Source organism: Chenopodium album, chromosome 10, assembly GCF_948465745.1.
Source record: "Chenopodium album chromosome 10, dcCheAlbu1.1, whole genome shotgun sequence".
NCBI classification, from domain to species: domain Eukaryota; kingdom Viridiplantae; phylum Streptophyta; class Magnoliopsida; order Caryophyllales; family Amaranthaceae; genus Chenopodium; species Chenopodium album.
The window spans coordinates 12,006,806-12,078,894 of record NC_137843.1 but is presented as its reverse complement, the minus strand read 5'-3'; the positions used below and the strand labels follow the sequence as shown (position 1 = coordinate 12,078,894).

Genomic DNA, 72,089 nt, shown 5'->3' with positions numbered 1-72,089 from the left:
CTTATGGTTTTAAAATTTAAATGTGTTATGTTCAAAATTTGTTTTCTTATGTTCTAACTTTATTCTGTTTATGTTCTAAATTTTTCTTCCTATGTTCCAATTTTTTTGTATGTTCTAAATTTTATTCCTATGTTCGAAGAGTTTTAAGCATATGTTCTAGATATTTTATTCCTATGTTCTAAAGTTTTTAAGTCTATGTTCTGATTTTTTTTGCATGTGTTCTAAAATCCTTTCCTGTATTTTAAATATTTTCCCTATATTCTAAATTTTTATTCCTATATGTTCCTAAATTTTTAAGCCTATGTTCTTACTTTTTTCCTATGTTCTAATTTTTTATTCCTATGTTCTAAAGTTCTTAAGTCTATTTCTAAATTTTTTAAGCTTATCTTTTAATTTTTTTCCTATGTTCTAAATTTTTATTCCTATGACCTAAAGTTTTTAAGCCTATGTTCTAAATTTGTTTTTCCTATGTTCTAAATTTTTTCCTATGTTCTAAATTTTTATTCATATGTTCTAAAGTTTTTATGCCATGTTCTAATTTTTTTCCGCCATGTTCTAATTTTTTTTCCTTTGTTCTAAATTTTATTCCTATGTTCTAAAGTTATTAAGCTCATGTTCTAAATTTTTTTCTATGTTCTAAATTTATTGTTTTGTCTATTTTTAAAACTTGTCTTTGTATGTTCTAATTTTTTTTTCTATATAATCGAGATGTCATGAGAGCCTTAAGATTGCAATCAACATACAGACATCATAGCTGCATAGCTCTAGCCTAGGATACGCCCACAAGATCATGTACATAAGATTAAGCACTACACCCACATCATGTATAATTCAAATAAAAAAATTTCTTTACCAATGTTAGGACCTATACTCCAGAAGACCAAAACAGAAGGTGGAAAGCAACAATAGGATATATATATATATATATATATATATATATATATATATATATATATATATATATATATATATATATATATATATATATATATATATATATATATATATATATATTTGTCTACCAACTACAAACATCATGAGATAAAATTTCGATAAAAAATTATGAGTATAATCAAGAGTATCATTGATTAAGAACACAACAAGAGTATCACTAACTTAGAACATGCTGAAAAAGTGTTTAAAACATGATGAAAAAGAGTTTAGAACATGCTAAGCTAATTTACAATTCACATAAGTGAGTTAATTCATCTAGAAATTCTGAAATTACATAATTAGTTGCAAAACATAATACACAAATCACATTTTGCATGGATATACAATAAATCATTAAAAACTGAAAAAAATCGCAAATAAACTGATAAATGAAGCAAAAAATTACAAAGATAGCAAAAATTACAGACTATTCAATAAAAGAAATCAAATACAGAGGGAGTAAAATAATCGAAAAATTGTTAACCAAAAACTTATTGTATCGAACTGCAAACAACTTTCAAATTTGTATGATGTGACTTGTGACTTTTTGCTTGCATTCAATTTTGTAGAATTAACTCCTCTGTACAAGTAATTGTAAATCCTTCTATACAAATTTATACAAATTTGTATGAGGTAGCAAAATAATCGAAATAAAAACTACTAAAATGATGCCAAAAAAACAAAAAAAAAAACAAAATTACTTAGTATCGCTGAAATTCAAACACGAATATCGCTGAAATTCGAACTCTAAGAACCGTAAATCTGCTGAAAATTCCAGCCTTTAAATCGTTTGAAACCCTAAAATCGCCGAAAAATGAATATCAAATCAGAAATATTAAAAAAATCGACTTGAACACATACAAAATTCATGAAAACAAATCAGAAATTTCGCAAAAATCAAATCACAAATATCAAATCGAAAAATCGCAAAAATTAAATCGAAAAATCGCAAAATCGCAAAATCTACTTGAACATCATGCAAATTTCATGAAAATTTGAACAAAATCGAATTAAAAAACATACCTGAATTGAAATCCTTCAAATTGCAACTTCTATGGAGATTTTTGGAAGTTTGAGGAAAAAGAAAGTCATGAACGTAACAACGTATAATGAAGAGAGAGAAAGTTAGGTAGCTTTTTTTTTTCTTTTTTTTTTATTTTTTATTTTTACTGTAGAAAAGATTAAAATCGATTTTATTTTGTTTTAATCCTGACCACTCATCCCTATCTAATCCTACGGTTGAGATTGGTATATATATATAGAGGAAGGCTCATGTAAGAACCCTCCTCTATATAAGAACCCAATCTTATATAAGAACCAATCTCAGTCTTTCATTAGTTTTGATCTAACTATCCAAAATAATCACTAATAATGGCATTTTTGTAAATGTGAGGATCATACAATCCCTTTTCCTCTTTCTTCTTTCGTAAATTAGTTCTTTCTCTCTCTACAATTCTAAGCTTCCACTCTCTCTCCTCTTTAGCAGAAATTCGTCAACTTCCTGAGGAAATTTTCTTAGCCTTTTGGATCAATTATTGTAAGTTTATGAATTTAATGACCAAATTTATTTCTAAATTTTGTAATTTAGTAATTTTATGACCAAATTTGGTCATAAAGTAATAAGATTGGATTCTTATATAGAGGAGGGTTCTTACATGAGTCTTCCTATATATATATATATATATATATATATATATATATATATATATATATATGTATGTATAGGGGGATTAGATAGGAACCCTTCTCTATGTAAGAACCCAATCCTATATAAGAACCAATCACAACTGTAGGATTAGATAGGGATGAGTGGTCAGGATTAAAACAAAATAAAATCGATTTTAATCTTTTCTACAGTAAAAAAAAAAAAAAGTTACCTAACTTTCTCTCTCTTCATTATACGTTATTACGTTCATGACTTTCTTTTTCCTCAAACTTCCAAAAATCTCCATAGAAGTTGCAATTTGAAGGATTTCAATTCAGGTATGTTTTTTAATTCGATTTTGTTCAAATTTTCATGAAATTCGCATGATGTTCAAGTAGATTTTGCGATTTTGCGATTTGATATTTGTGATTTGATTTTTGCGAAATTTCTGATTTGTTTTCATGAATTTTGTATGTGTTCAAGTCGATTTTTTTTAATATTTCTTATTTGATTTTCATTTTTCGGCGATTTTAGGGTTTCAAATGATTTAAAGGCTGGAATTTTTAGCAGATTTAGGGGAAGGCTCATGTAAGAACCCTCCTCTATATAAGAACCCAATCTTATATAAGAACCAATCTCAGCCTTTCATTAGTTTTGATCTAACTATCCAAAATAATCACTAATAATGGCATTTTTGTAAATGTGAGGATCATACAATCCCTTTTCCTCTTTCTTCTTTCGTAGGTTAGTTCTTTCTCTCTCTACAATTCTAAGCTTCCACTCTCTACCCTACTGTAGGCAACTCTACCTACACCCCCATCAAAACGATGCGCTTGATACTAAATACCACTTTCTCATTTCCCCACTTTTTCTCTCTTTGTAAAGATAATGTGTTCTCTAGTTTACTCTGCCAGAAATTTTCTTCATTTATCTCATCCAGTCGTCACTCACCAAATCCTCACAACGCAAGATCGTTATTGAGTACCAATATCTCTTCTTTTTTCAATTTGATCTTTTACTTTTTTAATTGTTGTTGAATGTAAGTTTAGATTTGGAGTAATTTGATAGGATTGTTCAATGAATATTTGGATTGTCCTATTTTTTGATTGTTGTACTACATATAACAATTTAGATTGTTGTTATTCAAATTTTGTTTTCCTCCTAAAGTATACACAGTTACACATTTCTATCTCATTGATTTTTTCAATTGAATTTTGCAATTTCACTAAAAGAAAAAAAAAAGAAAAAGGAAAAAAAAAAAAAAAAAAAAAACAGAAACGGAGTAAAACGACGTAGTATAATTGGGGGGAGTAGGCAGCATAGGCTAAAGGGGGTTGTAGGTAAAAAATTTCATGCAGTTAGTCGATATCATCTTTGATTTTTTCCTCTCTCCTCTACCAATGCCGGAGCATGAACATGAACCGATGCTGGAGTATGAACCTTTGCCGAAGAAGCCCAGACTTGAAATTCAGGTACTAGCTTTTACTTTTTATATTTCTATTCATTTCGTTTCTTTAAATTTCCAGAATTGGGGAATTCACACCCTTGTTTGTTTGGTAGTTTTTGGATCTTAATTTGAAATTACAACTTGAACCCTAAAAAAATTTCAACATTTCAACAACAAATCCCAAACATTTAAGCGTTTGTTCTCTGAATCAGTCCCAATGGTGGTGGTGGTGAAATTTGTGCGGTGGTGGATTGGTGGTAGAACAGAGGATGGGATAATTCTGTTAGCTTAGTATTTGGTTCAATTCTATCATTAGAGAATCTTATTTTTCACCTAGGCCGGGTATTTAGCCCTTGTGAATAACTAATTAATTTGTAATGATATAGATTCTCAAAGTAGTCTATTATTAATAATCCAACTACCTTAAGCCTATGAACTAACTCGCATTCTTCATGGGTGGTGTGGCAGAGCCTCACCAAAGAAGAACTAGCTCATTTAGAAGCAACGGAGGAAAGTGCATTAAAAGGAATAATCTGGCATATTTGCTCCTCTTCTCTGGAATTGTGCAAGCGACTATCTGATCAACTTTACCGTACTCTGCTTGATGGAGTTGCCGTACTCGCTTACTTGCTCTTTGACAAGGTAGCTACTCTCTGTAAAGTAATTATCACTTGTCTGTTTTATGGATTTCCTCCTGTCCTCCCCTCTCCATGTTATACACTTATACTTCTTTATTTTTAGGATCTATCATTCTAGTTTTGCATTTACACTTTTACTTTTATCCCGGCTTATCTTATAACAAACATTCCTTTATAAAACAATTGCTAATGCCACATTGATGCCACATGGTAGGAGGAACTGTACGAGTTAGGTCATTCTCGCATGCTTTATGACCAACAGAACAAGTTTTGGGAACAACTTGAAGGGTTTGCGCAGAAGGTTTGTAATTATTGTGGAATTCACCACTACAAGTCATCTTTTGTTCTTTTTTGTATAACAATGGAGTTAGAAACTAGCAATGACCATGTAGCCTTTTTTTTTTTTTTTTTTTTTTTTTTTTTTTTTGCAAAGGACATAAGGAGGAAAAACCCTTGCTTTGTGTTTGTGTTCTTTTTTACCCCTTCACTAAGCAATACCCTTGCTATGCAAGAAACTCTAAATTTTGTTCACCTGTCTGAACAATAGCTAAACATTCTTTGTGGCAATCCTATTTGTTTGTATGAAACCATATGCTCAAAATTAAACAATTGAATTTCACGCAGGATTTCAGTTCTGCTCACATCTTTTGCATCAATTTGTTTGCAATCTTCATCATTTTTACAGCCTAATTAGGAAGTAATGGGAAAGTAGTGTGCTACTGTATATCTTTCATTCTTTCTTCAAAGTTTAGTTAATTAATTAATCTTTATGAATTTGATATTTCACAGGGAGATTCATTCTATGAAGTTTGCAAGTGGATAGCGAATACAAATATTAATTGGGATGGGTACTCTCTTTTGAACGAATGTAATGTTGCTGCTATGATACAGGTACAGCTTTCAAGTTGATTCATCTAGTTGCAATTTCTGTGTGATAATTCTATTCTTTCTGATGATTACATTTGATGTGCAGTTTTACAACCATAACTTGTGTAACTCGTGTCCGTATAGGAAGCCTTTCGTGGTCCGTGCACTTACCCCCTCTTGTTTCCTCTCTCTATATCCTCATTCATATCTTGGTGTGTTGTATGATGTTACTCTATCTATCAAATGTGAGAGACTTTGTAATGAATAGCTAATTAAAGAAGGGTAACCGGGGGTAGTAAAGAGTAATTGTTAGGTTGTGTCATTTTATTTAGCAAAGGGTAGGTAGCATAACATGTTGAAATTTAGGCGTAACAGTTTGGCCAGCTTGTCTAGCCACTGAACAAGGTGTAGGATTGTATCCACAGTTTGGTTTTTTCAATGCATCAAGTTACAACTAATCCTCTTTAGTTCCATATTGTCTTGATCTTCTTATCTATCCATCTTTTTATGATTTTATCTATCCTTTCATAGCATTTTGGTTACTGTGTGGTTAATAACAAGGAACAAAGGGAGATATAAATACTTTTGTTAAATGCTTCAGTGGACTATGACTTAATGGTAGATCGCAAATCAAATGCATTATATGAGGATTTGAAGATTTAATTGTCTGCTTTTTGCCATAGCAGCCTTAGCCCATGTATGTTTGTTTACTAACTTCTTTTATTATTGTTTGCCATAGGACTACATTGCCCGTGGCCTGGAAATTGAGAAGGTAACAATGTTTTCTTTGCTTTTCTGCTGTCTACAAGTTGTTTCTGTTATGTTTAACATTAATATGTTTACCTTGTTTGTTATTAATTTATTATAGAGTCCTATTGATGATGACATTGAGGAAGCAATCAAAAAGGCGAAGCAGTATCAGAGATTGACGGTAAGGAATACGACTAATGCCCTACTCCCGTTCTTAATGTAAGCGAAGTCATTTTAAAGTGTGGCAAACAGTTTGAAATAGAGGGAGTACAAAATGTCGAATGCGAGTTTCCTATTTGTAACTAATCCCTCCCTCCCTTAATGCTTGCTACATTTCTATAGTTGTGGTGACACTTTTTTGAAGTTTGACCAATTTCCCATTCATGCCTAATACGGAGATTATTATTCGAAATGTTATTGGATTTGTTGCAGTGTAGTACTATATTATAACTTTTACTCGCTCCGTTTCTTTTTACTTGCACCATATCATTTTGTACGGTATTCAAGAGTCGTCTTTGACCTTTAACAACTCAAATTGTATAATTTAGAAAATTATAAAAAGTTGATATTAATAAACTTACATTTAGACGAATCTAACAAAATCTTACTGGATTATTTTATACATTATAGATATGCCAAAAAATTCGGTCAAAGTTTCATAACTTTAACTCTCAAAACGGAATTTATTTGTAACACAAAGTGAAAGATATTATTGGTCAAACATGTTTTTTGGGAAAATGTTATTTTGTAGACTGCTTAAAATTAAATGTACCAAAGGTTAAGGGACGGTGGGGAGTAGATATTTGTTCTTTGTTCTCATAAGTCATAAACCTCCCTCAATAATGCGCGAAAACACAAAATCCTTAGCTAAGAAATCTTTTAGAATTCTTCATTCATACTGAAAAAAGGAGTTTACATTTATTTAGATAAATATGCACCATAAAGGTATCCATTTTGATGCTTAGTCATCTCATCACTTCTAGTTCATTTTGCCGAAATTGCTTTTAGTAGTTTATCATGAAATGAAGTTTAAAGCTGTTCACGATGTGTTTTTTTTTTTTTTTTTTTTTCGTTTCTTTTTTCTTGGAGCAGGTTGATGAATATACTTTTTTACTGTTGGAGATATTTAGGGATGTGTTGAGCGAGAAGTGTCAAGAATTTTTGCTTGCCAAAGCTGTGGAGTGTATTGATGTCAAGGCCTTGTACAGCTTAGAGGCTGATGCAATACAGGATTTAGTGGAGCTAAACATGCACTCTTCTGCCCATGAAGAGTTGGATTGGCTTATTAAATCTGACCTGTTGGAACTTATTCGGGTAAAAAAAAACATGGTGTGTTTGCTAAACCTCGCTAGATTATATGCTTTATGGAATCAACCCTTTAATTCTGCACTTGTGGTTATTTAATGGTTAATTCGCCTATTATTACAACCATGGAAATACATGCTCTTTTTTGAGTGAGAAATTTCTAACTATTATTGATTTGTTTTGTTGCAGGTCAAAGATAGATTAAGGACATCGACTATTCCATTTAGTATATTGCTCCATAATGAATTTGAACTGAGAGAAATTGTTGAACTTCGTTATACAGTTCCTCCACCTCTGACTGTTTTTGATTTGATTAGTATTGCTGAACTTCGTCGTAAGGCAGAAGGGAGTCGTTTTATCAACAGGGATCATTTCTTGTGGGCTTTTGATGAGAGAGGATGTGGTACTTGTTTCTGATATTGACTTTGCCTAGATGATTTCTATTATGTTCTTGGTTGATTCTGCTACTCATGAATATATTCTCATGAATATGTAAAGCAAATTCTCTCTTGGGTGATGCCTCAGGGCTCCGTACTGCATTGAAAGGGCTCCGTACTGCATTGAAGGAAGAATTAGCCTCGAGGGTGGGTGCAGAAGATCATCCCCCATATTTCATATATGACATTGTGTTAAGATTGGCAAGAGCTGGTATGGTTTCTGATCTTTTTTTTTTTTTTTTTTTTGAGTGGTTCTGGTCTTTGTTTTTACGCATCTCTGCCTTTATTGGACATAAATATATGTTTATAAATAAATGAAGATGTTCATGCTGTTTCATATTCTTGGCATGCAGAATATGTGAACCCTAGTGTAATTTATCTTGCCTTTGCGGTAGTTTTTGGCAAATTTGGCTTTTGTACTGAGGAGGTAAATCTCATCAGCCTGGATTTCTTGATGTTTTACTTTCCAGTGTCCTATGCTAAGCATGTTATACACTTCCTACGAATCTGTTTCTAATTTTTCATTCTTATCTTAAGGTCAAAGAATTGCAAGAATACTTCAACCACTTCAAGACTGGTACTTGCGACCTCATTCTCTGTTCTTTTATGTCTCTAATGGCACCAATTTTATGGAACAAATGTAGTAAATTGAATATACTGTCTGATAATTGATACTTTTATGCTTTTTTTTTCCAGCTATATGCGATTTGATGGAACCAAAGAATTTGATGTCCTCGAATGATTGGTATTTTGGGGATGATAGTATTAAGGTTTTTAAGGAACGTCTTGATGCAAATAATGGAATCTGGTGGTACCCCTTCACTGCTTAAACTTTAAGTGATGGTATTTTCTCTATACAGGCAATATCCCCTTGACAAGGACAAGGTGAAATTGAAGGCATTTGGTGTTTATGGGAAATTAAATATATGTAAATTATAAGCTGTTTAGATTTGTTAATATTTGTTTTTGTAAAATATTAAGAGATGCCTTATGGTGAAGTGGTGATCTAATTTCTTTTGGTAATTGGGTTGCATGTACTATTCTGATTTCAGTTGTCAAGAGGTTCTAGTATTATTTTGATTTCTAGGTTCGGGTCTTCTTGCTCAATTGATAGTAAATTATCTATTTATCTTACTCTTCACTCTGTTTGCACACCCATTATCTTGATTTCTTCATTCACCATTTGCTACCTAGGTTGCATAATACTTATATGGGTACGGATATGGATACAGAACAGATATAAAATAAGACAAATTTAAAAATGAAAAATACGGAAAAATATATTATAAATTAATACTACCTCCGGGTTCAATTTACTCGCAACAAAGGAATATTTTATGTCTCACAAATAATACCCCTTTGTTGCGAGTAAATTAGACCGAAGGTAGTATGATTTTTTAATACTATAAAGGATATTTACGGAGTAGTATTTAATAAAAAAACTTTTACAAGGCTATAAAAAAGTGAAAACATGAGTCAAACTAAAGAAATATTCGTTGAAAATTTTATTTAAGGTATCAGTTGAAATATTCGATATTCATTTTCACTTACTCAATAATTGTCGCAAGCTGTTGGCTCATCCTACTAGGGAGGTTCTGATCCTACATTGCTATCGGGAAGGAAATTGTGTCGCCGACACTCTTACAAACATTGGTGTTGCTCATATGGATTCTCTAATTTTCTATTCTACTCCCCCCCTCCTCTATAGTCCCCCTCCCATTGCTCGGTCGGATGTCGCTTGATTAAAACATAATTGTTGTGTTGACTCCCTGGGAACTGGCTAAAGTCCCCTCGGATATTGATGAAGTTCTTTGCTATATAAGAGAACGCTAAATCTTGTCCCATTTTCTCACTTTGTTATGCTTATGATCTTTACATGCTACTTGGAATATAAAGAACATCAGCAGATTAAACACTGCGCATCCCTTAGAATAGGATTAAACCGCCGCCAAAAGCTCAGCTTGAACAACACCTCGAGCTGAAATCATTACATCACTATAATGTTTAGTTCTAAAAGTTTGATAATTTTCTACTTGCTTCATATAACTCATTCATCATTTCTGGATAATTGCAGTCATAATGCTCGATCAATTCAACTCGATTCATGAAACCTGTTTGTACCTATAAAAAGAGAGCACGCTTAAAAATATTAATTCACAAAAATGTTTCAATTTATAAAATATAAAAAGTAATAAAGTAAATTATAAGCATACCCTGCACATTACATCAAATTGAGCCAAAGTATTCGACAAGAATTGGATACAACAATCAACTTCCACAGCATTATAACGCCGGTTTTGTTTGTCGATGTTGTTCGTCGGAACTTGTAAAACAAAATTACTCATCTTTGAATCTTGTGAAAGCAAGTTCCGAAATTGTCATACATGTTGGGGTTGTTTCAGAAGCCTACCAACGGACTCCTTCACGCCCGCAACAAACACTCCAAGTTTGATAACAATATAAATTCTGACTTCCTTTGTCCAAAAAGTAGCCGATTTAAGAAATTGATCAATGTCCCTAGCAAATAGAAACAATCAGCCAATCAGGTCTGAATTTTACAATGCAACTTATATTGGTATGATTATCCAACACCGATTTGGGTCCGAATCAATGTATAATCACTAATCAGTGTTTATGAGTTGTATTATGGTCTAATTTGACCTGTATTATGGTCTGAATCAGTGACGAGCGAGAATTCACTGACATGCTGCATCTATAATTGTATATGTTCTATGTACATCCACCACACTAGATGAATGTTGTACGTGTTCAGAAAATGAGTCCTGGTTCTATGAGCCTGAGCTATTAGGAATTCCTCAATCAAGATTAGCAAATGAATTTGTGCTGTGTGAATTTTGGAAAGCCAGCAAACTGCTGTATTCAGTTTCATGATATATGCCACAATCACCGTATATTAAAGCATGTATCAGATCAATCTTAATTCTTTTTAAAATATTAAAAGAACAAGATTAAAGCATAAACTAGAATTAGCATGAGCTAACTTTCATATATTAAAGCATGACCTCTCACCTCTAATTACATCCATGGCAGATATCTGTGTAAGCACAAATGAGGCTGATAAAATAAGCTTAAACCAAAGGTCTTAATTCTTTATGTGTCTGATGCTTCTGACAACTAACATAGTAACATTCTGCATGTTCTGTAATTACATAAATAATTAAATGATAGCAGCAAAGGATTAGGGGCAATTTTGCTAGATTTAGTGGCAATAATGCAACACCATCCAATAATTGTTCAACTTTTCTCCAATAATTAACCTTAGCTTAACCTTGTTTAGTGAAGTAATAGAAACTAACGGCCCTTTAACTGCTAATTAGTTACTAATGTTACATTTAATACAATGCTTAGAGTATATATAGTTACTTTTGGGATTTTCCTAACTACACGCTAACAATGAGAATTTTCTTAATTTTTTTTTTAGACTTGCTCTCACTTAGTTATCTTAATAATTCACACAACCCTACTAATTCAATGGGTTATCACTCTCTCACTATTTACCATGCTCACTTGGCTTTAAATTCAGTTGTAAAAGAGAGTCAATACCCAACTAACCAATAACATAAAAGGAATGAAATTTTTTCAAAAGAAAGATTAAGATTACCTCAAGCTTTTCTTCTCATTCAAAGAACTAGTTATCACACCAGCTTCAGATTGGTCTCTTATGATCCCACACTTAGTCCAAATTTGTTCCAATAGGGTTTTCAAGCGCTGCAAAGTATCCTCACTATAATCTACACACAAACAATATTGGTATAATAATCAATGATTAACATTAAAGTGTTATTATATTATAAAAAAAAATGGAGAAGAATATAGGAAAAAAAAAAAAAAAAGTAGCCTAATATTACAATAAATTCAACCCACAAGTCTATGGAAAAATTCCAACAAATCCACTAAAAGTCAATAATAAGTTAAGGAAAATGATAAACATAGCCCTTAGATATAAAATGAAATATTTAAGATAAAATACATTAACTACACCGATATACACGTGATTTTTTCATGAATTTCTAACTGATTTTGTCATGAATTTCTAACTTAATTCCATTATAGGAAGTATATTTAATGCTTATACATATCATTACCCATAATTTAAAGCATTACCGCAATTTATTACCAATAACCGAATGGGTCGTAAAAGTCAAGAGCAAGTTAAAACAAAGGTGCATATGCGGTTAAAATTAGTACCATCTGATGACATTGAAGACGAGTAAACTACACAACTACTCCCTAAACTTTGCACAAAGTTGCAGATCACTCACTAAACTTTCAAAAGTTGCAAATCACTCACTCACTTGAGTTTTGACCTTCAATAACAGGTAAAATGCAAGAACTCCCTAAACTTTCTGACAACTCCCTAAACTTCCTCACATGATTTTTAATTAGCTAGTCATTACAAAAACAACAACAATAATAATAATAATAATAATAATAATAATAATAATAATAATAATAATAATAATAATAATAATAATAATAATAATAATAATTTATTATTATTATTATTATTATTATTATTAAAAAACGATTATTATGTAATAAATTATACTCCATTCCAACAACAGCTACATATATACTCCAACATATAGTTCAATATTTTTGGTTTTTTTTTTATATATATATTTTTGGTTTTTTATTATTTTTTTATTTTTGTTGTTTTAGTTAGAATATTTTATAGCCACATACTAATATAAGTAAACAACCGCGCGCTATTAAACAATCTTAATTTCAACATCACAAAAAAATTCTAAACTTTTTTCTAGATCATGTTCGTTTCACAAAATTTGGAACTTTAAGTTTTTTTTTTTTAATAAACGCACGCAACTGTAAATTCATACGACAATGAGAGTTTTTTTTTTGTAAGGAGGCGATAAGGGATTTTTAGTACTAGGTTCTCTACTAAAGTCTGCTAATTATAAATTTTGTTGAGTTTAATGTGTATAATAAATCAAACATTCAAACATTTTTTTTGAAGAAAAGACAACCAAACTAATTAATATGTGATATATAATGGCACACAATGAATATGCTCATCTTGTTCGAAGAACAATGATTCCTAATTGTTTGATTTCGTAAATCATTCTTTCTACTCTAATGTTAATTGGATCATCTAATTTTATTTTATTTTTTTAAAATGAAAAAAACGAACCAAACTAGTGCAAAGGAAAAAATGAAAAAATAATTTTTTTTTTCCAAGTTAAAAATTTAGTTAGTTCCCATTAGCTTACAAATGTATGATTAGATTGTTAAATTTAAAAAATACCAAAGTTTAGGGAGTTTACCTATTAGTATAATAGTTTAGGCAAAGTTTAGGGAGTTAACCTGCTATATCAGGTTACTACTTGAAAAATGACCTCCAGCCACCTGAGTAGTGAGTAAATTGCAACTTTTAAGAGTTTAGTGAGTAAAGTGCAACATTTGGCTAAGTTTAGGGAGTAGTTGTATGCTTTACTCCATTGAAGACGCTGCAACAGCCAAAACTCTAGGAGGCTCGCACTGATCGGTTACTAAAATTTCATTCATAGTCAAACTCATTTTGACTCCACAATTGAGAGAATGCAGTGCAATAAAGCCCAAATCCCTGCTTAAAGGAGAAGTTTTTATTGATTTGGTGAAAAACAATTAATAAGTAAATAAAAACATAACATAAACTCAATTGAAACAAGTGTACTTACTGAATAACCAATTTTAACTTATCAGTAAGTTGAGTTGGTTTTCCGGCAACACCAGTGTACATCCAATTGGAATTTTTCGTGATCCATGAATCCAAGGTAATCCCATTGACACGGTGCATACAAACAAAACTTGTTTCCGTAATCACCGGTGGAAAACAATCTGCAAACAACGGATTGCCACTTCGATGGATTTTCAGAAATATATCATTTGCCACTGCAGCAGGATAATGATCAACTTTCTTGAAGTTACTGTACGATTTATTATGACAAGTAACACAAAATTCTCCCGCAGTTGACGTTCCATACTCGGCGGTACATATAATTTTCCTCTGTCAACACATCAAACCAATATTGAAGTATTTAGCATTTCTTAGCAATTCCCATAATAGACAGAATAATATTAAAATTAAAAGAGAGAAACAAATGATTTGACCAAAATTAAACCACAATTGAAGTACCTTATCGCCCATGCTAGTTGCAATTCAGGAATCGAGTGAGAGCGAAAGCGAGAGGAAATTACCCTGTAAGAATGTAAGCGGATATCAGCAAACTCAATGATACCTAATACATGCACTAACATCATCAACAACACGTGCAACCAAAAGATTACAAACATACCCACCAACTACAACACTAACAATAGCTCAATAAAAGAACAATAAATACTATATGCCATCTAAAAGAAGTTCTAGTAACGAGTAAATGCTAAATCTGAAGACAGGAGCAACAATTCTAGTAGCCTAAGTAGCAAATGCCTACTACTGCAAAATGTTTAAAAGAAACAAAGACCAAATGCAGAAACTGAAGAAATTCTCAAGGTTGTATGTGTTTTACTGCACTAGCAGTTTGTTTTGTTCATAAAGATTCAATCTTTATGCATGTAAAGATTCAATCTTTAGTGCACAAAATCATTAAATTTGCGGCAAAACAAAATTTCAAATCATAATTGCAATTATTAAACAAATCACTCACTTTTAAACCAGAAATTCGGACGAGAGTAGACTCCAGTAGAGTAAAAGAAACCAGAAATTTTCGGCAAAAATGAAAATGGAAGGCTTAGCAAATTAGAGAATTTTTTTTTTTTTTTTTTTTTTTTTTTTTTTTTTGTAAGTAGGAATTAGGAGAGAGAAAAGGAGAATGTGCGTGGGTTTGGGGGCGAAAAGATGGTTTTTAATGGAGAAGTGAAAGGATTTGGGAATATACAGGAGAGTGGAGACTCATGTTCTGTGGCATTCTGGCATTTAAGGTTTTCCCGCTGCTCTATGTCTTGATGATATTAGTAGAAATGTTCTTACAATTCTTTGTTAGGTTATATTGTGAATCCCTTGACCCTTGTATGAGTAGTACTGTATTCGTTTGTGTACATTTGGAATTTAGCAGAATTGACTTTAAAAAAATAATAATAATACTCGTATAAATTACCATATATATGAGGAGACCCCCATTTATCCCACAGATAAACAAAATTTGATTATCTCGAGTGAAATATTAATAAAAAAATCTAGTAAGCTTAAAAAAGTAAGCTAATGGTGGGCCTTGTGCTGTTAGATAACGCCGTTTACTATTACCAACTTCCTCTTTCATCTCCCTACTCCTTTAATTAACAACCGAAATTCAATCATCATCTTCATCTTCATCTTCTTCTTCAAAGAACTATACAACCACCGTACCAACACCGACAATTTCACCAACACCGACATCCAAATTAAACGACAACCTTGAGAATTTAACAGAAATTGAGTAATACATGGCACGGTGAACCCCAAAGACTAAGTTTGCTTCCCCTCTTCCATTATCTTGTCCATTGAAATCTTAAAATTGAGCTTTGATTTCCCTTTGCCATTGAAGCTATGAGATTTCCATTTTCCACCATTGAAGCTTGTGGCAGCTTAGTTTTGCAGAAAACAGGAAAAATGATGTGGTGGTGGTCACTGGTCAGTTACAATAGTTAACTCACGAACATAATTCTCCATTGTGAAGGTGTGAACTCACAAATCTACCTAAGGTTAACCAACCATTAATTGACGCCAAGTAATAGTTAATTAAAAAAAATAAAATTATACCCTCTCATTTAAGTTGGTAAAATTACGAAATTAACCCGGGATAAACTTGAAATTCAACAACAGAAAACCTAGAAAGATAATCTATCGAGCATATACAGTACTTTTTTTTTTAAAATAATCATTGTATTTATATTGATAACAAGAATATAATTTATCCATATTTGTAAAATGAAAATTTATCAAACAAAAAAATGTTAAAAATTAAAACGCTAATTCTTGTAAACAAAAAATAAAGGCTAATTAACGCTAATATATATATGGGGAATACGTAGTATTAAACTTTTTTTTTAATGGCTAAATGTTACACCTACTTAAAATTCCTGGATCCACCATTGTTGAGAGCAGGCTTAATGAAAGCTACTACAGTATTCATGGGATACAAAAGAATTGCAGCAGATAAATTAATAACTACGGCTCCTTATTCTTATTGAGAGATTGGTACATGCTAAGGGTAAGTTTATCCCAAGATTAAGACTTATATTTCAGACTCTGCCACATCAGATTTCCACTAATTTTTAATTACTTTTTTTTATTATTCAGACTCATATAAGACTTTCTCCAATTTCACACATTATTCCAAGACCCACTCCAGATTTACTTATCCAATTAATATTTATAACATTAATTTATTTATATATTTATTAATTATTTTAATATGGTGAGTTGGCAACTCACTATTGGACAACATAATTATTTTTGTCCATTTGTATAGTCTCAAGATGGGTTTTAGAATCCAAAACTCATCTCAAGACTATATGTAGTCTTGATAGAGATTATTGCTAGAATCTTGCTCAAGACTTGTCTAAAGACTCATCTTAAGACTAGGGATAAACTTATCCTAAAGATTACGACAAAGTACTAATTTGAATGGAATGTAAATATTACGATGCCTCTGCAGAGTGCCTATATCATTTGGGACAAAATAGAGGCGAAGCCAGGATTTTAAAGTTACAAGGGCCGACTGACACTTTAATAAAAAATAAATGTGAAAACGGGCTTGATCCTAGAAACTACTTAAAACCCCAAACAATGAGATTCAAAACACTGCGGCAATCGTTAAATACAACTTAAGTTATAACAAGAATATTACTACTCCCTCCGTGTTTTAATAAGTGTTTTCATTTTTTTCACTATTCACATAATGGTTTTGACTTGATTAATTTACCAATATATATAAAAAAAAAAATGTCATTGTATAATACATCGTTAGATTCGTTAAAATATATACTTTCATAATATCAACTTTTCTATAATTTTACTAATATATAATTACATAAATTAATGGTCAAACTTGTGCCTCGGCATGCGTATTTGGTCAAATCAGAAAATCTTGCGTGGACCCATGGTTATACACACATAACTATCATTATATTTAACATAGTGACCCCTAATTTTATTACAGTAACCTTATTTTTAACATACAAACCATAGTAACCTTTTTAAAAACTTGTGTGACTTTTAATGTTATTATGAACTTAAAGTACAACATTATGTTGAATAGTGAACTAATTTTAACATAGTGATCTTTATTATTCATATTGACCATTATATTAAAAATTTCATTAAAAAAATTCACCTCTTATAAATTTATAATGTCACGCTAACTTTTATTTCAACATAATAACTTTTATTTTAATATAGTGACCTTTTTTTTTATTAAAAAAAACAATCATATAGTCTCTAATGTTAGTGGTCCACAATAAATTAGTGTGAACCAGGTTCATTTGAGAATTTATATGGTCAAATTGTAACACTTATTAAAAACACAGAGGGAGTACATTTGTTTCATATTATTTGTAACGATTAGACATTTTTAGTTAGTTGTAAGCTTTGCTGAGTCAGCAAAGTTAGTTATAACATGTACTTAGTGTGGCAGGTTGTTAGAGATATTTTTAGATATTTCTGTCTTTTACAGGGTATAAATACCTGTAATTAGGGGTGGCAAACGGATCAGGTCGGGTCATTTTCGTTTTCGGGTCATTTCGGGTTCGGGTTGAAACCCCCTGACCTGAACCTGATCTGTTTAGCATTTCGGGTCGAAGTTCTTGACCCTAACCTGATTTATTCGGGTTCGGGTCAACCCGAAGTTGACCTTATTTAACCTGATTTTTTTTTTTTTTTTTTTTTTTTGGGTAGATTAAAGAAAATTTATTACCAATAAAAATCTTTAAAACAAAAATAAATCAATACAAGTTGAATCTCAACTTTAAATCTGTAAATCATAAATAAATTTAAATGTAATAAATTTACAACCAAAACTTCCAATTAAAGGGATTTGAAACTTAAATTTACAACAAAATTTTAACTTCTCAAAATCCTTCACAAGCTGGTTTGCTGTTCGTTCTTTCCTGCAAACAATAACAAAAACACATCAATAAATATTCAAGTCATCAATTTAGATTTTATAAAATACAAAATCAACTTTCAATAATATGTATATTAAATTCCAAAACAATTCAAACCATAAACACTACGACAAAGTAGTAGAAAGTAGAGTAATTTTCACAATTTCATAAATAGCCATCTTAAAATAAGAAATATCAAATCAAACAAGTATATCTAGATATTAAAATACAAGCTAAGAACATCTAGATGTAAAAAAATTAATAACTGATGATGAATTCGAATATAAACAGCAAATGACTTCGAAATTAAACAAAAATTAACATGTTAAAAACGAAAAAAAAAACCGAAAGCATGTAAATTAATTCAAGAGGAAAATTACCTTGAGATGAAGGAGAAGGTTAAAGGAATGATTGTAGGACTGAAGGGAAGGAGTGAAGGAGACACAAGTTAGGCAATGAGACAAGGAGAGAGAAAGAAACACGGCTGTTTGCCTGAGAAGGAGAATGTGAGGATTTTAGGGTTTTTCTCTTTTTATAAGGTGGATTTTTGGGCTTGGGCTTAAGAGTTATTTCCGTTTTTTCTTGTTCGTTCGTTCTTTTTTTTTTCTTTTTTTTTTTTTTTCGGGTTAGATGGGTCATTTTCGGGTTGAAAATTTCAACCTTAACCTAACCCATTTAATTATCAGGTCGGGTTCGTGTCGACCCATTTCAGTTTTCGGGTCAGAAATCTCAACCCAAACCCGCTATTTTCAGGTCGGGTTCGGGTCGTGTTTTCGGGTTGGGTCAGTTTTTGCCAGCCCTACCTGTAATCATTGTAATAAACTCGTTCAATCATTTTGTGAAATAAAAACCCCTTCCTTCTTCCTCAGCATTCTCTCTGTAAATCCTTGTATTCTTCTCAGCTCATCAATGGAGTTTCTTCATTGAATTCACTTGTTCTTAGTGAAATTAGAGTGAGATTCCAGTTCACATTGAGTGTACTGTTACATTTTAGCCATGAACCTCACAGTTGGACTTCAACTATGACGGTGTTCAACGAAAACAACAGTTGTCTTAGGGGGTATGGTAAAGGACCCATTAGAAGGTTCGTACTTGGATTGCTTGACAATTGTATCAGTTGACATTGACTGCAAAGAGCACAACAATACTTTAGATTAAGAATGGGAGTAGAAGGATCATTGTAGATGTAATTACATGTCAGAATTATTGTTAGTCAATACAAGTGAGCATTCTTGACTTCTTGCCAAAGGTTTATATACACGCTTACAAGGATTGATTGAGAAAATCAAATATCAGAGGTGACAATAATTAAGCTATCAGGATTGCGAAGTTAAATTCCATTAATTATGTGCAGGTCAGTTTGAATTACTAATTAGAAAATGAGAAAAAGAGGCAGTATCTGTTACCTGTACAGGATGGAGCTGTAGGGATTTAGCTCGCAGATAAGGGTTAACAAATTTCGTTTTGTAAAGGTAAACATTGATCATCACAACTATAAATTGGAACCTACAATATTCATTCAAAGTAGGGATATGAATTTGGAACCACAATACACAAATAGACTTCAGATAAAGAGAAGTGCAAGCAGTTGACAAAATTACTTTGGGATCTATTTGTGCAATCCAGGGGCACCCCTACGACCATCTTCAATGCTCATAACTACATTAATATGGAAGCGCACTCGATCCTGAGACACAAAAACAATCATATGCATTCAAAACTGAATAAAAGAGTCTAGGAATCAGTGTTAACATTGCAGCATGCTATCATGAGTAAAATGTACTCTGCAGCTAGTCTGTAATACACAAGCCTAAGGGGTATAAGGACTATCTTGATGAGAAAACAAATTAGTTACTATATTGTGAAGTTTTAGTCAGCTTTTAGAGAGAATGGTATAATCCTGGAGCTTAAGGAGTTAAGGGCTAGAAATCATTTACTTTGTATTTTTATGTGTGCAATCTTTCCTTTTTTGCATATCATGTCTCTCTCTCTCTCTCTTCATCACTTGTCTCTCCTCCTCTCTATATTATCTTCATTCTCACAACAAACTTTAGCCTAGAGTCTGCAAACTAAAGTTTCTTCCACATATTATTAAACCAATGAAGGAGTTTATTAGGTGCATTCTGTGTGCGGCTAATTAAGCACAATTAACTTTACTGATCTAATCTCAAGAAATTTAACCTGTTCAGGAAATTTTTCATAAGAAATATTGATGAACTAAACAACACCTTCATTTCCAAACCAACAGGTTAGCTTCTTTGCCTCCTGATCTATTTTATTTACCCCTGAGCTGCCATTATCAACCTTCAACATTCTAGGGAAATAGATGAGACGTCGTGCTATTTGGGAATATACATATAGGGAAAGTCACATAAGCAAAAGTGGAACTGAACTATGCTGCTTATGAATTTAATTGTGCATCTGCGCTAGCCTAAGATCACATACCATCTAGCAGCAATATTGTACTCAAGGTCACAAGGCATTTTAATATCAATCCTATTCAAAGTAACCTAGGTATGCAAATTTCAGTACTAGGCATGATCCATAATATAGATCCTTGTCAAATCATAAAAAAAGTAGTTAAATTTTTACATTCAAAATAATTAAGAATAATATTTTTAATGGCTAAAATAATAGCAAATAGGAGAGATACGGAAATCGTGAAGCCCAACTTTGAGTATCAAAGACATATATGCTAAAGATAGTGGAGGTAAATTGAATTCAGAAAATATGCATGGCTACCAACTAATAGATTTCGAGAAAGGGAGAAACTTCAAGAGACAGCTACATAAAAGTGAAGAACAATACAAAGTCCCAAAGAAGAACACTAATAGTATGGGTACAATACTCCCGCTTGTCAATTTTAACATTTTGGAATTTTGCAAAGTAATTTACAGTTTCAGTGTTGACACAATTAAGCACTAGTAAACAAATTTAAGCGATAGTGTAATTGCTTGAATAAAAAAGAGATATTAGGAGACAACTTAAGTACTTAAAAAATGAAGTTCCTCTAGTTGCATAATAACCCTATGCAAGACAGGAGGGTATCTGTATTCTGTAATCTCAACCTATCAGTCTATGAACACAGAGGGTATCTGTAATCTCAACCTATCAGTCTTTTTCTCCAGAATGCAAACAAGACTAATTAACAAAAAAAGTATTGAGTACACTGTATACATAGGATATGGTATTGTAAAACATGAAATAAATAGGTAGCTGACACTGTGAGTGAATTCTTCTGATTACATAGATGAATAGTTGAAAACAAGAATTTATCAGAAGTACTTAAGGAAAAGCAAAATATTCCAAGTTTCCGAGTCATGTTACTTAACTAGAAAATTATTAACCTGTCAAGATCTTTGATTCAAACTCCACATTGAAATAGAATGAAGTACAGACTAGTTTTGTGCAGATAAACCATTTAAAACATAAATATAGAACTCAATATCTTTCCTATCATATATGCCAAAGGTAAAAAGGCACCGATTATAGCACCTGGATGTGATCTTTTGCCACAGCAAGCATATATGATCTGCATTAGCTATTAGGCTGCACATAAAGAAGAATTTTTTATTGAAGGTAAGTACCTTTTTTTTTTGAGACAAACCGGGCTAGTGCATATTATTAATCAATGGACAATTTGTCCATGAGAACATACGAAGAAACATTAATGGGACAATGATTTTCTCATACTTGTTCCGTACCAAATGGCACTAGCCTAGCAAGGTAAGTACTTTGATAGAAATTCTGCAAGACAATTGTATTTTAAACGATAAAAATCAATACAATTTTTATTGAAGGTAAGTACTTGGATAAGTTAAAGATTCAAAAATGCTTGCTGCTTTGATCATTTAATTGTAATTTAAAAGATGACAATAAAAAAACCTCAGAAAGTCAAATCTTTTCAGCCACAAAGATGAAAGTTACTTGTAAAAATAAACCAGTTACATAACCTTGCTGAAGCGGGGGACCAAAAGGCCCACCACCAAGCATTGCGTCTCTAATTCGATCATTAAAGCTGAACAAAATTTGGTACAGTTAGAAGAAAATCAAACTGACTTTTATTCTGCACAGATAGAAATTTACAAAGACAGCAAAGGATGATCAAATTTGATCGTTTGAAAATTTTCTACACTAATAAGACACAAGAATGAATGATAAAGAATTCAGTTAGCCCACTTCATACAGCAGATATGATTATATTCAGATATAAGTTGAAAACTACGAGCCGAAGAGCCCTATGCTTGCATCTTTGTCAGTTGTCTAAACACATTGCACTTGTCTAATCTAAGGAGACCTGGATTATCTTGTTATTGAAGATTTATAGCAGTGGGGTCTTGGGAGGCCACTCAAAACTAGTTTGGTTCTTGGGCGTAGGAGAGATAGAAAAAACAATTAATTTCGGTACATGTAACTATGTAAGAGAAATAAAAACTGAAGATAACCCTAGATAATGGTTTTAGTGTCATTACTATATAATTGACGACATACCAATTCACTAAATTACCTCTTTATGCATATTATCAACATTTATTATTCATAAATTTAAGGTTTAACCAACACAATTTTGTCACAGAATAAAAAAAAATCCAATCATTGAGTTTTTGGAGACGAACATTTCACATATTAATATGCCTTCCAATTCCTGTTCCACCAAGATTCAGTTAATCCAATCATTGAGGAGCATAATGTCACGTCTGAAAAAAGTTGTCAAGATAATCAGAAGTTCATATGTCAATGTCATGGTGATCTTGCTGCCAGCAAACTCAACTGGTCAAGCATCATCTCAGCATATCGCATCGAACCATTGGACTTGGAAGCAATGAGCACCAAATCAACCTGATCAAACACAAAAGCAGCCTGATAAAATAAAGAAATCGTAAAAATAGATGCTGCAAAATAGATTAAAACATATCAATACTCCATCAATTGAGAAACAAAAGCATAAAAAAATGAAAAGATCAAACAAATTAATATGAAAAACAGGTTTAATAAGATCAGAGACATCCAATCACAGTTGTAATATAAGGTAAACTTTAGGCTGATCTAAGCAACAAAAATGTAAGGTAATTCAAAAAATTAGCATGATTTAAAAAAAGAAACACAAACAACCAGCACCTATCTAGCATTATCCTGTATGTTTTCCAACTTTATTAATTCTGAATAGATATTCTTCTTCCTCATCATTATATTTCCAGTAAAAGAAAGGCATGCCTTCTTCCTCAATTCTCAGAAAATCAAATTTCCTACACCTACAACCAACCAACCAAGCAACACTTCACTTCCACAATTCCCAGGAAGCCTAATTTCCCATGGAATTAACTTCGACTCCCAAGCAAACAACACCTTTGTTTTCCTACATCATAGGTAAATACTTGGTTAGTTGGTCCAAACCCCGAACAAATAATAAATATAATCTACAAATTTATTACCTAATATTGTGGGCTTTCCATAGTAGATGCAATGAAAGTCTTAATGCTGCCAAAACTGTGGAGTTAATAGTTTGCAAATGGGGTCATGTAATGAGCATATTTCTGCACAAAATTAATAATGAAAAATCAAGTTTTTAGGGACATATTTCCGCACAAGTTTAATAGCCTGCATTTCACCACAAAATGTTTCAAAGGCCAAGAGTAAAGATAGGTGTAGCAATACCTTACATATATCGCCTGCATGAACTAGGTCTCTTCAAGGGGATGATAAGTTACAATTACCAAAGCCATGAAATTGTACCTTACATGCTTATGTTCTATGCTATGTCTATCTGTAGCAGATACAAAAGACAAATAAAATGAAATCACCTCCTGCCAAAGAATGGTTTCATTAATTCCCTTTCCACCATGCTATCCTCAACACATCTCAACTACTGACAGTTTGTTGAAAAGCCATACTAGTCATCTCTTCATAAACTGTACAACACATGATGAAATCCTCATGAAGGTCACCCTGCCCATAAGCAATGTCCAAGAATTCAAATTTCAGTTTAAGAATAGAATTTCAAAATCATCTTGTGGCACACATTGATCTTCAGTGCACCTATTGCTTTTCTCTTATCATCTAAACTGTAATAAATGCAGAATCTATTAATTCAATGTATCCTCATGAAGCATACTAATCTAATAGTCAGTTAGTTGCACACAGAGGGCACATGTTGATCTCCCTACAATACTATTTGGCTGAGTTCAGAACTCTAATAAACCTCAGTCTCTTACTAGACCCAACCTATAGTTTAGACCTCTCAGGATCCAAGACCAATGGGTTTTTTTTTTTTGGTAAGCAGTTTTTACAATCGCAATCTCCTGCCTTCCTCAAATGTAAAAAGTTAATAGCAAACATAAAGAGCAACACTTCGGCAGGATAGGAGCATGGACGCATGGTTAGATATGTCAATTGGAAACTAAAGTTACATGTCTACAGACACCATCAAAAGGGTTGCGACACATAAGTGGACTTGCATACCCAAAAAAATACACTCCACATCAAGTCCAAAACTGACAACCACTTAAGTTAGTTCCAGAACAAAACAAAGACTAGACATCCCTTATAAGCATTCTTAAACCAAAAAAAATGATCAAATACCCCAGACTATCACCATGTCCATTTTCCTAGTGCACAAAAGAGCATAGTTACACTGATACAAAACCATTTAAGACATGTCACTGCTGCCTATGAAACCATTCCCAATGTGCAATCGATTGATTCTTTATAATTTATAGTTTGGCAAATGACAACTATTAAACTAAATGGCTTAACAACTCTGATCCTGCAATGGCAATGGAAGGGAGCCAACCAACTACAATACATTCTGTCTGACGAGGAATTCCTAAGATAGTTGACTACTGTGGTCAGTGGACCAGTCAAATGAAGCAACCTTACCATTTGTGTGTAAGTATTCCGCACCTAAAGAACATTTTCTACCTTCTTCACTTGCACTCCTTTTGTAAGTTACTATCTTGCAAATCTGCAATCACAAAACTATATTTTCTTAGTGACTTTGAAGCAATGTTAATTACAGGTATAAATCCATGTCATCGAACTCAGGCCTAGCTATAAGCTTTTTCTGGTAAAACCACAACCATCAATAACCAATTGCTCCACTGGATTTATAAATGTTACATGACATGGTTTGAACACTTCCTTACCACCATTGGTTCATCTTCCATCTATTCATCATCTCCATAGGAACTCCGCCTTTTCCTATTTATTTCATAGCCAGCATCATTACTAACAGTATTGGTAACTTCTTCGCCATCGTCACAAGGTGGGTGAATGCTGCATATTGAGAACTTTTGAGCCACATAACCAGTCCTCATTGAAATTTTTCCCATCAAATTTTCCCAATTGAGAATCATCCAGATAAGAGAATGCAATAATTCAGTTATATAATACTAGTCTTATTAACTAATTTCATGCAAAATTTAAGCCTCATTGATGTTCAAAAGCATGAATTCAACTTCACATGTATACTGAATTGCACAATAAGTAAGCTCTTCATTGTCTAAATGAAAGGCAAAATAAGTCAACCGAAATTAATTAAGTTCTAATACTACTGACCAAAACTAACTCCTAAGGTTTGACAATTACATATTACTCCCAAACACACATCAAGTCCATTACAAAAAGGATTAGAATAGATGAAAAATGACAAATTCTTTCCTAATCTAATTTGCTAAACCGCCTTTGATGTTCTCCCTTGGTCCTTTTCATTTATCTTCTTCCTTGAGCATCCCTAATGATTGAACATTGCGTTTAGCATCAAACTGAATCTGATTTTGCAATTTTGCGAAAGCAATCATATGTATAGGAAAAACATATTGATACATATGTTGCACTTCTTCAAGTGGACATCGTACCTATATTATAGAGGAAAAAAAAAATACATTCTATCGTTACAAATCTATAATTAAATAGACTTAATATTGATAACAATAATTAAATGAAAAGTAAAAATTCACTTACATTTGTGAGTTGAAAGGCGTGTCGATACATATCTTGTAAACGAGTCAATCATTGCTCTAATATCAAGTGCTCTAATCTCAACTGAGGAGTTGCTCCAATCATACGAGGAGTTGCTCCCAATACATTTGAACGCCGTAAACTAGGATACGTAGTCCGAACTCCTTGAAAATATTTGTCATTTTTATCCAAAAAGTCATCGTCAGCCTTCATTTGCCTAAAAATTCTGGCGTAGTCGTCGACTACGGACGACTATAATAAGAGATTAAATCTAAACCGTTGATATTTATTTATCTAATCTTAACCATTCAATCTAACACCTATGCTACACAGTCATCAAGGTTTTGTTTGGTTATTAGATAATTCTTTTTACATGATCGAAGTTCTTTTTTACAATAATCGAAATAAATAGAAAATTTTAAATATATCATCTTCAACCATAAATCATCATTCACATTTAAATTAAACTTGATGTTCAACCTATATCATCTACATCCTTATACATTCTCATCTTCAACCAAAAATTTATTTCGATAAATTTGTGAATCTAACTGCAGTATAGAATCATTTGAATTGTTCAATTCAATTGTAGAAATAATTATTTTATTAATCAATTATATTAATGATATTAGAATCATAGGTATTATATTCACTCTCTTAACTTTATGCATATTCTTTCGACTAAGCATGTACGAAGAATAATGTTTTATGATTTTATTTTTTATTTATTAACTTAGTTATATGTTTTATTTTCGCCATTATTAAATGTTGAAACTCTCAAATGTAAACAATATGCCATTGTTGAAAGTTGAAGCTCTCAAAGGTAATAAAATTAAATTGTGATGGTGATGGCATGATTTTAGGTAAAATATTAAAATAGATTTATTTGTTTAATTAAAAAAAACTGAAATTAGATACATGACAAATTTACCTAAAACTTATTTTAGGTAAAATATTAAAATAGATTTTTTTTACAATTTTAATTAAAATTAAATAAAAATGAATTTTTCAAAGACAAAAAACTGAAATTAAAAAGAAGCGTTATATTTTTTTTTTTGAAGAATAAAAAAGAAGCATTTTCTCAAAATAGAAGAAATAAAAAAGAAGCTGTATTTATGGGAGGAAATATATAAAAATAATTAAATATCTTATCTTAACCTAAATTTAATTGAATTACTTTCAAAAAAATCTTTTACCAAAATTAAATTAGGTCGGTAAATCTCCTCCATTTAGTCCATTATAGTGATAAAATTTCCTTTTAAAAAAATTGATAACAATACTCTTATTATTTATCCAAATATAAAAAATCTACTACTTTATCACGAATTATTAAATACTGCGTGCATAAGGGAAGATAAATTGTAATTGTATTAAGTATTAACTTTTTTTAATTAGGTATTAAGTATTAATTTTTAAAAATTAAACAGAACAACGAACAAAAGAATTGAATAAATAAAAAATCTACCTTTAGAGAAAAAAAATCTACCTTTACGGTTTACACTTATCAAATTAAAAAAAGTCTAAAAAAAGTCTTTTTTTTTTTGACACAAAAAATATGTCTAAATTTATCACAACATACTACCCCTTATTTTAATGATCGGCGCCTTTTTGGTGCAGCAGGCCACACGGTGTGGCCTGCTTCCAAGTCAGCAAAATAACGGAGAATGACGCGCGTATAACGGGATTAGGAAACAAGCGCTGAACAAAATGGCTCTATAAAACACACGCAAATTTCTAAACCTTAAAATCCAGAACAACTCATTTATTGTGGCGAACAAAACGAGGAACGAATGCGAAAATTGAGCGAAACCTCACACAATTTTTCTTCCAGAAATTCAAGAATAACAATGGCAGAAGAATTCGATACCTGATTCACAAGAATCATTAGAGATCGAACAAATTGAAGATTCTTTGATGAATCTCGAAATCCAAACCAGTAATCAGATATTGGATCTGGAAGATGAAAACAGATACAATGAAATTGAAGAAATTAACAAGTAACCCCTGTAAAACTAATAACTAACCCCTGTAAAATTAACAAGTAACCCCTGTTAAACAAACAAGTAACCCCTAAAATAAACAAGTAACCCTAACAAAAATTAACAAATAACTCTTATAAAATTAACAAGTTACCCCTTAAGTAAACAAGTAACCCTTAAAATAAACAAGTAACCCTAACAAAAATTAACAAGTAACCCCTGTTAAACTAACAAGTAACCCCTAAAATAAACAAGTAACCCCTATAAAATTAACAAGTAACCCCTGTTAAACTAACAAGTAACCCCTAAAATAAACAAGTAACCCTAACAATAATTAACTAGTAACCCCTAAAATAAACAAGTAACCCCTATAAAATTAACAAGTAACCCCTGTATAACTAACAAGTAACCCTAACAAAAATTAACAAGTAACCCCTAAAATAAACAAGTAACCCTAACAAAAATTAACAAGTAACCCCTGTTAAACTAACAACTAACCACTAAAGTAAACAAGTAACCCTAACAAAAATTAACAAGTAACCCCTAAAAATAACAAGTAACCCCTATAAAGCTAACAAGTAACACCTGAAACTTAACAAAAATTAACAAGTAAAGCCTCTAACTTAACAAGCAAATTCTGTAAAACTAACAAGTAACTCCTAATAAACTACGAGTAACAAGTAACCCCCTAAAACTTTACAAATAACCCTTGTAAAACCAACAAGTAACCCCTATAATACTAAAAAGTAACCATATAAAACCAACGAGTAACCCCTAAAACAAGTACACTGTAATTTTTAAAAGTAATCCCTACATAATGAAAAAAGTAACTATTGTTGTATCTTCTACATTAGCAAGCTCCTCCAGCATCTTCTTAGCAGCCTTCATTTCATCTGCCTTTTGTTTCTTTTCATTATCTAGTAATTCTTCATAAATTGCTTGATTTCTACTCACGAATTCTTTCACACCATCCAAAACAATCTCACGATAATTGTTCAAATTGCAGAGCATAGATGACAGGAAATTCGAAAAATTACTAAAATTAGGGTTTGATTTATATCAGAAATAGGAGAGTTCAGCGTATATGTCGATCCTTTCTTTCCCTTGGGGAAGATTATCTTGATTTTAGTCATTATCAACGAAAACAACAATTTAGAGGAGAGAGAATTTGAGGAGAAGAATTTGAGGAGAAAGAAAATGGAAGAAGAACAGTTTGAGGAGAGAGAAAATGGAAACAGAGAAAATGAGAAAACTTTGGGAAAGAAGAACCTTTTGATGTAATAAAATGAAAAAAAAAAAAGAAAAGCACGGTTTTTTTTTTAAATTTAAAATAACGGACCCGTTTGGTATAACGGAGTCTGTTATATGAAACGGACTGGCCACACCATGTGGCCAGCCACATATAAGAATTTGCCTTTAACGATAACGGTCTAATAAAATTACAGTAAAACAAACAAAAAAAATCATTACACACTCCCCCTTATTTTAAGCAGAACCTACGTTCATCCCTTTTTTTTTTTTTTTTTTTTTTTTTTTTTTTTTTTTGTGTGTGTGTGTGAAAGATTCAATGTAATTTACTTTGACAATAAATAACTTGCATTTATTAAGAGGATGTTAATTACTCCGTATTAGAAAAATTCTAACAAGTTATAACTCAATATTTAAGAAACTCTAAAATACATGAGTGGTTCTACATTTTTGTTTCTTCTATAAAAAAAAAATTAAAAAAATTAAAAGTATTTCTAAATTTCAAATATTAAGAAAAATTTTGACCCTTAATTTAGATAGATAATTATGATTAAAGAATCAAGTATATTTTCCCATTGATGAACAATCATAAGGTTTAAATTTAAAATGCTTGATTTAAGGGTATTATAATCCTTTACAAATAATTGATATACTCCGTAATATTCATGTAATGTATAATTATTCCATGGTCTTTCATTGTATCTCAAGTCAAATAATAATTATTACCCTTTGTAATGAAAAAAATAATAAGGAAAATGTATCAAGCGTGAATTAGGGAGCGAGAATCACACAAAATTTATCTAACCTTAGCTAATCTTTTCCTAAAACTAAGATGTAACTCCGTAAAATCATAAAAAAATGACATAAGAATTATTTTATTACAAAAATATGATATAATGTTTGGTTAAAGATAACAAACTTAAGCTTATAATCAAACTCTTGTTCATCATACCCTAATATTTGATTACTACAAGTAGTATTTAATATTTATATTATTTGAACTTATAAAATGAAACACAATTCAAAAAGAAGGATGTTTATTAAATTTTTATTTTTTATAAGTTAAAGTCTAAATATTAGTTGTGATTAATACGCGGATCGATGGTGCCCTACCATTGCCAAAATTCTGGCTTCGTCACTGTTTGCATATAATTTAAGTTTCAATAGGATTTTATTGGTAAAAGTGTGTTATATTTACTTAATTTTTCGTTAATCTAAACAATCTTATCTAAACTTGAATTTATTACAGCTTATCTTAGTTGTGTTTTTAGATTTGAATATCCCATATTTACTTTTATCAAATTTTTTTCAACTCATTTTATGTAAAATATGTGAATTTGGGACTGCAACACTAAGTAATTTAAGAATGCCCAAAACATTTGGGACTACATTTCTATTTGGGACATCCTAAACCACTTTTGAGAATAGAAAAAGTGGTACAGATTGAGTGTTAGGGTATGTTTTGTTCACCTTATTTTCACTTATTTACGGCGTAATAAGTTCAGATAAGTTCAGTTTAGTTCAGATAAGTTCCAATCAGGTTTAATCAGTTCTGATAAGGGTTACCTGATGTGTCTATTTTATATAGTATTTTACCCCCGTCCCTTGGTCATAATTAGTAGTGTTTTTGGCTCTTTAGAGCCACTTTTATTACTAATTGGTGTTTTCTAGTGTTTTCGTAGATTTGGTTGACTTTTGCAGGGATTTAGGCTTTTGGAGTATTTTCCCGAGATATTTTGGAGCAATCACGAACATTGGAGAAGCACGACCAGATTTTATAGCCCAGGGCCGGTTAGAGCCATCGAACCGGTGATTAAGGGCTCGGTGTAGGTAATTCCGGGGCATTTGGACCGAGTATTCAAGACCCAAAGAGGAAACCCAGATTGGCCCGAAGAATTGGAGCCCAATCGTAGTCCAAATAGTGGCCCAGGTGAGCCGCCCGACAAAAGAGGTTGGCGCCCGGTGTCGCGCCCGATCGGCGCGAGATTGGTATTATGAGCAAAAAGGCGCGCCCGGTGGGGCGGTGCCTCGCCCGATCGGGCGCGTGTTTTTCTTAGTAGACGATTAGCGTCGTTTTAATTTGTTTTAGATTAGGATTTTTGTACGGAGTATAAATACTCCTCCGTAATACGATTTTAAGAGCTCTCCTTCTTCCTTTTCACTTTTCTTTACTCTCTTAATTATTCTCTTAGAATTCTCTCTCTAAACCTTTGTTCTTAATTCTACTTTTAATTCCAGATTTATTTTGGTAACGATTCCTCTTCTCTTAATCTTAGTTATTTATTTTATTCCTTTAATCATGTCTTATTTTATTGCTTTGATTTGTTTAGTTTTTAATATGTGTGAGTAGTTTTGTTTCTAGGGTTGATGGGGATCCATAAATAATATGAAGGGGTAAATTATTGTTGTTGATTATCAATGCTAGATTAATTTCCTATTGATTGATTTAATGCTCTGTGACTAGATTAGGCCTATCTTTTATGCATGAGTTTGACAATATTAATTCAAGATTCGAGAGATGAGAATTGATGTTTAGGTCTAGTTTCAATAGGCAGATTAATTTATAAATGGTTAAGTCGAGATTCGAGAGATGAGATTTAATACCGGTAAATTAATTGTGTGATTGTAATACGTAGCGAGAGCCCTTTACAATCTGGTTAATTGATGCATTGATGATTGACTATTATTGATTATTGGTATTGCATGATAATTTCTTATTGGATTGTTTTAATGTTTTACAATTGCGGCTTGTAAAAGTATAGCAATATTAAATTGATGAATCGAGCAGATGTTAATTTGATATTAAAGGCTATTTTCAATAAGAACTTAGATCTAGTAAATTGCGAGAGCCTGTTAGATCTATGTTGATTAATAAATTGCGAGAGCCTGTTAATCATGTTATTTATGCAGTGTCAATGATTGATTACTATGTTTTACCCTGGAGTATTATTTATTGGTGAACCTATGCCCTAGATCCTTTTATATATTGTTTTCTCCCTATTCCTATTCTTTGTAGTTTAGTTTCATACTCAAACATAAATATTGGTTACTTAGATAATTTAGATTATAATAATTAATTAGGAGTAAAAAGACTTGTTTCCCTGTGGAGATCGACCCTACTTCCCTATCTACTTTAGTTAGAGGATTTAGGTATTTATTTTTTATTAGGGGATACGACTTTACCCTGTCATTACCCAAGTATAAATTACAACTAAAATAAGTTTTAATCAAATCTAATAAGTTCAGATAAGTGAAAATTAGGTGAATAGAACGCACCCTTAGTAAGGACCTGATCACATTTACTTAATTTCAGTTTAGTTCAGTTTAGCTTTAATCAGTTCAGTTCAGTTCTTAATATCCTTCTCTCATAAAATATTCACTTCAGCTCAGTTCAATTCAGCTTAGCTCAGTTCAGTTCAGTTTAGCTCAGCTCCAATCAGTTCAGTTTAGTTCAGCTCATATCAGTTCAGTTCAGATCAGCTCAGTTCAGTAAATGTGAACTGGCCCTAACTTAATATGGAGCACCCAATCAATGGTTGTCAATAAATCAAGAATCCAGATTTATATATTAAAAAAAATCATATTTTTTGGCATAATTAGCATAATTTATTTATTTGGGATTACGTAATATATATATATATTTTTATGTATAGTTTTTTTTTTAATCTTAAATTGTATAAAATTAGAAATTTATGACAAAAACACACGTAAATAAGTGTAATTAGTTTTATATTTTTATGATTTCTTAAATTTATACGATTTTCTAGTGTGTTTTTAATGCTTATATATAGTCCTAAGGGTTATGTATAACATTTTCCATTTATCTTTTGCTTGGTAGGAATATTGTTTTTCAGCACCCTTATTGGCTTAATGGAATAAAGAATACCATATCATATGCAATAGGTTGAAACACGTCGATTTGAAACTTTTTTTATTTATTAAGTTTGAAATGAGTATTCACCTTTATCTTAGTAAATGGCAAGTGTTTAAAAATTGAGTCTATGATCAATATTATTTTGTGTACCCTAACACATTGAGAATACCTAACCATTAATTGGTACAAACATACATATTAAGTTCTATGATGATTTGATGAACAATTTAGTGTATTTGGTATTCAAAATGATCGAGAATGTCACTTCAACATAAATTTTATGACAATTATTTGTATCAATAATTACTTCAAAAAAAATTTAGGGAATTCCCAATTAAATATTAGGTAGTCCTAATAATAGGGCATTCATTCCCAATAATATACTTCTAAAATTTTTTATAGAATTCTTAATTAAATATTAGGTTGCCTAATTATAGGGTATTCGTTCCTAACAATTCACTTCTAAAATTTTTTAGGGAATTCCCAATTAAGTATTAGGTAGTCCTAATTATAGGGTATCCGTTCCCAACAATATACTTCTAAAAAAATTTAGCGAATTCCCAATTAAATATTAGGTAGTCCTAATTATAGAACATTCGTTCCCAACAATATACTTCTAAAAAAATTTAGGGAATTCCCAATTAAATATTAGGTAGACCTAAATAAAACGTTATGTGACTTATGTCAAACAAATTAAAGGTGATATACATTACATAAAATGAATTAAGGAATTCCCAATAAAATATTAGGTAGTATTTAGGGAATATTTCAAGCATTATCCCAAACTTGAACCCCACTGTGATCATACACTTAAGTACGGTGGCGTCCAAAGGGAAAGAAGATAGAGCAAAGGAGTCGCCAACAAGTTTTAGGAACTTGTAAACCGTTCACGAGGTGAAGGTTACACCCCTTAACGATCCAGGAGATTGTCAACTCCAATAAGTCTGGAACCATGACTGGTAGTTCGGGGATGAAGGTACACATCCAACCTAAAAGAGATTGAACCTGCCCTAATAATAGGCCTCTACTTTATTCTGATCGTATTCATGTGCGCTTTCTGACTAACATGCAATCAATATGTTTACCCTAAACCTGTTTATCTATGTTGGTTGAATATTAATGCACAAACAAATCTATTATTGGCGATCACTTGAATTATAATCAAATTAACCCTAAACAAGATTATTAAGTATCTTATATAAGCGTGATTACAAGTACCAATTCCCTTTAAGCATGCATAAAAGGTGTGATCAAGCAATAACAATAAATATCAAGCAACATAATAACAATAAATAATAATAATAATAATAATAATAATAATAATAATAATAATAATAATAATAATAATAATATATAATTAAAATAATCATGATAAAGCATAATATTAATAGCAAGATCCTAGGCATGATACTAACAAGATTAATAACAAACCCTAGCATGTCACTAAGCAATAAAGATCAAAACTTTAACCCTAACATGATACAAACATGAATATTAGGAAAGAAAATAGGAAGCATCATAACAATCATACTTGACATTAGAAATTTTTAGTTATTACCCTAAACATGATACTAGGAAGCAATAAAACATCCTAACATGATACTAGGAATCAAAATAGCAACCTAAGCATGATTTCTACATCATAATATCAATTAAACAATTAAAGCACTTACTTGGATGCCTCGTACCTCTTTCTAATAACAAAATACACACGTTAGTAACTTCAAGGAAAATAATAAACAACAAACAATTAAATTAAATAATTGAAAGAGATATTTGGGACCAAACCCTCAGAAATTAAACCTTTCACGTCTAGGACGAAGGCAACTTCGAATATGGCTAGGTGTATCTAAGTCTTGCGAATGCGGAATTTTGTATTTGAGAAAAGGCTAGTTTAGAAGAGAGAGAGAGAGAGAGTGTGTAGGGAATAAATTTCAAGCGTTAACCCCTAGATTGAACCCCACTGTGATCATACACTAAAGTATGGTGGCGTCCAAAAGGGAAGAAGATAGAGCAAAAGAGTCGCCAACAAGTTTTAGGAACTTGTAAGCTGTTCACGAGGTGAAGGTAACACCCCTTAACGATCCAAGAGATCGTCAACTCCATAAGGTCTAGAACCAAATAAGGGTTCGGGGATGAAGATACAAATCCAACCTAAAAGAGATTGAACCTGCCCTAATAATAGGCCTCTACTTTATTCTGATCGTATTCATGTGCGCTTTCTAATTAACATGCAATCAATAGGTTTAACCCTCAACCTGTTTAATCTATGTTGGTTGAATATTAATGCACAAACAAATCTATTATTGGCGATCACTTGAATTATAATCACATTAACCCTAACAAGATTATTAATTATCTTATTAAGCGTGATTACAAGTATTAATTCCCTTTAAACATGCATAAAAGGTGTGATCAAGCAATAAATAATGAATCATCAAGCAACATAATGATAAAATAATAATAAAATCATGATCATAAAATTATAACAATGAAATAATCATCATAATAACAATCATATTAACCATAATTAATCATGTTAATCATAATAATAATAATTATAAAATTATAATCATAATCAATACAATTATAAAAATAATCATAAATCATGTTAAAGCATAATAAAAATAGCAAGATCCTAGGCATGATACTAACAAGATTAATAGCAAACCCTAGCATGTCACTAAGCAATAAAAATCAAAACTTTAGCCCTAATATGATACTAACAATCATAAATATTAGGAAGAACATAGGAAGCATCGTAACAATCATATTTAATATTAAAATTACCCTAGGCATGATACTAGGAATATCATAAGAACAATGTAAACATGATTTCTACATCACAATATCAATAAATCAATTAAAGTACTTACTTTGATGCCTCGTACCTCTTTCTAATTACAAAATACACGCGTTAGTAACTTCAAGGAAAACAATAATCAAAACAATTAAATTAAATAATTGAAATAGAGATTTGGGACCAAACCCTCAGAAATTAAAACCTTTCACGTCTAGGGCGAAGGCAACTTCGAATATGGCTAGGTGTTTCTAGATCTAATGAATGCGGAATTTTGTATGTAAAAACAAGTTTGGAGAAAGAAAGAAAGAATTGATGATTATAGAAGAGAATTAGAGAGAATTGATGATGAATGAAAATTGATTGTAAGTGAGAATTCGTGAGAATTGGTGAATGAAAACGGAGTTTTTAATACGTTATTTATAGAGAAAATCAGCCAAAAAGATAAAATAAACAAAACAAAGTCTAACGCATAAAAAACAGAGCTGGCGCAAACCCTGGCTAACTGGCGCTAGACACCAACACTAGCGCCAGGCACCAATGGCTAGCGCCAGGCTCCAGGCCTGGTTCCAGGCGCCAATGCCTGGAGTCAGGCGCCAAGCCTGGTTTTAACGCGTTTTCGAAAATCAGATAAGTTTGCCGTACTGGAGGATAAAATCATATAATTTCCTCGAAAATGCTATTTGATTTTGATTAAAACTCTGAAAAGTCAACAAAAGGTCAATTTATCAATGCTAATTGAATTAGGAATGAAAAGAACCTTCTAGAAGAATCTAGAAGACTAAAACCATTCCTAATTGCATTAGGAATGATAAATCATATTAGGCCCTCCCCTAGATCAATGGGCCGTGTATAAGGCTCAAACCGGGACCAGTTTAGTAAATTGGCCATAACTTCCTCAATATTCATCGGAATTGGGCCTATAATGTATCGTTGGAAAGCTCTTGTCAAGCCCCATCCAACTACACTACTATTGGACCCATATCATGGACCAACCAAACTGGATTGGCTGTTTTCTTAAAATAAGTTTTCAAAAACAGAGAGAAGAGAAAAGAAATTAAAACTTTCCGCAACACTAAACTTTCCACACTTTCGCTTCATTCGATTATGATTCGACGCGAAAGATACTCATCACTGGGTTTGGTTTTGGGGAGACACAAATGGGTGTCTATAGAAGCCCCCACTTTGACCGAGTTTGGAGAAACGCAAGTTTCGAAAACGAAAGTCAAATTAGCGATAGGGACGGAGAATGATTCAGAACGTTCTGCGATCCTAAATCAATCTTGTAACGCCGATGCCTGCAAACTAGCGTTAGTTAAACAGATAAAAGAGTTAAGAAACGCGTATCTTGCACCGTCGAGCACACGTCTCTGAAAGTAACCGATTTGCTACCGCTTTATGTTGTTTTGATGACCTCCTGCAAGCTAGAGAATGCCATCCCGCTTGAAAACTGCTACGCTTGTAACTGCTTCCAATTTGGAAGATTGTTTCGCCTGAAACGATCCTTCTCCGCTATGATAATATTCCATGTCCAAGGGAATATCATCGAAGATTATTCCTCTCGAAAAAATCTCCTTCCGTATTATGACCATCTTCCATGCATAAGGGAAAACGATCGAAGACAACTTCGCCTGAAATTACCTTCAGTTGTTTGTGACAACTCTCCGCAAGCTAGGGAACGCCGTCGAAGATATCCTCGCTTGAAGTCATCCTCATTTGATGCGATAATTTTCCTAAGGAAATTACCGAAGACCCACGCTTGTCGATCTTTAAAAGTTCGCCTGAACTTTGCTTCCGCTATGCCTGTACGTCGGTGCTTCTGCTGCTTTGAACCTGTATGTCGGTGCCCCCTTTTTTTTTTGCGAATGAACCTGTATGTCGGTGCCTTTTGCCTTTTGAACCTATATGTCGGTGCTTTTTGTTAATGAGCCAATTCTTAGGCGCTTTAAGCTAAGTGAGACGATCTTTCATCAGGTCGATCACTTTACGTAATCAAGCCGATTACTAAATCATGTCAAATTGCTTAGAGGGGCTAACTGGCGTACCAAGGAACCCAAAAATATGTTGTAGAAAGGTAGAACAACCTCAACAAGTGGCTGGGTGTTCTGGCACCGCTGAAAATCCATCAGCGCCACACAATTAGCCTTAACGCCAGGCGCTGAGATTGGCGCTACGCGCCAAGCCTAATTTTTGACGCCAATGCCTAGGGCTTGGCGCTAGCACGGGGATTTCCTTAAATACACCTTTCTTCTTCATTTTTCTACTTGCTCGTCACGAAATTGCTCGAAAAATAGCAGAACTTCAATTGCTCGGTTCTTGCTCGTTTCTGAACCGAATTCACTCAAATTCATTGCAAATCAAAGCTCTTTTCATCTATTTTCCCGATCTATGTAAGTTTTCTTCAAACTCACATCAGTTTTTATGAATTTTTGGCATGTTTATTCATGAATTTCATGTAAATTCGAAATTAAAAATGCTCAATTTGCTTTGTTTATCAAGTTTTATGCCATGAAATTGCTTGATTATGTTTATATATTGCCTTGGGAGTAATTTGAGACTTGTTTGACTCAATTTGGTGAAGAAATGAGCAATTTGCCATTGTTGGACCTCCTAAGGTCGTGAAGAACAATGTGACTTGTTCTTGGTGTTTTTGCTAGAAATTCTTGTCCAATTTGTCACAATAATTACTATAGTGTTGCAAGAAATTGTTTGATTGCTTGAAAAAATGTCGTTATGCTCAATTTGAATTTGTGCTCTGTTTTAGTACTACGTACTTTGTTTTTGCGAACACAGTATCATGCGGCTAGGCGAACCTTAGATACTATAGAACCTTAATTTATGATGATTTTGAACAGTGTAGTATGGCTAGACAGCGAGGCTCGGGTTCACGGTCCCGAAACACCCGACGGGAGCATGAGCCCGTAGAGGATGACGTCACACCTTGCACTTCGCTTGGTCGACTTCCCGAGTGGGATGAGCGGACCCTGTTCTTCGCCCCCGTCCACCACATTTCCGAGAGGGTGAGACGGGGCATCATGGTCGGGAGGACGCAATATCACGGTTCCGGCTGTGATGGTTTGGGCGATTTGTACAAGATGTACATTGCCGGGGATCTTGAGACGAGACTCCTAGCTATGGGAGTCTTGCGGACTGTCTACCCTGTTCAAGACCTCCGAGGCTATGGTTGCCTCTAGTGGTGGTCACCATATAGTGCGCGCTCTGGTGGAGTTCTTCTGGGACACCACCAACACTTTCCACTTCCCTTGGGGCGAGATGATGGTCACCCCTACGGACTTCAGTCTCATTACAGGACTGGAGTTCAACTCTGTGCCACTGCCGTTCGATAGTGGAATCGACGTCTTTTCTGCGGAGGTCGAGGAGCTGTTGGGGCCGATCGCTATTCGAGCCGAGCTGAGGTCGAGACGACTCAGTTTAGTACTAGGGGAATTCGCCGCTCGATGGTAGGCCGTCGTCGAGCCTACCAAAGATAAAGTCCTATCTTGGTCTCACTAGCTAATAGCAAGGGTAAGAAAGGGTCGAACCCAAGAGAGGCGTTGAATCAACCACCGAAATACTACCGCATAAATAAGCTAAATGAAGTCGAAATTGGTTTGGTTTTATGTAACAAGTGCTAGTTCAAGTCAACTAGAGCTAGGGGGAGATTAACTATATTTAGAGAGTTCTAGGGCTTGGGATATGCCACTCAAATTCGTCACAAATCACAATTAGCAAGTAGCAAACAATGGTAATTAGGGGATGATATAGGGGAAGTCATCTAAAGCACCCAAATACTCTCTCAAGCTAGAGGGATTACTCGAATTATCAATACAACCTACTCTCGTGGTTACAAAGCATAAAACAAGTGTTAAAGCATAATCACGATGACAAAAACATTCCCTTGACTGGAAATTCCCATTCTCATGGTATTTCAAGTCAATTAAGCATAAGGGAGCTAACTCAAGTTCATCTCTCGATCCTTCGTTGAGAAAGCTTAGATAATAGTTCTAGCAATGGCCATATACAAGAACTAAGCAATTAAACCACTTAAGCTCAACTAATTAACACCTAACAATTACCAAATTAACACATGCAACAAGTAATTAGTGACTACATTGAGGGTTTTACCCAAACCCTAGAAAATTAGACTACTCACAATCCATGGAGATTAAAGCAATTAAGGATTTCAAGTAACTCATGAACAAGAATTAACCAAGGATTAAGCTAAATAACAATCTAAGCATACAAGAATTAAGCAAGATGATTAACAATCAAAGCAATTAAAATGGAAGAGAAGAGTGAGAAAATGTTACTAGAAGCTTCAACTTGAATATCAATGGTGGAACTTGTCTTCTACAATGATTGAGAATCAAATTTCCAAGCTAATAATTATAATCTAGCTAATGATTTGAGAATATTTGTGTTTCTACAATTGCAAACTAAGAGGAGGCACTAAAAACTTAGATCCGTAAAATGAGCTCCCAAGGTTATTTATATAGACCCCCAAATGAAAAGGACGGAGAAAACAAGAGTCGGGCACGGCTACAGGTCAGCACGGACGTGCTGAGGTTGGCACGGACGTGCAGTTATACCTGCACGGACGTGCTGATATTGGCACGGGCGTGCACCTGGGAGGCAGAAGGTACTGTTTTACTCAGGGCATCCTGCACGGACGTGCCGATATTGGCACGGACGTGCACCTGGGAGGCAGAAGGCTCAGTTTTGGCTGAGCAACCTGCACGGGCGTGCTGGATCGTGCACGGACGTGCTGAATAACCTGCACGGACGTGCTGAGTTCTGCACGGACGTGCAGGCCTTGAAAACAGCAAGCAGTAGCTTCTGGTCGTGCTGGAACACTTCTGCATGGACGTGCCATACTTTGCACGTCCGTGCAGACTCTCTAAGGCCTTTATCTTCATTTTTCTTCGGTTTTGCTCCATTGTTTCGGCTTCTAACCTCGGTTTATCATCCAAATGCCTCAAATGATCGCCCTTGAACCTAAAAACCCAACAAAAACACTAACAACCCGTGAAGCAAGGGATACACAAAAGTTGAACAAAAATAGAGTAAAAGTGAACCAAAATGCCAATATACCAAGTAAACAAGGTTCGAAAATACTTTAAAATCGTATCAAATAACAAGTTATCAAATCCCCCCAAGCTAAGCTTTTGCTAGTCCTTAAGCAAAACAAACATGTCAAATCAAGAAGGAAGATTACTTGATAATAATCAAACCAAGAAAAGATACTTAAAGAGAAAACACAAACACAAATCCGCATGGCAAGAACCATAAACACTTTTAGCACAAGTGAAAAGCAATTTGAACCCCTAAGTCGCCTAAGAGGACGAGTTTTTATCTCGTGAGGGTTTCCCTTGAGCTTAACCCACAACTCACACAAACCATGCCAAAATTGTCATAACACATCATCATCATCAAGGTGATCAATACACACCAAAACCAATGTTTTTATTGCCCAAGTCAACTCATCGGGATATAAATCACAAGCAAGACAAGTGAGCGACTTTCAAGAATTACCGATCATACAAATGTACACACGAGTTGGGGGTAGAGAGGAGAATTAAGCAAGGTTGCACTAGGATACTTCCTTATACCTTTTACTAGTTCATTAGAGCACGTCTAGATATTCCAAAGTTGCAAAAAGCCCTCTTTCGGTTATAAAATCTCAAAATGCAAGTCCACATCCCAAAAAGCACTCCTAATCCCCTTTAACTACACTCTAACTCGGAAATTTATACAAGAGACATCAAAATAGACAATGTGTGGGAGGCATCACAATTTGACCTCTAGAGAAGAAAAAGTGAAAACTTTGAGAAATTTGGAGGAGTTTTTGATCTCCTTTTCTTTTTCTATTTTTTTCCTTTTTTTTTTAGAGTGAAATTTTTATTTTTATTTTTTATTTTTTTTGGATATAACCGTGCTGCTGCCAGGATTTTTCGCGGTGGCACGGACGTGCAACAATTGGCACGGACGTGCAGCCTCATACAGAAGCCTGAATAAGGTTACTGACTTGCTTGGCACGGACGTGCAGAATTAGGCACGGACGTGCTACATAGCACGGACGTGCGTAATTTGGCACGGACGTGCAGCCTCTGGCAGAAACTTTAATAGTATACTGACTTGTTCAGCACGGACGTGCAGGACTTGGCACGGACGTGCTTAGCCACCTTGCACGGACGTGCTTAATTTGGCACGTCCGTGCCAATCTAAAGAAATTTAATTCAAAGTTTCTGATTGCTTCTGACTGCCTCTGCACGGACGTGCGATACTCTGCACGTCCGTGCAGACCTGATGCTGCACGATCCCTTTTTTTTTTGAATAGTAGTAATAGTAAGGCATAATAATAATAGAATTATTATCATTACCATTAATATTATTATTGTTATTATCTACTACATCACTTCCACCAAAACCCTTTCTTACTTTTCTTTTCATCAACACCTACAAAAGACATTTGAGAGAAAAGTTAGTAATAGTAAGAGTGATGGAAATTAAATAATAGTTTGTGAGAGAGAGAGAGAGTTGAGAAACTCGGGTTGCCTCCCGGAAGCGCTCTTTTAACGTCACTAGCTTGAAGACATTGCGAGATCAATGAGAGTAGGGAACATCAAACTCATCAAGGTGAACAACCTTGGCTTCCTCATGCACAAAACCGTCAAAGTATGCCTTAAGCCTTTGGCCATTCACTTTGAACGGTTCACCATTGTTATTTGAGATTTCTATCGCTCCATATGGAAACACCTTCTTAACGGTGAAAGGTCCACTCCATCTTGACTTAAGCTTACCCGGAAACAACTTCAACCGGGAATTGAAAAGTAAGACCTTATCACCTTCCTTAAACTCCCTTTTGCTAATATGCTTGTCATGCCAAGCCTTGGTCTTTTCTTTGTAAATCCTTGCACTCTCATATGCATCCATTCTTAATTCTTCCAAGTCGTGGAGGTCAAGCAACCTCTTCTCACCGGCGCTTTGAAGGTCGAAATTTAATGTTTTGATAGCCCAATGAGCCCGATGCTCAAGTTCTACCGGCAAGTGGCATGACTTCCCATAAACAAGCTTGTATGACTTCCCATAAACAAACTTGTATGGTGTGGTGCCAATAGGAGTTTTGAACGCGGTGCGATAGGCCCATAGAGCATCATCAAGCTTTGTAGACCAATCTTTTCTAGACCTATCCACTGTTTTCTCAAGGATCATTTTTACCTCCCGGTTTGAAATTTCAGCTTGACCACTTGTTTGGGGTGGTAAGCTAATGACACCTTGTGCGTCACACCATATTTCTCAAGGAGAGCTTGAAAGGATCGCTTTGCAAAGTGTGAACCCCCATCACTAATTACAGCCCGGGGCACTCCAAACCTTGGGAAAATTACTCTTTTGAAGAGCTTGACCACAACCTTAGCATCATTAGTAGGAGATGCAACCGCTTCCACCACTTCGATACGTAATCGACGGCCACTAGAATGAATTTGTTCCCAAAAGAGCTCGGGAAAGACCCCATAAAATCGATGCCCCATACATCAAAAATTTCAAGTTCAAGGATGTTGTTCAAAGGCATTTCATTTCTTTTTGAAATATTACCGGTTCTTTGACACCGGTCACAAGCTTTCACCACACCCCACACATCCTTGAACATTGTTGGCCAAAAGAAACCGCATTGCAATATTTTCGCCAAGGTCTTGTTGGCACTCATATGTCCTCCACAAGGTGAGGAGTGACACATTGTGATAACATCTTCAATTTCATTATCCGGGACACACCTTGTTTGAAGAGCAAGGGGTCGTCCCAAAAGTATTGGCGAACATCATGAAGAAACTTCCTTTTTTGTTGATAGGAGAGGTCGGGAGGAAGAATAGAGCAAGACAAGTAGTTTGCAATGTCCGCAAACCATGGTGCCGGTGCTTGGAGAATAGCAAATAGTTGATCATCCGGGAATGAATCGTAGATTGGCAAGTTATCAAGATCACCTACAAGGTTAGGCAACCGTGAAAGATGATCGGCTACCACATTTTCGGCACCCTTCTTGTCCCTAATCTCAATGTCATAGTCTTGTAAGAGCAAGACCCACCGTATCAATCTTGGCTTTGGTTCCTTCTTGGACAAGAGGTACTTCAAGGCCGCATGGTCGGTGAAAACTATGACTTTAGATCCCAACAAGTATGACCTAAACTTCTCAATTGCATGAACAATGGCTAGAAACTCCTTTTTCCGTGGTTGTGTAATTCCTTTGTGAATCATCCAAAGTTTTGCTAGTGTAGTAGATAGCATGGAGCTTCTTATCCTTCCTTTGTCCAAGAACGGACCCAATGGCAAAATCCGATGCATCACACATAAGCTCAAAAGGAAGCTCCCAATTAGGGGGTTGAATGATAGGAGCCGAAATCAATGCCTCCTTCAACCTATCAAATGCTAGAAAACAATCATTAGTAAACACAAAAGGGGCATCCTTTACCAACAATTGAGTGAGCGGCTTTGTGATTTTTGAAAAATCCTTTATGAACCGGCGGTAAAAACCCGCGTGTCCAAGAAAGCTCCTTATCCCCTTCACATTTGTAGGGGGTGGGAGGCGCTCAATGACCTCAATTTTGGCACGATCTACTTCAATGCCCCTACTAGAAATTACATGACCAAGAACAATTCCTTCCTCTACCATGAAATGGCATTTTTCCCAATTCAAAACCAAGTTCACCTCTTGACATCTTTTCAATACTTTAATCAAATTTGAAAGACAAATGTCAAAAGATGAACCAAAAACAGAAAAGTCATCCATGAATACTTCAATTGATGATTCAATCATGTCGGAAAAAATAGACATCATACACCTTTGGAATGTGGAAGGTGCATTACAAAGTCCAAATGGCATCCTTCGATAAGCAAAGGTGCCAAAAGGGCATGTGAATGTAGTCTTCTCTTGATCCTCGGGTTGGATTGGGATTTGGAAGAATCCCGAGTATCCATCCAAGAAGCAATAGTGACTATGTGATGCTAGTCTTTCCAATATTTGATCGATGAAGGGGAGTGGGAAGTGGTCTTTCCGGGTGGACTTATTCAATTTTCGATAATCAATACACATCCTCCACCCGGTGACCGACCTCGTAGAAATGGTCTCACCCTTATCATTCTTGATGATGGTCATGCCTCCCTTTTTAGGCACAACTTGAACCGGGCTAACCCACTTACTATCGGAGATAGGGTAGATTATGCCCGCTTCAAGAAGTTTTAAAACTTCTTTTTTCACAACTTCCTTCATGTTTGGATTGAGCCTTCTTTGGTGCTCAATCGAGGAAGCATGATCATCATCAAGTAAAATCTTATGCATGCATATAGTAGGACTTATCCCCTTAATGTCATCAATTTTGTACCCAATGACGCCTCTATACTCCCTTAAAACAACTAGGAGTTTCCCAAGAGAGGTATCATCAAGTTTAGCATTGACAATAACGGGATAATTCTCACTATCATCAAGAAAAGAATATTTAAGTAAAGGAGGAAGGGGTTTAAGTTCAACCTTGTGAGGAGGCGTAGTCCTCTCCTCTTTTACCTCCACATTAAGCACTTCCACTTTCTTTTCGTTGTGGACCAAAGGTTGGTTGAGTAAAAGATCATACCCCCTCGTTTCTTCACCTTCCTCAACTAAGCCTCCCGTTAGGATAGCTTGTAAAGGATCTCCTTCAAACAAATTTTCTTGGAACTTCTCTAAGTCCCTTTCCAATGTATCAACTCTATGAACTTCATCATACAATGGCTTTTTCAATGTTTGTGGAAATGAAAATGATATTTTCTCATCTCCCACATTCAAGGTCAATCTTCCTTGCTTCATATCAATCACAACACCCGCGGTGTTAAAAAATGGTCTTCCCAAGATTAGGGGCACCGTAGTATCTTCTTCCATTTCCATTACCACAAAATCACATGGCACAAATACTCTTCCAACTTGAACCGGTACATCTTCAAGAATTCCCAAAGGTAGCCTAACCGTGCGGTCGGCCAATTGCAAGGACATTCTTGTTGGCTTCAAGTCTCCCACTTTCAAACTCTTAGCAATAGAATAGGGCATCAAACTCACACTTGCCCCAAGATCACATAAAGCATCCATAGCCTCTAAGTCTCCAATCTTCACCGGTATTGCATAGCTACTGGGGTCACCAAGCTTTTGAGGGAGCTTGTTTTGAATGATTGCACTCACCTCCTTAGGAAGGGAGATGGTTGCACTCTCTTCAAGCCTACTCTTGTTGGATAAAAGATCCTTCAAAAATTTTGCATATGTAGGCATTTGTGACATAGCATGAAGAAAGGGAATATTCACTTGAAGTCCTCTCATGACTTCAAGAAAGTTTGAAAACTTTTCATTCAATTTCTTTTCAACAATCCTATGAGGGAATGGAATGGGAGGCTTGTATACTTTCATAGGGGGCTTTTCTACCTTTTCCTCATCTCCCTCATTCTTACTTTGTGGCTCCTTTATCTCAACATCAACTATCTCATTTTCAAACTCATCCTCATTTCTTACCACAACTCCCTCATCTCTCTTTTGTGGCTCCTCTTCACTCATAACCGGGCCTTCATAGCCTCTCCCCGATCTCAAAGTAATGGCCTTAGCTTGCTCCTTTGGGTTCACAACCGTTGACCTTGGGAAGTGACCACTAGGATTGGAGGATGAACTTCCAACTTGTTGCGCAATTTGAGCCAATTGATTCTCAATTATCTTGTTGTGTGCTTGAATTTGTTGGATGTTCACTTGCATATCCGCATTGCTTCTTTCTTGTTGTGTAATGAAGGTTTCAAGTGCGGCTTCAAGGCTAGATTTTTGAGGAGGTGGAGGAGCGGGTTGGTTATATTGTTGCCTTTTTTGGTTTTGGTCCCTTTGGTTAGGGTGACGGTAAGGAGCTTGTTGGTTTTGTGGATGAGATTGATTGTATTGGTTTTGAGGAGGGCCTTGATTTTGTTGTTTCCAACCCGTGTTTTGTTGGGGTTTCCAACCATGATTGTAAGGTTGAGAGTTTTGATCGTTTCTTTGCCCAATAGCCGCAGCTTGTTCTTGGTTAGTTGAGTTGCAATAGGAGGATAAGTGATCATTTCCTCCACAAGTTTCACAAGACATGACTTGTTGTGAAGAAGAGCTTGGAGATGTAAGGGTGGCTTGATCTAGCTTGTGAGCTAGCATGTCAAACTTTGATACAATAAGGTCTATTGCACTAAGGTCGTGGATTCCGCCCTTCTTTGCTTGAGGTTGCCGTCTATCACCTCCGTATGCATAGTGCTTTGCCACTTCTTCAATCATCTTGTATGCATCATCCACCGATAGCTTTTTAAGACTACCACCGGCCCCGTTATCAAGGTTGGCCCTTGAAGTAGGAGTAAGACCATCATAAAAGCTTTGAACAATAATCCATAACGTGAAACCATGGTGTGGGCATTTTCTAGTGTAGTCCTTGAAACGCTCCCAAGATTCACTTAAGGTTTCATCAATCTTTTTGTTGAAATTAGTGATTTTCCTTCTTAGTTCGGCGGTCTTTTCGGGTGGACAATACTTTCCAAGGAAAGCTCTAGTAACTTCATCCCATGTGGTCAATGATCCCTCTTCTACCGTTCTCAACCAATGCTTTGCTTTGTCACGGAGGGAGAATTGAAACATGTGCATACGGATGAACTCTTCCGTAATGTTGTTTTGCTTGATGGTTGTGCACAATTCGAGAAAGTTGTCCAAATGAGCAAAAGGACACTCATGAGAACTCCCACCAAATTGATCACTTTGTATCATACGAATGAGTTGAGGTGAAAGCTCAAAATTATTTGCATTCGTAGTAGGGAGACGTATGCCACTCCGAAGTGTGAAGGCATTGGGGTGTTCATAATCCCGTAACAATGGTGGAGGAGGATCGTTGTCACCCATGTTATCTTCTTCGTTGGTTGCAAAGATTTCCTCCGGATCGGAATCCGAATATACAATAGAGAGCTCGGGTGTGCCTTGCAAAAGCCTCCTCATGCTTCTCAAAGTCCTATTTAACTCTGGATCAACGGGAATAAGCGGTGATTGCTTACTCTTCCGTGTCATGCAAGGTCAAACAAAGCTAAGAAAAACGTTAGCAATGACTATCACAAGTTGAAAACACAAATATACAAAAATAAATAAGAAAAATTATGATACAAATATACACACTTAGACTCATTCAACAATAATACATTCAATGTGACTTTGCCTCCCCGGCAACGGCGCCAAAATTTGGTAGGCCGTCGTCGAGCCTACCAAAGATAAAGTCCTATCTTGGTCTCACTAGCTAATAGCAAGGGTAAGAAAGGGTCGAACCCAAGAGAGGCGTTGAATCAACCACCGAAATACTACCGCATAAATAAGCTAAATGAAGTCGAAATTGGTTTGGTTTTATGTAACAAGTGCTAGTTCAAGTCAACTAGAGCTAGGGGAGATTAACTATATTTAGAGAGTTCTAGGTCTTCGGATATGCCACTCAAATTCGTCACAAATCACAATTAGCAAGTAGCAAACAATGGTAATTAGGGGATGATATAGGGGAAGTCATCTAAAGCACCCAAATACTCTCTCAAGCTAGAGGGATTACTCGAATTATCAATACAACCTACTCTCGTGGTTACAAAGCATAAAACAAGTGTTAAAGCATAATCACGATGACAAAAACATTCCCTTGACTGGAAATTCCTATTCTCATGGTATTTCAAGTCAATTAAGCATAAGGGAGCTAACTCAAGTTCATCTCTCGATCCTTCGTTGAGAAAGCTTAGATAATAGTTCTAGCAATGGCCATATACAAGAACTAAGCAATTAAACCACTTAAGCTCAACTAATTAACACCTAACAATTACCAAATTAACACATGCAACAAGTAATTAGTGACTACATTGAGGGTTTTACCCAAACCCTAGAAAATTAGACTACTCACAATCCATGGAGATTAAAGCAATTAAGGATTTCAAGTAACTCATGAACAAGAATTAACCAAGGATTAAGCTAAATAACAATCTAAGCATACAAGAATTAAGCAAGATGATTAACAATCAAAGCAATTAAAATGGAAGAGAAGAGTGAGAAAATGTTACTAGAAGCTTCAACTTGAATATCAATGGTGGAACTTGTCTTCTACAATGATTGAGAATCAAATTTCCAAGCTAATAATTATAATCTAGCTAATGATTTGGGAATATTTGTGTTTCTGCAATTACAAACTAAGAGGAGGCACTAAAAACTTAGATCCGTACAAATGAGCTCCCAAGGTTATTTATATAGACCCTTAAATAAAAAGGACGGAGAAAACAAGTGTCGGGCACGGCTACAGGTCAGCACGGACGTGCTGAGGTTGGCACGGGCGTGCACCTGGGAGGCATAAGGTACTGTTTTACTCAGGGCATCCTGCACGGACGTGCCGATATTGGCACGGACGTGCACCTGGGAGGCAGAAGGCTCAGTTTTGGCTGAGCAACCTGCACGGGCGTGCTGGATCATGCACGGACGTGCTGAATAACCTGCACGGACGTGCTGAGTTCTGCACGGACGTGACGCCTTGAAAACAGCAAGCAGTAGCTTCTGGTCGTGCTGGAACACTTCTGCACGGACGTGCCATACTTTGCACGTCCGTGCAGACTCTCTAAGGCCTTTATCTTCATTTTTCTTCGGTTTTGCTCCATTGTTTCGGCTTCTAACCTCGGTTTATCATCCAAATGCCTCAAATGGTCGCCCTTGAACCTAAAAACCCAACAAAAACACTAACAACCCGTGAAGCAAGGGATACACAAAAGTTGAACAAAAATAGAGTAAAAGTGAACCAAAATTCCAATATACCAAGTAAACAAGGTTCGAAAATACTCTAAAATCGTATCAAATAACAAGTTATCACTTGACGCTGGCAGCGGCTTTTGATAACAATGCGACCACCCAAGAGCAGCGGGTGCGCATCTTTGCGCTGATGCTGTTGTCAGGGACATTTTCTTCTGACAAGGGTAGTAGGGCATTGCTTTACTTCCTTCCTGCTGTCCGCGATCTTCACCGGATCGGGACTTATGACTGGGCCAGGTTGGCCTACGCTGACTTCGTTCGTGCACTGAGGGACTCGTGTCGACACCGGTCCTTTGGGATGAATGTTGCTTTGTATGCCTTTTGGAAGGTCGTAGAGGTAAACATTATTCCCTATAAAGTTTAGCTCTACATTTTAGCTAGCATTTACTCACAATTTTAACTCCTTGTAGATCTGGTTCTACGAGCACTTCCCCTCTGCTGCGCCGGCGAGACCATCGCCGCGCGGATTTCCAGTGAGCGCCTCTTGGGGCGGCCGCCATGTGGACATGTCTACTACACATGTCCGGAACTGGATCATCGCGGTACGACTTCATTATTTATTTTCTTTTTTCACGATGCTTTAGGTACACTCTCGCCTGATGGATATTCTTTGTAGGGGCCTGAGGTGGTATACCGGCCGTGGGGCGGCTGGACAGTCCCTGGGTTAGCCGCACAGTATTCTGCTTAGCGTCGCTATTTCCTGGGGACTTATGGAGCGATCACGTACTTAGGAGAGAGGGTTGCTAGACAGCATTCCTCTGATGTCTTTGTCGTTCCTGCTGCTCCACCACGTCACATGTTCGACGATGCGCGATTATTGAGCATGTCTGAGGGAGCTGGTACCGCTTGGCGGTCCTACGTGATCCCTGGCAGTGCTATGCTGAGGAGCTAATGCCGTCGTTAGCTCCAGCCCCCGTACCGGCTGAGGATGTGAGGGTAAGATTTTTCAGCTTTTACTTTCCATTGAGTAGCCCCCCAAGTGATGTTTTATTGACTTTTTTGCTTTATTAGGACGACGCTACTGAGTTCGTGCCACCCCGTATGTCCATCCATTACCAGGGGACATATGGGCCGATCGAGGAGATGATTCCTCCTGCTCCCGAGGGTGAGCGCTTCGTAGAGCGGTCGATTCCTCGCCACCAGACTCGAGTAAGCTTGGTTTATTTGCAATTTCTGTCCATATATTATGCATATTTACTGACTTATTACTTTGACAGTTCCCGCGCGAGGTAGTTTCGGCGATGGCACGATGTATAGATGCCTTCCGGAGCCAGCTCGTCCGGATGAGGAATGCGGCCACCTGCCGTCGAGACGACGTCATCCGAGAGGTAGTCTTTCTTTATATATTTTTTTGCATTACCGCTTCGATTTTGCCTTATTTCTGATTTCATTCTTTTTACAGGGCCAGCCTATTGCTTTTCTCACCCGCACGAGACCTGAGGTGCGGAGGGATCCGGCGAGGTCTAGCTCGAGACGTCGTCGTACTACGTCAGGGGGTAGAGGCGGTCGCTATGAGGCTGCTCGTGCTGACGTTGTAGAGGGATCGGGATCTTCTTCTGAGGGTGCTCATGCTGCACCGGTAGGAGAGGCTACCTCGGCTTTCAGAGGTGGTGGGATGTACGAGGTAGGCTCGTCATCGCAGCAGCCTCCGCAGCCTCAGCCTCAAGTTGATCCTGGGTGGAGTGGACCTACATTGAGTTTTCCTCCTCCTGCGGAGACTGGAGCTGAAGCTGGAACCGGAGCTGGAGCTGGTGGAGAGGTGACTCCTCGTACGGCGCAATTTTACCGCATGATGGGTATACGTCCTCCGGCACCGTAGTTTATACATGTGTATATTTTATTTTGACTTTTTATAGAACTTTGCCTTAGACTCACTATATTTTAGACATATTTTGTATATTTATGCTACTATTATTATGTTTGCTATTATTATCTGTATGTTTGTGTGTGCAAGAGAAGTGTGACAAATAATTTTGCGCAAAAATTCCGTCATTTTTATTATTGATGGGGGATATCCGACTCTCTCCCCCAAAAATAAAAAATAAAAAAGGAAAAAATCAAATAAATGTCGGGTGTATAGAAACTTGGGATTTAAGCTAAAAATCCAAAAAGGAATAATATAATTAATATAATAATTGTATTAATTAAAAAGAAGATGTTTTAGAAAAAAGATAAAAAAAAAAGAAGCCGTAAAGTCATTAGCCGACTCGAGTTTAGGATAAAAACGCAATTTAAGTAAGCGTGCCTGATGTGGCAACTTGGCGCCAGGCGCTACACTTGGCGTGTGGCACCAAGCGCTGGCGGCTGGCGCCAATTACGGAGTTTGACGCCAATTGACGCTGATTCCGTATTTCATTCTGATTAAAACTTCTCGCAATTTGTGTAAAAATAGCTCCCTGCCCAGCCGATTCTTCTCATAATTCCAGCAAGTAAAATAATTCTTTGCCTTAGAAAAAATAATACCATGTCTTTAGTCACTAAAACTTTCACCCAATAAACTCACGAATGGTGTCGATCTCTTAATGCTAGAGAAAGAAAAGAATTAGATTTGTTCCACTTGGGGGGAATTTATGGCATCAAAGGGGTAGATCTTGACTTAGATTTCATACATACCGCTCTAGAATTTTGGAACGTTGATACTCATTGTTTTAGAATAGGGTATGATGAGATTCGCCCTTTGCCAGAAGAATTTGGTGTTATTTTAGGCTTCCCTGCAATAGACCTCATAGTAATCCCTAGAGTAGATGCATATTATTATAAGGATTTTGAGCGCTTCTTTAATTTAAAAGAAAGGGATTTATCAAAAATAGTAGATGTCAACATAGTTAATTTAAAAGAATTTGCACGCTATTATTTTGATAAAACTGTAGGGATTAATTTCAAGCCTTTAAAATCCCACTAGCTCGAACCCCACTGTGATCATACACTAAAGTACGGTGGCATCCAAAAGGGAAGAAGATAGAGCAAAAGAGTCGCCAACAAGTTTTTTAGGAACTTGTAAACCATTCACGAGGTGAAGGTTACACCCCTTAACGATCCAAGAGATCGTCAACTCCATAAGGTCATGAACCAAATAAGGGTTCGGGGATGAAGGTACAAATCAAACCTAAAAGAGATTGAATCTGCCCTAATAATAGGCCTCTACTTTATTCTGATCGTATTCATGTGCGCTTTCTGACTAACATGTAATCAATAGGATTAACCTAAACCTGTTTAATCTATGTTGGTTGAATTTAATGCACAAATAAACTATTATTGGCGATCACTTGAATCTATAATCATATTAACCCTAACAAGATTATTAATTATCTTATTAAGCATGATTACAAGTAAAAATTCCCTTTAACAATCAATAAAAGGTGATCAAGCAATAAATAATAAGCATCAAGCAACATAATAAATAATCATCATGATAATAATAATAATCATCATCATAAATCATAATCATAATCAAAATCATGCTCATATTAATATTAAAGCACAATGAACATAGCAAGATCCTAGGCATGATACTAACAAGATTAATAACAAACCCTAGCATGTCACTAAGCAATAAAAATCAAATCTTTAGCCCTAACATGATACTAAAAATCATAAATATTAGGAAGAGAATAAAAGGCATCATAGCAATCATATTTAATATTAAAAATAACCTAGACATGGTACTAGGAATATCATAATAACAATATAAACATGATATCTACATCATAAATCAATAAATCAATAAAGTACTTACTTTGATGCCTCGTACCTCTTTCTAATAACAAAATACACACGTTAGTAACTTCAAGGAAAAATAATAACCAAAACAAATAAATTAAATAATTGAAATAGAGATTTGGGACCAAACCCTCAGAAATTAAAACCTTTCACGTCTAGGGCGAAGGCAACTTCGAATATGGCTAGGTGTTTCTAGATCTTGCGAATGCGGAATTTTGTATGTGAAAACAAAGTTTAGAAAAGAGAGAGAATAATCAAGAAAATCTTGATGAGAGTTGGTGAATTGGTAGATGTAGATGATGAATGAAAACGGAGTTTTTGATACGATATTTATAGAGAAAATCAGCCAAAAAAAGATAATTTAACAAAACAGAGTCTGAAGATCGCAAAACAGGATTGGCGCCAACCCTGGCTAGCTGGCGCCATGCACCAATGGCTAGCGCCAGGCGCCAATGGCCAGCGCTTGGCGCTAAGCCTGGTTCCAGGCGCCAAGGCCTGGGGTTGGACGCCAAACTGGATTTCAACGCGTTTTCGAAAATCTGATAAATTTACCGTACTGGAAGATAAAATAATATAATTTCTTCGAAAATGCTATTTGATCTTGATTAAAACTCTGAAGAGTCAACAAAGTCAACTTATCAATGCTAATTGAATTAGGAATGAAAAGAACCTTCTAGAAGATTCTAGAAGACTAAAACCATTCCTAATTGCATTAGGAATGATAAATCATATTAGGCCCTCCCCTAGATCATTGGGCCGTACATAAAGCTCAAACCGGGCCCAGTTTAGTAAATTGGCAATAACTTCCTCAATATTCATCGGAATTGGGCTTATAATATATCGTTGGAAAGGACTTTGCAAGCCCCACCCAACTACACCACTATTGGACCCATATCATGGACCAACCAAACTTGATTGGATGTTTTCCTAAAATAAAGTTTTGCAAAACAGGGAGAAGAGAAAAGAAATAAAACTTTCCGCAACACTAGACCTTTCCACACTTTCGTTTCATTCGATTATGATTCGACGTGAAAGGTACTCATCACCGGGTTTGGTTTTGGGGAGACACAAATGGGTGTCTATAAAACCTCTTTCTGAATCTTTTCATATATATAGAAGAAGGGCGTTCTTATTTTGCATGCGTAATCAATTTTTTCTTAGTAGTGGTAAAAATAATGAAGACCAATCAATTATAACCACCGTTTTAGAACAAATTGAATCAGGGAGAAATCCAATGCCATTGATAGTTGGAGAGACTATGATTAGTCTTGATGAATTGAAAAGGGACCCAAAAGCACCTTTTCGCGGTTCTCCAATTTTATTACAGGTAGAAAAATAATATTTTTAATTACAGAAATCAAAAAATATATTTTTGTATTGTAATAATAATTTAATTGCATTGTAATTTTTTACAGATGTGGCTAATGGAAAGGCTAGAATTAATTAGCCCTCTGGACGATATTGAGAAGTATACTCCCAATTGCTTCGTGAGGAGGAAGAAACGCTTCCCTAAGATTGGGTGCCATGGGTGGAGAAAGGTCTTCGAATCTCGCAATTTTGCTATCAAGTGGGTCGTCCCATGGTGGAAAATAGAAAGGATGGTTGGTGTCAAGAAGCAACCTTTCTGACGGCTTCCAAGCTTATCTCGTATGACTTATTATTACCCCTGCAGGGTAAAAAGACAATACGGCTTGCTTCAGAATATTCTTTCCGGGGATCTTCGTCCTCCCTATGAGTACCCTGTTTCCCAAGAAGTAGACAGATTTGATGCTTACTGGAGTGCTAGACCTTTATGGGAAGTGATTACCCAAAACGTTCCTCCTTCTTTGCCCAATGATGTGAAGAAGTGGTTGCTGAAGAAGCCTTTTGACAACCGGTTTAGGATCCTTTTAATCTTATTATTAATTGAAGTGATCACCAATATTTTAGAATTATGTGTGCATTAATATTAAACCAATTTACTTAAATAATAGTTTGGAGCGAATTGAATTATTGTTTGTATGCCTTTGAGATCACAGGAATGCTTTTCACTATAAGAATCGAGTAGAGGCCAATACGGGCGAATGTGACTCCATGACTCACTTCGTACCATCATCCCCGATCCTCCTTTCGTGGTTCCGAACCATATGGAGTTAGTAATCTCATGGATTATGAATGGGGTGTAACCTTCACGGGTCAATCGTTGTTGCCTATCGTTGTCCCTTATCGTGGTTGCCTTTTTATGATCCGTGAACGGTTTACAAGTTCCTTAAAAACATGTTGGCGGCTCCCTACTTTCCTTGTCCCTAATCGTATTATGTCAATTCCTACTTCCTATGAGTGCCAAGCATATTCACCACATGCCTTTAACGTAGGCGCACTTCGAGCGACGCCTACAATTTGGCGACTCCACTGGGGAGGATTCTTAATTATTTATCGATTTGAGTGATCGGTATTTAATTAAGATGTGTGGGTAAGACTTGAAAGATTCTTGAAAAATATTCTTGTGATTAATTTGGCATTTTTGCATCTGCATAGACGTTTTAACGTCGCATTTAGGTCTGTCCCGTAAGAAAAATTGGATAACTTGGTTGCGCGCGAAGGAAAACAGGGCACCAATCAGATCTTCTGACTGCCGTGACACGGGAATTTTTGCCGTGTCACGACAGTCCTAAAATCAGTCCGGTGGCTTATTTTCTTTCCTCACAATCGACTTCCTTCGATTATTCTGAAAAAACGTATGTGTTTTACATGCGTCTTAGCCCCGGGGGATTTAAGCTCTATCGACCCAAAAACGCTCATGGCAATAAGGGTTCATCCGAGCTATTAAATCCACCCAAACCATGGAGTCGAGTTCGATTTCATCACGAACCCGCGGAGCCGCCCGTTGGCATACACCCTCAAGGGAGGCTGCCTTGCTAACGCGTCCAAACTCTTAACCATGGTACCCTTTTGACACCCAAAGCTTGACCAATAGTTGAACATAGATCTTGACTCTAGGTTGCGAACTTTTTTACATCATCGTGCCTAAATGCTATGTGGTTGTTTGGTGCTAACCTTCATGTGTTTGCTCTTTTGTTTAACCCATGACCGAGGGTTCTTATTCTCACATAGTAATTAGTACGGATCTAAAATCGGTTAAAATCTGGAAAAATCACAAAACTGACCTGGAACTGCGCACCGTGTCACGGCATGTTCTGTCGCGCCACGGTGAACAGTACCGTGACACGGGGCTGTCTACCGTCTGACGGCAGACTGCACCGTGTCACGACAGTTTGTACCGTGACACGATGCCTAGAAAAGTGTCATGTCAGTCCTTTTTTCGATTTTTGTGCGAATGCTGTGTCCAGTTTTGTGTCGTGTCTAGTTTTACGGTCAAAACACGCGTCCATAACCTCACTTAATCACTCACATGTCGTGTTCATACACTTTTTTGCTTTAAGTCGTGCACCACTTTTTTGACCGTATTTTAGGGAAGTCTTGTTTTTGTGTCGTTTTTTTTTTAGAGTAAGTCGGATGGTATCCTCCCTTTAAAAATAAACAAGTAGATTTTCAAAATTATAAAAAAAAAAAAAATCTTGTGCCACGTCAGCAACCACCGTGGCACGGGAATGGTTGCCGCGACACGGGATTGTCCACCGTGTCACGGCACAGTCCACCGTGGCACGGTGGACCTGAAAAAAAAAAAAAAACATGTAAAATATTCCCGTGACATGGGATTTTATCCCGTCTGACGGGAGAAGTTCCCGTGTCACGGCAAAAAAAAACATGTACAATATTCCCGTGACATGGGATTTTATCCCGTCTGACGGGAGAAGTTCCCGTGTCACGACAAAAAAAATAAATAAATAAAATAAAATCCCGTGCCACGTCAGCATCTACCGTGGCACGGGAATGGCTGCCGCGCCACGGGAAACTCTACCGTGTCACGGCAAATTTCCACCGTGTTTCACAAAAAAAAAAAAAAAAAAAGCGTCAGTCAAGTCTTCCGTGTTAATTTGGTCCTCGCGTCAGTCATTTTGGTTATTGTTCACATGTCTAGCCATACGATCATACCACGAGTCTTATAACATCACTTAGTCACTCACGATTCAAGTATAGTCCACACACTTTCTTTATGTTCCGACTCGAGTCGTGCACCAGGTCGTTTATGATCGTATATTAGGTTCATGCACCCTTTTTCGTCATAATAAAAAATGAGTGGAGTTTTCTCACCTGTTTTCAAATGTCTATTTTTTTCCTTCCTTTCCTATCTTGAGCAATGAGTCAAACAATTAAGTGAATTATTTTATTTCACAATACTTGGTCAAAGAACAGGGATAGATCAATACGGTTCGAGCCATTACCTCAACAATCTCTCAGATCTAATAGGCGTTCAAAGAGAACTTTGTCATCTCCGTTACTCATCACCTTTCAATGGCCACTAAAGAAGACATTGAGAACATCAACAAATCCATTGAGGCACTGTCTTCCATGATGCAAACCCTTACCACTAGGGTCACTACCATGGAACAAAACAAGGTCACTGTTTCCACCCTTGACCAACTGAAGGAACAAATGAGTAAGATTTCTAAGGATTTCACTTATGTGGAACGGCCTCCCACTCCTTTGAATGTGAAGGATAGACTCCCTGAAAAGTTCTCCACTGCTGATATTCCAAAGTTCAAGCCTATTGACAATCCAATATTCCATTTGAAGGCATTCTTTGCAACCATGGCTCTTAAGGGATTGGACGTAACACTCTTCCCTATGGTGTTCCCTCTCTCCTTAGAACATGCTTGCCAACAATGGTTTTATTCCTTAGATGCCAAGCATACTGCGACTTGGCAAGATGTCACCGAAAGCTTCATGAATCGTTACAAGTGTAACATTCAAACTAAAACTTCTAAACGTGAACTCTCCATTCTCAAACAGAAAGAGAATGAAGGCTTCACCGCTTACCTGAACAGGTGGAGGGAAACAGCTTCACTCTTGGTAGATCCCCCCAAAGAACGAGAGATGGTTCGCCTCTTTATTCAAAATCTGACTCATAAATATAGGGAACATCTCAAATTTCTTCCATTGAACACTTTCGAAGCTGTATACGACGTCGGCATCAATATCGAGGATGAGCTAATAACGACTACTGGTAGTAACAATAATAACACTTGGAAAAACAAGAAGAACGACCATCCTTCTTCTTCGTCTTCTAAGCACGAAAATACTACCAACAATATAAGCCAAGTTTATCTCAATGAAGTGTTAGCTCTTGATACTCCATTGCCCAAGAAGAAAAGAACTTACACTCCTTTAGGAATGACTTATGATGCGGCCTTTGATCGCCTTTACAGTTAAGGCTTGATCACACCTATTGGGCCATTTCCAGAGCCAAAACCTGAATAAAGGAGCGCCAAATGCAATCCCAATGCCCATTGCAAGTACCATCAAGGAAGGGGCCACACTACGGAGCAATGTTGGAATTTGAAGGACGTCATTCAAGACTTGATGGATGCAAATAAACTTCCTGTCCCTCCAAGCGGTAAGAAGTAATGAATACAAGGCACACAGATCCTTCGCGCAAGATTTCATGCTTTTTTTTATTCTTTTGTTTCAACCCTCTCCCCCAATAAGTCTAGCATAGGTTCCCGTTATCCATGTGTACTGTCTATGTGTCATATTTCTTACCTTTTCCATCAATGAGCATTCCTTTCCTTTGCAATCGATCATCGAATTCATTTGCAAAAAAAAAAAATAAAAAAAAAAAAAAAAATCAATTACCGAACTAAACCCAAGGTACACCAATGACTTGAGGCACCTTTGCAACCATGTCATTCCCTGTTAACCGTTCAATCACATTCCATTTCTTCATCAACCATTTTGAGCCTCGTCCAACGTTTGGCCTTCATTTCGTCAACCCACATTCACTTAACCCTGGGATTGGAAGATGTGTAATTGTATAACATCGAGTGCTCGATACCGTGCCTGAGAAACATGAATGCTAAGTGAGTGATGGACCGCATGATCTGAGATTGCCTACATTGATTCAAAAGAATGAAAAAAAAAAATTCAAAGCAAAAAAAAAAATGTTGAAAATAAACTTGCAAAATTCAAAATTTTCAAATACACAATTGCATATCTTGGGGATTCTCTCGGGTCTTGAGCCTTTTACCCCTTTCTTCCTTAAACCATCAACTTAATCACATTACAACCCTTGAAAGACCTCTTTGAGGTGTACATACACTTGTGCAAAGTTCGGTTAGAGCTACGTTCGACCTGATTCCTAACGGATACGTAGGCAACCTCATATCGAGGTGCGGCCACATTCATATTCACATTCATATTCATATTCATATTCATACATGATCGAGTCAAAGAATATCCAATGCTTATCCCTACCCATTTAGAGCTAGACTTGGGGGCTTGAACCCAAATCACATTAGCTTACCCAGCCTGAAGAGTCATCATCTTTAACTCTTCTCACATCTCTTTCCATCGCCATAACCCTTGCAGCCAGCCTTAGTATCACATTCACACACTTCACTCACACATCCATATCCATATCAATCATCCTTCCCTTTAAGAGCCCTTTATCATGAAATCTTGTTTCAACACTGTGCATGTTTCATCATATTTAAAGAAACATTGTATACTTGCTTAGCTTCCTGACCTGAGCAATGTTCATTGTTTCGCATAATGTGATAAGAAACATTTATATATCAATGATTTTTAATCATACAAAGCATATCGTGCTTAGCTCCTTGACCTAAGCAACGTTCATTGTGCAATAATCACTATATGTGCTTAGCTTCCAGACCTAAGTGACGTTCAAAATCGCTTCTTTACACCATATATGATGCTTAGCTCCATGACTTAAGTTCATTCATCTATCGTGTCACATGATGTAATTGTCCTTAGCCTCCTGGCCTAAGAGCTTGCATCATGCATACATTATTTTTAGGACAAGCAATTCAATCCATACGATTCATTTCGTCTTGCTCAAGTAGGAAGTTCAAAACTTCTTTACTTTTTCATTATTTTATTTTGGGGAAGTTCAAAAACTTTTTCCAAGTTTTCATCGAAGGAATTTCGAAAATAAAAGTTCAGTTTTCACATCTTTCTTTTTCGGGAGAAAGTCGGTACCCTCCACTCATGACAAAAATTGAAATTGACGGAAATTTTTTGCTTTTGCATCTTCGTTTGCTTGTGTCTGCACACACACATACACACACACACACATACACTCACAAGTTATACACATGTCATGTCGCATCAAGTCAAACTTGGTCAAGTTAGTGGTCAAGTCAATCACAGTATATACGAGTCCATTGGCAAATTTATTTTTCCAGATCTTATCTACAACCCACGTCCGGGGACAAACGGACCATCTACAGCCCACGTCCGGGGACAAGCGGACCATCTACAGCCCACGTCCGGGGACAAGCGGACCACCATCATTTCATGACGCAAGGTTCCCGATACACAGAGACTTGCAATCTCATCATCTTTCGACTTTCCTCAAGCATGGAAAGTATTATCCGGTGGATTTTTCTTCAAGAATAGAAAACCGCCAATTCGGCTTTCCTCAAGCATGGAAGGCATTATCGGTGGAATTCTTCAAGCATAGAATGACACCATACTCATCAGTCGGCTTTCCTCAGGCTTGGAAAGCGTTATCGGTGGATTTTTCTTCAAGTACAGAAAACCGCCAAGTCGGCTTTCCTCAGGCTTGGAAAGCGTTATCGGTGGATTTTTCTTCAAGTATAGAAAACCGCCAAGTCGGCTTTCCTCAAGCTTGGAAAGCGTTATCGGTGGATTTTTCTTCAAGCATAGAAAACCGCCAAATTCCTTTGTCGGCTTTCCTCAAGCATGGAAGGCATTATCGGTGGATTTCTTCAAGCATAGAATGACACCAAATTCGTTCGTCGACTTTCCTCAGGCATGGAAAGTATTATCCAGTAGCTTTCTTCAGGCTTAGAAAGGTACCAAACTCTTCATTCGGCTTTCCTCAAGCATGGAAAGCGTTTCAACAAATGTCACTCGGTGGATTCCTTCAGGCTTAGGAAGCTGCCAAATTCGTTCGTCACCAATACACTGATGCCAGATGCGTATTCTATCCCTTTACTCTTTTATCTGTGGAATTAACATTTTTCTACAGGTATCGGCGTATACAGAGTGATTTAGGATCGCAGAACGTCTTAAATCATTCTCCGTCCCTATCGGCTACTTTGACTATCGTTTTCGAAACTGACGTTTCTACAAACTCAGTCAAAGTGGGGGCTTCTGTAGACACCTAAAAATGTCTCCCCAAAACCAAACCCGATGATGAACAACCTTTCACCGCCACTATTGGTCGGGTTTAGTATTTAATCCCGAGAGTGCTTAAAAAATCGTATTTTATTAAATTTATATTTTTGAACAATCCATGGATTAGTCTTGATGTTTGGTAAAAGCATAGTTTTAATTTCAGCCCAAACTTATTAATTAATTTTAAGCCCAAACCTTTTTTTATTTTATTGTCTTATTATTTATTTTTGGCCCAAACCTTTTATTTATTTTTATTTTAATTATTTTCTTATTTTTGCCCGAATAATAAAAGTCAGAAAAGGCCCGAAATTATCAATCAGCACTTAAAAAGCCGAAGGAAATTAGGGTTAAAAATGTATTTAGACGGAAAATGGACTGGAAATTCCCGCGCCACGGCAGACTGCCACCGTGTCATGGGAATCCTTCCCGTCTGACGGTGGGACTTCCCGTGACACGGGAGGTCTGCCGTGACACGGGTCATTCCGTGTCCTTTCCGCGTAAACCCTTAACGCGTTTTTCATCCCGTTTTCAGAAAATTTCCCGCGTCACTCTAAAAGTGTACCGTGTCACGGGAAAGTGTACCGTCTGACGGTAGAGCTTCCCGTGTCACGGTATAGTCTGACCGTGTCACGGGATACGTTTTTTAGGGTTTTTATCATTTTAGGGTTCCGTGTGCTCCCTCAGCACATTTTCCCTATAGTTTGATGTACGGGGCACCGAGAATTTTATTATTTTATTTTCTCTCTTCTATGCTATTAGCCTAAACACTTGCCTACCCTTTTCACATCAAAATTCCTTCTTCAAGTACTCAAAGGAGTCCATATTTTACTCGAGATTCTGTCCTTAAACCAAGGCGTGAAAGGTAGAACTGTTTGAGGGTTTGGCCCCAAAATCAACTTTATTTTATTTAATTTAATTTAATCATCGTTTTATTATTTCCTTGAAGTTACTAATTCGTTTATTATTTTGTAGTTGCAAACAAACAGAATCAAAGTAAGGATCATGCTCCTTTTGTTTTTATTATTTTTCTAACGATTTTATGTTGTTGGAATTGTGATTAAATTGGTTTTAATATTAATGTTATTCTATTATTGATCATCGTATTGCATGTTAAAGGGAATATGTAATTGAAAATCACGCCTAATAAGATAATTTGGACAACCGGTTTAGGATCCTTTTAATCTTATTATTAATTGAAGTGATCACCAATATTTTAGAATTATGTGTGCATTAATATTAAACCAATTTAGTTAAATAATAGTTTGGAGCGAATTGAATTATTGTTTGTATGCCTTTGAGATCACAAGAATGCTTTTCACTATAAGAATCGAGTAGAGGCCAATACGGGCGAATGTGACTCCATGACTCACTTCGTACCATCATCCCCGATCCTCCTTTCGTGGTTCCGAACCATATGGAGTTAGTAATCTCATGGATTATGAATGGGGTGTAACCTTCACGGGTCAATCGTTGTTGCCTATCGTTGTCCCTTATCGTGGTTGCCTTTTTATGATCCGTGAACGGTTTACAAGTTCCTTATAAACTTGTTGGCGGCTCCCTACTTTCCTTGTCCCTAATCGTATTATGTCAATTCCTACTTCCTATGAGTGCCAAGCATATTCACCACATGCTTTTAACGTAGGCGCACTTCGAGCGACGCCTACACATTGACATATGAATTTCTAAGTATCTTGACACCTTTTCCTGTCGAATTTTGTGCTTAAACTAAATTGACCATTTTGTTTCATTTTTGTAGATTGGAAGTGTAGTTTCTGGCTTTACTTAACCTGGCTCATGTCCACTAACACATTACTATGAATCAAAGTGGCGATCCGCCAATATTATTCACTTACTCGATGAGGAAGCTACTGAAGGGAAAATGAGTCTTTTAATTAGAGTTTGTTATTAATCAGTGTTTGTTATTTTGCAGTTGTTGCTTTCTTGCTGCGTGTATTAGTCTGTTAGAGAATCTAAGAGTTTTCTCAACAAATAGGGAGTACACTGTGGCAGTAGATTTCATTCAGAAAAGTAGCTTGTGCTTGCACAATTGGACACTTCCCCTTCTTAAATTGGGGCATAGCTTGCTTGTATTACCGAGTCACTTCCTCTCTTTAATACATTCATATCCTTGTCTTTTCTTCTATAATCTTCCATTATCATTGTTTCTTCTCGGTTCTATGTTGGTTATCTGTTTGGGCTCTTATCACACATCAAATACTGTTAAAAGAGCTTTGGGAAATTTCATCGGCATGAAATGGATTCACCTGATGAATATGGAGATTGTTTGGTTAAATCTTTGTTCCCGTCTTCCCCTTATCAGCCTGAGATTCTTTTTATTTGGTTGGCGTGGATGTGGATGGGTGTAACTGATATGGATTTATTGGATAGAACCTTCGATTGTCGTTGAGGGCTTTGGAATCTTGAGTCTCGGTCAAGAGATGCTAAGCAACACGAGCTTTAAACCTAAACTAGGCTAAGAATACACAAGCACAAGCTTACGTAAAACTTAATAAATTTCAAATTGACAAAAACTGATTTTTACTAATAGCCTAAATGCCATTATATAGGCTACAAATAAGTACTAAGATTTCTAATTACATTAGAAGTCCTAGATAAATCGACTAGCCAAATTCCTAAACACACTTCTAATAAAGATAGAATTATTTAAAAGATTAAATTTCCTAAACTCAAAAACTAATCAAAATAAAAGATTAAAATAAGGAAATAAATCATAACCGCTTAAAAAAATAAAAACCCTTTCAAGTGAAAGGTAAAAACTTGTAAGCAAAATCTAAAATAACAATTAAGCTACTAAATATCGAAGGTTCCAAGAGAGGTAAGATTTTCCATAATTATTCCATATCATACTCCTCTTCTTGAAAAGAAACTTGACCTCAAGTTTCATCCTCAAAGCAAGGTACCAAATCGGACGAAGGAAGAGTAGCACAAACTCCATTCCCTATAAGAACCTTGAATGTTTCATAGCCAACCTTCTCAACAATGTCAAACGGTCCCTCATCCATTGGTTCACCATTCTTGTGATCAATATGCAAACGTTGAGCATCTAAGGACAACCACACTTTCGATCCCTCTTGCAAATTAGTTCCTTTGCACATTTAAAGCAATTTGTCCCTTCGTTCTCTCTTATCTTTTGAACAATCAAGTACCTCATGATGGCATGAGCTAAAACACACATGAGCAACGCCTCCTTTTTGTTCTTTACGCATAGGTGGACGTATAGGAGGTAAGGGACGCAAGGCTAAATGTCTTTTGTTCCTCTTTATCCTTGCAATCACAAGCAATATAAAGTCTTTCGAATTCTTTGATATAATTAGCAACCGACATATATCCTTGTGTCAAAGAATTTAATTTCAAATACTACGTATAAATCTTGCTTATAAGATCGTGGAATAAATCGTTTTTTAATCTTAGCCTTTAAACCTGTCCAAGTAGAGAGTTGTGGCTTACCCTCTCTTTCACATTTATTTTGTATGGAATCAAACCAAAGGGAAGCATACCTTGTGATCTTGAGAATAGCGTGATTAAAACGTTTGTGATTGTCTAAATTTTTGTGTGCAAAGATACGCTCCATTCTCCTCTCCCAATCCAAGTATAAGTCTGGATCACCATTGTTGAGGGTAAAAATACCCCGTATACGTGGACCAGTCCCGTAGTGACACGTGGACCAGTTATAGGGTGACACGTGTCACCACGGGAAGATGCCACGCATTCAGCTTAAGAGCGCCCAAAGTTTCAGGGCAATCTCGTGGCGACACGTGGCCCAGTTAGAGGGAGACACGTGTCGTCACGAGAAGATGCCACGTGTTTAGGGCATGTGTTCCCCTCTTATCAGCACGCAAAAGAGGCCTAACAACGTCAGGGCCCAAATCCCGAGAAATATCAATGAAAGCCGCAAAGCGGCGCCCCCAAAGTAACACGTGGCATTCACTGATTGCGCAGCCAATCACGTCACGCAATTCTAGGGTACAAACCCTGGAATGGGGCACGAGTCCCACCCCTATAAATACCCCAATCATTTATGATGGGAGGGGTGGATTAGGACATTACAAAAAACAGAGCATTAAATAGCTCCAACTTCTCTCTACTTTCTCTCTCTAGCCTTTTCCGTTCCGATCACTAACTTGATCGTCGGAGGAAAATATTCCGTCAACCGGAATATTCGTTGTTTTGCAGGTTGGACCGTCTCGTTGCCAGGAGAACATGACCAGTATCCGAGGAAATCCAAAAAACACCCGAAACATTTGGCACCGTCTGTGGGGATACTCGTACGTTATGGCGATAGACGGTCAGACACCTAATCCAGGCGAGGATGGACATGTAGAGGATATAATCCCTACAATCCGTACCAGCGATCCGCTGATAGCCACATTTCAAGAAGCTAATGACCCTCCTGTTACCGCAGCCTCTCTTAAGGCCGCGCTTAACAAACTCAGGAAGGAGATTGAGAGCAATGGAGCCTCTACCTCTAGGCAGCCACCCAAGAGAGAGGAACAGAGGGATCCAAAGAAGAAACACAACAAAGCGGTCCATGCAACGGACGCTGGAAACACTGCCTTTCGAAGGCCGACTAGAAGGTCCCCAAGGGTACCAAGGATAAATTTCTCTGATTTGTTGGCGAAAACACAGTCGGCTGGGGGGAGGGGTAGGCATCCTTGAAGAGAAGAGCCTAAGCCGTCCAGACAATGGAAGGACGCAAGGGATTACCTCCGGCATAAGCAGTGGGAACGTGCTGCCTACTCGGACACGGCCTCAACCCCAACTATGCCGGATGATTTTTCACATCATTCTCTCTCCCAACATACCAACACGGCCATCTCCAGCAGAAGTCAGGCGGTCCGCACCCCAACTTCTATTCCAGCTATCCATACTCCAACTCCCATTCCAGCGCAATCACTTCAATATCAACCTCCTCAGGGGTTCAATGGCTTGATGCAGCCGAACCCCCAAGCCTTCGGACAATATAGGCCATACGGACAGGCGTACGGACAGGCTCCCTACCTGGCCGGACCTTCCATGCAGCCGCAACCCATCGATTGGCAGTTGCGCCTACTCACGCTGGGAGATAAGCCGCCTCCGTTTTCGCAAGATATTTTAACTGCCCCTCAGCCGCCAAAGGTGAAGAGTGTACTTGTGGGAGCCTATGATGGCACGGGCAACCCAGAAGAACACATCACCTCGTACAGAAACCTGGTGCACTTGCAAAGTGTAAATGATGCTACTTGGTGCAAATGTTTTCCGGCCACTTTGAAAGGTGTGGCGCAGGATTGGTTCAATAGTCTGCCGGCCGGATGTATCAATTGTTTTAATACTCTTAGTTTGCTGTTTGTGGGAAATTTTTCATACAACATACCGCCTCGAAATACTAGCCTTAACTTGGCGACAATCGTCCAAGGGAAGAATGAGGGCCTACGCTCGTACGTCCAACGATTTAACCAAGAAAAAAGCCCAAATTCATAATCTGCCGGATGAAATGGCTTAGTCTGAATTTCTCCGGGGATTAAGGCACAATGGTTTTAAATTTGACCTGGTAAGAAAAAAGATTCGTACATACGCAGGTGTCTTGCGGGAAGCCGAATCTTATATTGAAGCGGCGGACTTTTGTTCGCTCACAAAATCAGAAGCGTCGGCCAAGGGAGATGAGAAAAAACTTTCTCAGCAAGACTCGGCCGGCCAAAAGAAAGAAGGAAAGAAGAGAAAGGAATTCTGGGTGGCTGACGCTCAGCCACAGAAGTCCAAGAAGGTCAAGACGTACAAGCTTCAGTTTGAATTCAACAAGGATTGTTACTCTATCTTGATAGAAATCAAGGATAAGTTTGAATTTGAAAAGCCGCAGCCGCTGAGAGGCCTGACTCAGTATAGGAACAAGAACAAGTACTGTCATTACCACAAGGACAAGGGACATGACACAAACGATTGTATCAACTTGAAGAGATTGCTTGACAAGCTAGCCGAGAAGGGCATGCTGAATTCTTATGCGATGAAGTCCAAATTCACTTACACGCGGACAAACAACACGTCTGGACAAAGACAGAAGAATGATAAGAATAAGGACAAGGAGGATGATGGGAATAGCACTGATTCAGGCTTTGTGGCCGTGATATTAGGGGGATTAGCCTCAGGCGGCCCAACTATGAAGGGTGATGTAAATGGACTCAGTAAAGGCCGAACCCTTCCCCAAAGTAATCATCAATGAGGCCGATCGGGGGAAGGTCAAAGCCCTGCACAATGATCCCATGGTATTCATTATGAAGATAGCTAATTTGAAGGTCGGACGAATATTGATTGACACGGGTAGCGCGGTTGACATCATCAGCCTGGCCGCCTTGAAGAATCTAAGCTTCCCAGAGGATGCTCTCCAGGACATTACTCACCCTTTTGTCGGATTTGGGGGGAATGTCATCCACCCGGTGGGGCGGATAGATTTACCCGTCCGATTTGGGCAAAAAGGGGAAGAAAGAGATATGGTTGTCCGCTTCTTGGTTGTGAAAGAGCTGACTGGATATAATGTCATACTCGGCCATCCTACACTGAATGCAGCCAAAGCAGTCATTGTACCTCACCTAATGCTGCTAAAGTTCGAGAGGACGGATGGGTAAATAGGGACAATCCAAGGAAGTTAGAAGATGGAAAAGGAATGTAATCAGTTGGCAGTTAAGCCTACAACGCGCGGACCAAAGGCGTCCGAGCCAAAAAAAGAAGGAACCTCACTCCCAACACACCAGGTCGACCAAAAGCGTAAGGCGGCCAAGATGGAACAAGCATAGCAGCTAATGACTGTCGGTCGGCCAGAAGAGTTACGAATCCAGCCGGCCGGCAGTCACTAAGATATAGTGCTTGACCCCGATCAACCAGGTCGGACGGTTAGTGTGGGCACTATAGCTTTGGGTGTGCTTGGGGATGAGTTAATTCAATTGCTGAGATAGTTCAAGGATGTATTTGCATTTGATGTTGGTGAGATGCCAGGAATAAGCCCTGACCTGGCCGTGCATAAGCTGGCTGTAAATCAAACCATTAAGCCTGTCCGCTAGAAGAAAAGGAATCATGGGGAAGAGAGGAATCAGGCGGCCGCAGCTGAAGTAAAAAAGCTGCTGGACGCCGGTTTCATTCGGCAATGTTATTACCCAGAGTGGGTAGCCAATGTGGTTCTTGTGAAGAAGCCGAATGGAACTTGGAGAATGTGTGTGGATTACACCGACCTGAACAAGGAATGCCCTAAGGATAGCTTTCCCTTGCCAAAAATCGACCCCCTGGTTGATTCAACGGCCGGGCATGCCCTGATGAGCTTTATGGACGCATACTCCGGATTTCATCAAATTCCATTATGGGAAGAGGATCAAGAGAAAACAACGTTCGTAATTGAGCAGGGGTTGTACTGTTACAAAGTTATGCCATTCGGCCTTAAGAACGCCCCAGCTACCTTTCAACGACTCGTTAATACAGTCTTCAGAGATCAGCTCCGCCGGAATATGGAGGCGTACATTGATGACATGATTGTTAAGTCAAAAGAGCTGGCCGACCATCTGAAAGATCTGCGAGAAACTTTTACCTAGCTCAGGCGGCATAAGATGATGTTAAATCCAAAGAAATGTGTCTTTGGTGTTGAGTCCGGTAAATTTCTCGGATTTTTAATTGATCAGCGTGGAATTGAGGCCAACCCTGAAAAAATCCAAGCCGTCATGGACATGAAGTCACCAAGGACGATTAAAGAAGTACAAAGATTGACCGGCTGTTTAGCAGCACTTGGTAGATTTCTGTCAAGATCAGGGGATAAGTGTCGTTACTTCTTTCAAACCATAAAAAAGAAAGCCATGTTTGAGTGGACAGAGGAGGCCAAGGAAGCATTCGTACAGCTAAAAAGCCACCTTCATACATTGCCTCGGCTTGTCAGTCCACTCAAGAGTGAGAAGCTATTTATCTATCTTGCAATCTCTGAACACTCTCTAAGTGCCGTCCTGCTTGCTGAACGGGACGGCCACCAGATCCCAGTCTACTTTATCAGCCATGTACTTCACAACGCTGAGCTGAGGTATCCCCCTATTGAAAAATTTGGCTTGGCACTATACATGGCATCGAAAAAGCTGCGGCCATACTTCTTAGCACATTCAGTTGTGGTCTACACAGACCAACCTCTGAAGAAGCCATTTACAACTCTAGAGGCAAGTGGTCGTATGGTTAAATGGGCCTTGGAAATGAGAGGCTTTGACATTGCATTTGAGCCAAGAAAAGCAATCAAGGGACAAGCCTTTGCTGATTTTTTAGCTGAGATGACTCGGCCGGAGACCAGATCTTGAAGGTGTTCGTAGATGGTAGTGCAACAGCTACTGGTTGTGGTGCAGGTGTCATATGTTAGTCTCCTGAGGGAGATAAGTTTGGGTACGCTCTGAGATTCCAGTTTCAAGCCTCTAATAATGAGGCCGAGTACGAAGCCCTCCTGGTCGGCCTTAGAATGTGTAAGACGGCAGGAGCAACAAAAATTGATGTAAGCTCGGACTCCCTACTCGTAGTCGGCCAGGTGAATGGAGACTTCGAGGCAAGGGAGCCGGCTATGATGAAATACTTGAAGATTGTAAAGGAGGAGGCTAAGGGCCTAGATCATTTTACTCTACAACAGGTTCCTCGTTCGTCTAATCATCAGGCGAACGCCCTCTCTAAATTAGCATCCTCAGCATCATGTGATACCCCCAGGTCGGTATTTTGGGAGGTAAAATAAAGAAGGAGTATTGACGCTGAGCCAGTACATATCATTGATAGAAGCTCCACTTGGATGGACAGGATCATATCTTACCTAAAGGATGGATTACTCTTGGCCGATCCTAAAGAGAGCTGGCTGATGAAAAAGAGAGCGGCCTGGTTTGAAATGAAGCAAGGAGAGTTGTTTAAAAAGGCATTTGTGAAGCCGTACCTGAAGTGTATCACTCTTGAGAAAGGGCATGATGACTTGGACGATCTTCACCAGGGGCAGTGTGGCTCTCATATTGGAGGACGAGCCTTGGCTGAAAAGGCTGCCCATCTGGGCTACTACTGGCCGAGTTTAAAGTCGGACGCCATGAAAATGGTAAAGAAGTGTGACAAGTGCTAGAGATTTGCAACCTTGATCCACCGACCCGCCAACAGTCTTTCGGCCATCAGTAGTCCGCTCCCCTTTGCCAAATGGGGGATGGATATTTTAGGACCGTACACACTAGCATCCGGACAAAGGCGTTATGTGTTTGTAGTAGTAGACTACTTCACAAAGTGGGTGGAGGTCGAGGCTGTCTGGGGCATCAAGTGGATGGATGTTTCAGCCTTCATATGGAAGAGTATCATTACACGCTTTGGCGTTCCTCAGTCTATGGTGTTCGACAATGGACCCCAGTTCGAAACGCCTCAACTCAAAGAATGGTTGGAGGACCAGGGCATAACTCATTGCTTTTCTTCAGTCGGCCGACCACAAGCCAATGGCCAAGTAGAGGCGTACAACAAGTTGATCTCCAATGGAATTAAGCGCAAGCTTGAAAGGGCAGGCGGCTTATGGGCTGATGAGTTGGTTAATGTGCTATGGTCCATACGAACCACGGCCAAAAGTTCCACAGGAGAAACTCCATTCTTCCTGGTCTATGGCGCCGAGGCTGTCCTCCCAATTGAGATGTATGAGCCCACCCTTAGGGTGATGCTATATGATGAAGCGGCTAATTGGGAAGCCATAAAGACCGCCCTAGACTTCCTTCCTGAAGCAAGGGGCAACGCGGCGCTTAGACACGAAATCTATCGTCTAAGGATGACAAGGGAATACAATCGCCGAGTATCTAAGCGGCAGATAAAATTGGGAGATCTGGTCCTAAGGAAGATGGAGGCTGTGGGACGAGCAAATGAAGATGGAAAGCTGACCCCAAACTGGGAAGGGTCGTATCGAGTTAGGGAAGAAGTCCGAGATGGGACTTACCGTCTTGAAGCCATGAACGGCCGACCTATTCCGCGTACATGGAACACTGACAATTTGAAGAAATATTATGTTTAAGTTTAAGTACTTAGCCAAAAGCTGTATATACAACTAGGTCTGTTGACCGAGAAATGTAAGTCGTACGACCACAATAATGTAATTTTGACGAATTAATGAAAAGTCAAACATTGTTATATTATTTTCCATTCTATTTATGCTTATTTGCACGGTCATAGTCCACACAGAAATGCCACGTGAAATTTGTGATTAGGTTTCTTGCAACACAGCAACCTGGTCGCAGAATAAAGTAAATTAAATAAAATAAAAACGAGCGACTTGATCCTGAGTCGCATGTATACGTCCGT

At 36.7% G+C, this 72,089-nt stretch overlaps 1 protein-coding gene, 1 non-coding gene and 1 pseudogene across 2 annotated transcripts; 2 read left to right on the top strand and 1 right to left on the bottom strand.

The window, feature by feature from the left end:
- Nucleotides 1–3,978: 3,978 nt before the first annotated feature.
- On the top strand, nt 3,979–9,108 carry LOC145564815 (uncharacterized). Its single transcript, XM_081625005.1, has 13 exons — nt 3,979–4,050; nt 4,494–4,667; nt 4,878–4,964; nt 5,453–5,554; nt 5,637–5,687; nt 6,270–6,302; nt 6,399–6,461; nt 7,373–7,609; nt 7,775–7,988; nt 8,111–8,233; nt 8,376–8,449; nt 8,560–8,599; nt 8,719–9,108. The coding sequence occupies exons 1-13, from the start codon at nt 3,979–3,981 to the stop codon at nt 8,850–8,852; spliced, it is 1,404 nt and encodes a 467-aa protein (XP_081481131.1). The 3' UTR covers nt 8,853–9,108.
- Nucleotides 9,109–42,586: 33,478 nt separating this feature from the next.
- LOC145564814 (uncharacterized) lies at nt 42,587–48,050 on the bottom strand (annotated as a pseudogene).
- On the top strand, nt 47,395–47,501 carry LOC145565980 (small nucleolar RNA R71). Its single transcript, XR_014095328.1, has one exon. It is a non-coding gene; the product is annotated as a small nucleolar RNA R71 (small nucleolar RNA).
- Nucleotides 48,051–72,089: the final 24,039 nt, after the last annotated feature.

Bases quoted from the DNA above. Each gene is read 5' to 3' on its own strand.
- LOC145564815 (XM_081625005.1), top strand. From the start codon at position 3,979: ATGCCGGAGCATGAACATGAACCGATGCTGGAGTATGAACCTTTGCCG. The intron at 4,051-4,493 runs GTACTAGCTTTT...GTGGTGTGGCAG, and splicing joins AGCCCAGACTTGAAATTCAG to AGCCTCACCAAAGAAGAACT. The intron at 5,555-5,636 runs GTACAGCTTTCA...TTTGATGTGCAG, and splicing joins ATGTTGCTGCTATGATACAG to TTTTACAACCATAACTTGTG.